A 72,089-nucleotide genomic window follows, 5' to 3' on the forward strand; every position below is an offset into this window, starting at 1 on the left:
AGCAAAACCAATTTATGGTGCCAACAAAAGCTTCATCAATAGACGGCAACCACAATTCTTAAAAGCTTCACACACTTTTGATCAAGACAGTGTGAAGCAAAACCAATTTATGGTGCCATAAGAGCTTCATCAAAGGAGGGCAACCACAATTCTCAAAAGCTTCACACATTCTTGATCAAGACAGTGTGAAGCAAAACCAATTTATGGTGCCAACAAAAGCTTCATCAATGAAGGGCAACTACAACTCGTAGAAAGCTTCACACACTCTTAATCAAGACTGTTTGAAGCAAATTCAATTTATATGGTTCATCCAAACTTTCGACTACTACAAGGTGTGGCTTGCATCACAATCTCTTGCTCAACAGTGTAGAAGCAAAATTTGTATATGTTGTCTCTCCCACATTTCCAAATTTCTAGTTTCCCAAAAAAAAAAAAATTGGGAAATTCAACAAAGATTCATCAATGGAGGACAACTACAAATTCTCAAAAGCTTCACACTATCTTGATCAAGATAGTGTGAAGCAAAATCAATTCATGGTACCCAACAAAGCTTCACCAACAAAGCTTCACCACAAAAGCTTCACCAACAAAAGCTGAGGACAACTACAAATTCTCAAAAGCTTCACACTATCTTGATCAAGATAGTGTGAAGCAAAATCAATTCATGGTACCCAACAAAAGCTTCAACTCCAAAGCTTCACCTACAAAGCTTCAACTCTAAAGCTTCACCTACAAAAGATTCAACACAAAAACTTCACCTATAAAGCTTCAACTCCAAAGCTTCACCTACAAAGCTTGAACACAAAAGCTTCACCTACAAAGTTTGAACACAAAAGCTTCACCTACAAAGCTTCAACACAAAAGCTTCACCCACAAAGCTTCACCCACAATAACCTCACCTACAAAAGCTTCACCCACAAAGCTTCACCCACAATAGCTTCACCTACAAAAGCTTCACCCATAAAAGCTTCACCAACAAAAGCTTCACCCACAAAAGCTTCACCCATCACAAAAGCTTCACCCACAAAAGCTTCACCAATCACAAAAGCTTCACCAATCACAAAAGCTTCACCCACAAAAGCTTCATCCACCAGCTTCACCCACAAAAGCTTCATCCACCACAAAAGCCTCACCTACAAAAGCTTCACCCACCACAAAAGATTCACCTACAAAAGCTTCACCAACAAAAGCTTCACCCATAAAAGCTTCACCCATAAAAGCTTCGCCTACAAAGCTTAAACACAAAAGATTCACCTATAAAAGCTTCACACTATCTTAATCAAGATAGTGTGAAGCAAAATCAATTCATGGTACCGAACAAAGCTTCAACCTCAAAGCTTCACTACAAAGCTTAATATATATATATTTTTTTTTTCAGAAATTCGAAAATTCAAAAATTCAAAAATTCGAAAAAAAAAAAAAAATTGCCTAGGCCTGCTCTTCTTTGGGCCTAACAATTTTCATAACAAATATATATGAAGGAGGAGTTTGGGCTACCACTTAGAAAGGAAATGCCTCATTCATCAACTTCCTCGACCGGAGACTTGGGGGACTCCTAACATATGCTACTGCACCTTGATATTCGGAAGTCTCACGACCACTCAGTGACTTGGATTTTTCAAGTCTCCAACCGAGAAGTTTTCCTCACTTGGGAAATTAAGGGAGCACTACCTCAACATACATGCTTCACTCACAAAGCTTCAACATACAAGCTTCAACAAAAGAAAAAATTCAAAGAACTTAGTGAAGAAGGCCTTGGTGTATTTAACACAATACGTTGAAATGAAGCAAAGCTTGTTTATTGATATCTTCGATAAGTTACAAATATGTACATATACATGAATCAAAATAAATGAACAAGAGGGAGCCTTCACAAAGGTTCCTCAGGAGAAGTCTCAGCAGTCGGCAGAGCCCCAGAAAGAGGAGGCACCGGAGGGTGATTATTCGGAGCCTTAGTACTAGGCAGAACCACAGAAAGATGAGGCACTGAAGGTTGATCATTTGGAGCTTCATTACGCGGTATAGCCCCAGAAAACGAAGGCAATAAATGCCTTTGGAACAAACCCACAAACCTCTGATGATCAAGTAAAATCTGACGATCAGATTCCTGCAGCTGGTCGAGCTTCCTCTTCATGTTTGTAGCATAGTCATGTACGAGCCTGTGCAACTGTTTATTCTCATGCTTGAGCCCTCTGATATCTTGTTTGAACTTATCACTTCAGCCGTCAATGATTCAACTTGGCGGGTTCGAGCAAATAGGCGTTGGGCCATATTAGACATAGAACCTGCACATTGAACACTGAGAGCCAGAGAATCCTTAACAGCCAACTCATCAGACCGTTTGGAAAAGTAGTTTGTTATCTTTGGGAGTGAGAAGGTTCCTGGCCACCACCGCAACTGTCATATCATTCTTCATCATAGAGTCCCCAACGGTAAGAGGACCAGTAGGGGATAAGAAGGATGGACGCTATATGTTGTCTTGAGAGGGCATTGCTGCCTCTTCACCAAAGTTCAAGTCAAAACGACAATTGGATGGGCCAGAAATTCTTAGAAATGATGAAGGAGAAATAAGGTGCAATAAATCTCTGAAGTACAAAAATAAGGGGAAAATTCCTACAAGCAATAACTCTCTGAACGTACTTCTTGTACACAATTGGTGCCCCTATAAAAGAAAGGGCAATAGGGCCATTGGTTCAAAAATCGAAGAGGCACCACTTTCTGGATTTCGAGAAGCAGATTTTCCTGAGTAAAATATGTCGTTAATCCCCACACGCAACATCAACTGCTCAGGTACCACATATAACTTTGCCAAAGATCTCTAACAAAGTTTAGACACATAAATTTTGAAGGTCCAGCTACCCTACTATTACCCACAAGGGTAAAGGAACAGCACCACTGCTTAATAACTGGAAAGTCCCTATGTGTTTCAACCTCCGTGCTCCGTGGCAAGGCAGACTGGCAAAAATGCCCAACCTTTACTCACATTCGAGAAAACACTCCCAACAAGATTGCTTGCTCAAAAATCGAAGAGGCACCACTTCCCGAATCTCGAGAGCCAAACTCCCACCAGGATGGCTTTCTCAAAAATCGAAGAGGCGCTACTATCCGACTCTCGAGAGCCAGACTCACAACTGGATTACTTTTTCAAAATTGAAGAGGCACGACTCTCCGAATCTCAAGAGCCAGACTCCCAACAGGATTGCTTTCTCAAAAATCAAAGAGGCATCGCTCTCCGAATCTCAAGAGCCAGACTCCCAACAGGATTGCTTTCTCAAAAATCGAAGAGACACCGTTATCTGTATCTCGAGAGCCAGATCTTCGACAAGATTGCTTGTTCGAAAACCGAAGAGGCACCGCTCTCCGAACTTCGAGAGCCAGATTTTCTTGGATAAAGCTTGTCTGCAATCTTTATACGCAACATCAGCTTTCCAGATACCACAGACCACTTTTTCAAAGTGCTCTGACAAAGTTAAAACACGTGAATCTTGCAGCTCCCACTACATTGCTATGACTGAGAAAGGTAAAGGAAAGTGTTACCACTCGCTGTTGGGACAATTTCTATAAATGTCGACCTTCATCCTTCACAGCTAGGCAAACCTGCAAATAAAAAAAATGCTCAACTTTTCTTCACATCCGAGATGGCACTCTCAACAGAGTCTCTCGAAATACTCAGCTTATTTTCCTGATAGAAGCATATTTATGCGATTTAGTTGGCTTGTTCTTGTGCATTTATGTCGTGTTTCCTTAGTTATTTTAATGTTTAAAGTCATTTTCGTGTGTTTTCAGACTCTAAGTACAAAGTATGCAAGAAGATGCATTTTGGAGGCCTTTGGAGCATGTTTCGGGCTTGGAATGGATAGCAAATGCATGGGCCAAGTGGATGGACGAATTTGAGAACTAAAGAGGCCAAGAATATGAAGAATTATGGTCCAAAAGATGAAGAAAACAACCCAAAAATCTGTCACCCCAACTTGCATTCCTTGCCATGCAAACCACATAGAATTCCCTTTGGATTCCATGCCATGCTTGATCACTCTTGTCCCCTACATAATTTCTAATTTCATGCTTCAATTCATTTAATTATTACACTCAATTGCTTGATACCTCATGTTCCCTTCACTCATTAGATTTTAGACAACATTTACATCCATTACATGCACTAATTGATGCTCCATCATTCACATTTGGAATCCCATGCCTTGTGTACCACATGTTGCTGCACCTTTGACCCATTTATTGACACATTTTCACCTCCCTTTCCATCTCTATGCAATGTACACAATCATTCATGCCCCCTAGCTACAAGACCACTCCATTTTACCCTTCACACTTTGCATCATCACTTCATTTTCACCCTTGGACCATTGCACACCACACACACAAATTGCCATGCATTTCATCCTTAACCTAACCTGATTTTCTAAGGTTTTTGGGGCCTATAAATACATGTTTACACCCCTTGGCAAAAGAACAATCCCCCATATTCACCATTCATCACAGAAATTCGTCCATACTCACCCTAGGTAGCAAAACACCCCAAAAACACCATTCTAGTGCCTAGAAAACATAACAGCCACTCCACCTTCTTCCACCCTCTTTGCCTAGTTCTCCACCACCCTCCAACCATCAAACACTCCTCCACACTCAACCTAAACCCTTCCATACCATTCCCCATCCATTCTACATCATAAAACTACCCAAAATCTGTCCATAACCCAATCTGCCGCAAGCAAGGGAAAGGAGGAATCTTGGATGCACTTGCTACCAAGTTGGAGCATTTTAGGTGTTTTCTTTCCTTTGATTTTAATGTCTAATTTTATGTATCTTTGCTTTGTGAGTATGAGGAACTAAACCCCTCTTAGTTAGGGGGTGATTCGAAACTATGTTCATACTTGCAATATGATTTGATTACATCCAGTTGTGATTCATAAGTTGTGAATTCAATTTACTTATCCGTTCATATAAAAACTAATTTGTGTATGTTGGTTAAGAGTGCACGCTTAATTTTCATGCATGAATTTGACGCTAGAATATAAGGGAGTTTCACCTAATCGTTATAAACTTATATTCACAAGTAGTGAAGGTTGCTAGTCACAATCACGTTAAGTAAACTCTTGGCATAAGTTTCATGCAAATCATAGTAACGAGTGCCTCGTCAATGCTTATGTTTTTCATAGAACTTAATGATTCTTGCTTGTATCTCTATTATGCAATTCATGTAGGGAACTTGTAGGGAATGTTTTGGGTTGTCGTATGCAATCATCCAACCTAATAACTTGTGGAAAAAACTGAGGGTTAATTAGTGCAATTCACGGTTAATTTGGGGCGTTGAGTATTCATAGCTTATCGAAAAGCAACTGGAAATCGTTTTGTATGCAAGTGTGACATATGTGGAGAAGAACCTCCTAGCTAATCTTCCATCCATAAGTTTCATTCAAATTCATTTTACAATCTGTTTTGATTCACCCAAATTTGTCTAAGAATTTGTTTACTTTGTTCTTGTCTTAATTTAATTATTTTCGTCGAAAATCAACCCCATCTTATTTCTTTGAGTCATATTAATTAGAACTTGTCTTAGATTATGTTTTTAAGTGTTTTAGTTCATTAGAAAACCAAAATTTGTCCAAGTTTGTGTGAGAGTCCCAAAATTGCCCAGATTGTGTTTTTAAGGTAGTTTTGAGTGTTTAGGTGCTGTTTTGAGTCTTTTGGTTTGTTTTAGTGTTTTAAAGTATAGTTTTGCATTCTTTGAGTCTAGTTAGTGTTTAAAACTTTGTTTTCACGTTTTCAAGTCAGTTTCCAAGTGATTTAGCAATCCCTCCTAATCCCCGGCCTAGAACGATCCCTACTTACATACTTTACTACAATTGATAAAAAGAGGGTTTAATTTGTGTGCTTAGTTATTTTACGCATCATTTCCCCCCGATAATACCTCTGCAAATAAGCCACACCATAGCAAGAGTATCTCATATCATCAGGGTTAAAATTAAGAGTATCCCATATCATGTTTTTTCCTTGTCTTTTCCTTTAGCCTTGTTCTTACCTGCAAGACAAGGAGAAAGAGAACAATCAGTCAGCACTTTTCAAGCTTCTAGTCAGGAACTGACTACCTAGAACCCCTTACCTGATTACTTACCTGGCATTGCTATTGAGTACTCATCTTCAACATCTTATGCTTCCAGAAAAGATACCACATCTGCTTGAGAAACAGATAGGGCAAGTGAGAAAGATACAAGGAAGCATGTGGAGACAAGCGTAATAGAACACGTGCCGATACATCCACTACTTTGTCAACAACAAAAGTATCCCATATCATCAGGGTCAAACGTACTCTCGATTTGATAGACTTGTTTTGACCCTCAAATTCTTGAGTCGGCCTTATACTCTGGAGGAAACCAGAAAACCCTCCAGCCCAGTTCAAGAATAATCCTGTGGAAAGTTACTTATTCTAAAGTAAAAGTATCTCATATCATCTCTTCTCCATTTGCTTCTCCTTATCCTTGTTGCTGTTTACGACACAAGGAGAAGGAGAACAATCAACCGAAAGCCAAAGTCGAACCTCCGATCCAAGTTGCTTGCTTGGAAGTCTGATTGCTTACCTTGCCTGTAACCTCATTCGGTAAATCTCCTAGCTCAGCGACTTGGGGGACTCCTACTATAGGGTTTGTATCGCACTTGACCAAGCCCGAAACTACAAGTAAGCTTCAAGTGAAATTGATACATTACCATGTGCATCTTCATCGGTTAAAGATACCACCCCTGGATTGAGGAAAAGTACTTCCAGAGAAGATGCCACATCTACATATGAGATAGATGAGGCAAGTGAAAATTATACCACACTTCGGTACTTAGAAGTTTTGTGATTACTCAATGGCTTGGATCTTGTAAGTCCCCAACCGAGGAGCTTCCCTCACTCAGGAACTTAGGGGAGCACTGTTTGTACCGTACTTGACCAATCCCAAAACTACTAAGCACCGGTCAAAGTTATACCGTCAAGGACCCAAAAGAGTTTCCCTCCAACCAGGAGGCCAATCACAACGCGACATGTGTCAACATCAGAAGCCAATCATAGCGCGACACGTGTCAACATCAAAAGCCAATCACAACACGACACGTGTCAATGTCAGAATGAAACTAGAAACTCTGTTCTATAAATAGAGATCATTCTCTCACAATATTTCCTTATGTCATTTGTACTTAATCATCCACTAGTACTCACAAAAGGAGAGCTTAAACCTATGTACTTGTGTAAACCCTTCACAATTAATGAGAACTCCTCTACTCCGTGGACGTAGCCAATTTGGGTGAACCACGTACATCTTGTGTTTGCTTCCCTGTCTCTATCCATTTACATACTTATCCACACTAGTGACCGGAGCAATCTAGCGAAGGTCACAAACTTAACACTTTCTGTTGTACCAAAGTCCTCACTAATTTTGTGCATCAACAGGTTGAACACGAAGTAAATGTGAATGAATTATAAAAGATTAATGTGTGGAAGCACTAGGACATCAGGTTCCTCATTCTCAATCCCTTCTAATCCCATTATTCATATTAACATCAAATGATTCTCATGTTGCTAGCAATTATCCCTTGATATGTCAATATTTTATGTCAGAATATACTAATCGTGTTTCTAACTATCTACATATGCTATGTCTAGACATAAGATATAGATAATCAGAACCCTTTACGCTCAACAAATAACTATATGAAACTACACAAACCATAACTAGTATGTGTACTCAACTATGAAATTCATGGTAATTGTTATGAGAAGCAATCTACTAAACTGAACCTGTTAGTCACAATTTAATTCTTCGCACAAATAATGGTCAGTTCTTGATAACAATAATGCACAATAACAATTACTCAACATGGAAAATAACCAAGGTTAATATAAAATAACGAGAATTAGATGTTCATGATAAGAGTACACTTTAGCCCTAGTAAAATGATTTAGTTCATGATCGAAATAAAGAACAAACATGGATGAATGCGATGACATAGAAGACAACTTTGTATTTGAGTGTGTGTATTCGCTGGGAAGTCTGCAGCCTCCCTCCTAATTGTAATTTTCTGTGGAGTTCTGAAATGTAATCTGTATGTGTCGTGAAGATGCTAGAGAGTCTTCATACGGCGCTCGATTCCCTCTTTTATATGTGCCGTGCTTTTTCTTTAAATTCCCCTTCTTTTCTTTACTAATCCACATTCATGATCGAACTAAAGAACAAACATGGATGAATTCTATGACATGGAAGACAACTTTGTATTTGAGTGTGTGTATTTGCTGGGAAGTCTGCAGCCTCCCTCCTAATTGTAATTTTCTGTGGGGTTCTGAAATGTAATCTGTATGTGTCGTGAAGATGCTAGAGAGTCTTCATGATTCCCCCTTTTATATGTGCCATGCTTTTTCTTTAAATCCCCCTTCTTTTCTTTATTAATCCACATGCTAATTGGAACCCCAAAAACATTTCATTTTAGGAAACATCAACAGCACCACCATCTTTTAATTGGGCTGACTTTAGAGATCCAAATCCATCTTGGATTGCTCCAGCCCATTACGACTCATGGTCCACTTGGTGATTCTTTGTTCTTTTCCAAATCAAGACTCAAATTCTATGTTTTGTTGACAAATTATTTTTTCTATAAAAACTTACACAAGACACATTAAACTCACCAATTTGATATAAAATCATGACTAAATAATAAGTAAAAGAGGTATAAAACATGCATATAATATCAACCTAACAAATACCCTAAACCTATCTTTTGCTAGTCCTTGAGCTAAACATAAAACGAAAATAAGAAATTGACAAAAGCAAGTCTAACTAAGCCCACTTTCGTTGGCGAAAAGATTGCACTGAGCATGTGCAACAAGCCTTTAAACCCCTAGGTGTCCCTAGTAGGAGGAGTTGTGTCTCCTAAGGGTTTACCATTTACGCTACCTACAAATGCTTTACTGAAAAGTAAAGGTGTTACAGTTATCACTTCCATCAATTAATGAAAATGAATGATGCCAATCACACTTCCAAAACAAAAGTTATGCCCTTATAAGTCAATGCACCAAAGTGGAAAGTATGTAGCCAACGTCCCAAGCACTCGGGCTTAAAAACATCCACACTTGGCGTGTACACAAATTCGCTTCAACTCTAAGCCTCACTGGATATCACTCTATTTTCTCACAGAAGCTAGGCTTTCTCCCTTAACAAGCATCTGTGATGCTTTTATGTAAAAGAATCAAAATATAATCACATATGATTAACATTGAAAAACGGCAATTGCTGAAAATAGATCTCATGAAAGGAATCGAATACTAAGAACATAGGTATCAACCTTCACCAAAGAAGCTAGACTTCCCCATAAATCTGTTAGGTCTTTGAAATGGTTGTAACGTGAAATTAGGTATTTGGGCTAAGAAAGAAAGGATAAGGAAAAACAAGAACTTGATATATACCAAGACTTTTTCCTATGTAGTTAGGTTGGCCCTCCTTTGGAACTTGATGTACGATTTGTGGCATTCAGGACTTATATTATATGGATGGTACAATTTCTCCTCTCTCTTTTTTTTTTTTAAATAACTGAACAAATAAAACTTTAGTAATAAGACACATAGTACCGTAGTACACACCACTTCTTTAACGTAGAACTCAACCTTGAACTCTTTTAGCATTGTCTAGGTATCTCTCGAGCCATAGGGTATGGCTAATATAGGGTAGAACGGATAAGAATTTATATGGGTGATGAAAGAAAAGGACAAGTGTTTGGCTTCAATGGGGCTCATGGAGCACACAAAAGAGCAGGAAATAGGCCTTTAAGTAATGGAAACATGCATAGCCTAACATTGTTACTATAGTCTTGTCTAACCCAATAGCAAAAATACCCAACATATATTAAAGTTTTTTAGTACGCAATGCAAATTAATGTTAATGAGATCAAAAAATTTAAAGAAAGAAATTGAAAAGTGTTTAGGAGTAGAAACAAATAAACACTCTCAAAAAAAGCACAAGCTCAACAACTCACATGGGTAGTCTCCACTATTTCTCCACATCAACCAAACATGGACACTTTGTCCACCAAAGTACTAGGGACATGGCAATATGAATGGTAAAAAGAATGTGATGCACAAATCTTCTAGGCAATCCTTTAGCAAAGGAAGAAAAAAATTAGCAAAACATATACATCGCCATTAATAAATTAAAGTGACAACCTTAACAACTTATGTTTCCAAGCTCTTATTGTTTCCAACAATTTCAAACACCCAATCCAAATTTTTAATTCCTACCTCATCCTTTTAATTTTAAAAGCACAATTCATCACATAAAAATGTATAAATAAAAGCATGGATGAAAATGAGATATTAGGAAGAAATACACCTATTTTTGGGCTTCAATGGAAGGAGGAATGGCTTTAAAAATAAGGGATTCCGTGCCAAAATTGTTGCCTTCATTATAGGATAATAATTGGCAAAAAATAAAAAAAATCTGACTTTTAGCGACAAAAACAATTCCCATAATCCGTTCCTAAAAGTATGAACAGGCCTTTCGTGGCGGCAAAATCTTTGAAGATCGTCACCAAAGCTGTTTTATGACATAAAATCTGCATATATTCTGCAGCAAGTTACATGTTTATTTTCACTTTTTGAGCTTCTAAACCTCCTAATTCACAATGTAGGTCAATTTCCTCCCCCAAACCTATTCCAAAACATCATATTGTACATTCTAAACATGCTTGAACCATCAAATTAACTTGAAAAACATCCAAAATTAATTTAGGTAGCTAAGTTGATTATGACCAAAACATGAACTCAAAATGTAATTTTTCAATTTCTTTGGCATATAACAACAAGACCACTCTAAACACATTTGAAATGACACACTAGACTTGTTCAAATCATCATATGGGTGAAGAAATCAATATTATTAAACTTGGAACATAAAAAACTTAGCTTTTGACCTTAAAAAACAAAAATTCAAATAACTCAACAACAAAAAAACTATTAAAAATCTACTCTCCCCCCAAACCTAAACTAAACATTGTTCTCAATGGAAAACCACAACAAAAAAGATGCAATGAGTAGTATGGCCAAGAAAGGAAGAAAATGAAAAAATATTAAGCAAGAAAAGAAACAAATGAACCTGGTTGGGTTGCCTCCCAACAAGCGCTTAGTTTTAATTCCTCGGCCCGACTTGGCATTGCAATCACTTGGGAGAAGCAAGGGCCATAATATTCTTTTTTCGGCAAAAAGATAAGGCTTCAATCGCTATCCATTAACTTTGAATGTAGTATCCATTGCATGATCACGAATTTCAACTATTGCACAAGGAAAAACTTGAACAACTGTAAAAGGAACAGACAATCACGTTCACAACTTCCCAGGGAAGAGTTTCTATCGAGACATAAACAAAAGAACTTGCTGGCCAATATAGAACTCACAGCGAAGAATGTGTTGATCATGCCACTTTTGGGACTTTCCTTGTAGATTTTATCATTTTCATATGCATCATTTTGAAATTCTTCCATCTCGTTCAATTGAAGAGCTCTATTTTCTCCCACAGGTTCCATCTTAAAATTAAGCTTCTTCACTGCCCAATAAGCTTTATGCTCCAATTCCACAGGTAGATGACACACTTTCCCAGACACTAATCGGTATAGAGACATGCCAATTGTAGTCTTGTTTGCAATCTGATATGCCCACAACGGATCATCCAACTTTGCTGCCCAATCTTTGTGTGAAAGTCCCACAATCTTCTCCAAAATCCACTTGATCTCTTGATTAGAAATCTCAACATGCCTACTTGTTTGTGGATGATAAGGTGCATCAACCTTTTGTGTGATTCCATATTTCACCAAGAGAGCATTAAAGTGACGACTACAAAAGTGTTTGCCTCTATCACTAATAATGGTGTGCGGGGTGCCAAAGCGAGTGAAAATATGCTTCCAAAGAAACTAAACAACAACCTTAGCATCATTAGTGGGTAAAGCGATTGATTCAACCCATTTAGGAGCATAATCCACAACGACAAAGATGTATTGATTGCCATAAGATGATGGAAATGGTCCCATGAAGTCAATACCCCATACATAAAAAATTCAACTTCTAGAAAATTATTCAACAACATTTGATGTCGATCACATGCAGAAACAAAAGTATGGGCATCCTTAAACAATGTAGGCCACCAAAAACCAAATTGTAGTTCCTTGGCAGCAGTCTTTGTAGCACCAAAATGGCCACCACATGGTAGAGAATGGCAATGTCGCAAGATTTCCTCCATCTCGTCGTCAAGCACACATTGTTCCATGTCATCGTCAAGCACACACCGTCTTATACATTGGTCTGGACAATGCTTCCACAAATACGGCTCATCCCAATAGTAATGTCCGACTAAAGAAATGAATCTTTTCTTCTGTTGCCAAGTCTGTTGGAAATGTGCCCTAAAGCCAATCATATGATGATACTTTACAGACATTTCAATGTTAAACTAATCTAGTTTAATATAAAGGGCAAAGATTATTATTTAAAGTTGTCTCATATAAATGTTATATGCTTAAACAATAAGTCCAAGGAATATGTAATTAGGAGAATGTGATCTAAAGATGTTAGATTCATGAGACCATTCTCTTTCATATACATATCCTAAACGTTCCTGGTCATAAGATTGCCAATTGGGCATTGACAGTCCATTAAGATCAGTATGTGCTATGTCTTCTCTTAGAGAGAGTGACTAGTCTCGAGTTATTGGTGAGACTGACACCAAGACAAGCATGTAGGTGCTTAATAGAGAATGAGTCCACTAAACGCGATTAACAAGGAGTTCTCATACTCATGTCACATGAAAACTCATGGTTGGGATAATGCAAAGTAGTCATTTGACTTGAGGCATCATAGTTGTCTTATGGTTAGGTCCTTGATCATTGACTATGTCAAAGGGTGTCCATGGCATAGTTGGAGTTAAGCCACTTTGCCATGGAAGCAAGTAAATGCACAAAAAGAGATCTCTAACTTTCAAACCGTTTGAGGGAGAATACTTTATGATATGATTAAGAATCTCTGGCCAGAGTATGAATGAGATTTAGGAATTCGTTCCAAATGACATTCAAGGTAATCATATAAGTAAGAGAATCATATAAGTAAGAGAATCACATTGGATAGTAGACATAAATAAACTATCAAACCAAACAATGTGGTCAAGAGTACTATATTAAAGAAATACCGTATTGCATTGTAATCCCAAACTAAATAGGTTATCCAGCTCTTCGGATTAGCTTGGGTAGTCATGACATACTGCTAAGTGTCACTCATGGTTTGTGGAAGCCCTAAAGGTGTATAATCATTAAAGGAAGAGTTGAAAAGTAAGTTTCAATTCAAAATCGATTTAAAGAGTTCTAATCACCCACTGCCTCACTAGAAGGAACCTAATGGATCGTGCACCGTGTAAGGTAGAGATTGAAGAAACAATAGAGATGAGTAAGGATAATTAAATGGTTTAATTATTTCTGGCTAGGATTAATTAATATGTTAATTAATCAAATAAATAAGTTCATTTTAGACCTCGGGTTTGTTTTGGGCCTCAAGGCCCTATGGGCTTCAAATGTCAAGTCCAATAACTCAAGTTGTATGACAACTTGAAAACACAAAGGGCATGAAAGCAAAAATGAACCCACATGGCCGGCCATAGAGATTGTGAGGGAGAATTGGTTTTAATTTCAATTATGCCACTCAACGTAAGTGACTATAGAAAGGAAATTATAACTCATTCCCTCATGAGGGTTTTCTAGAGAGAAAAGAGAAAAACACAAAAAGCTCTCTCTTCTCTTAGGAGGCCAGCCACCCTAGGAAGAATAGACTAGCATCCATCTCTTCCTAGGTCACTCATCTCTTCCTCAATGCTCTCCTTGGTGTGGAAACTTAGAGGTTCCCTTTCTTGGGAACTTGGAGAATCCATTCCTTCATCCATATCTAAGAAGTCATGGAGCCAAGAAGCACAGTTCCTCCATCCACATCCATGGAGCCAAGGAGCAAAGAGACTAAGGAAAGAAGACCCTCACATGGGTGAATATCCTTTGCTAAGCAAAGAGGTGCTTCAAAGGTATAAAAGTTTCTCAACTCTTTTCTTTAAGATTTGAGTTGAGTCTTGGTTCACCACAACTACTAGGCCTTGAATTTCATGGGTAAAGTTTTGTTTTTTAGTGCATACAAGCATGATTCTGCTTTTAATTGTTAATTGCATGCATAGATGTTGCTCAAATGAACTTGTTTTCACAAATTATTCCTTCAAAGTCAAATCAGAAGGGCATGATATCACTAACTAAATAATTGACATAATCTGCATACCAAGGAGTGACTGAAGATTTAACGTTAAAGAGCTGCTCATCAGGGAATGTTTCAGAAATAGGAACTAAATCATTGTCACCTTCATGATCCACAATTCAAGAAAGATGATCAACCACCACATTTTCAGACCCTTTTTTTTCATCTCGTAGCTCTAAATCAAACTTTTGTAACAACAACACCCATCTAATCGACCGAGGCTTTGTATCTTTCTTGGATAATAAATACTTCAAAGCTAAATGATCAATGTAGACAATTATATCTAAACCAGTGAGATAAAAACAATATTTTTCTAAAGCAAAAACAATTGCTAATAGCTCTTTCTCGGTTGTGGCATAATTTAATTGTGCGTCATTGAGAGTTCAACTAGTGTAATAAATCACATGTAGTAGTTTGTCTCTCTGCTGACCCAAAACCGCTCCAATAGCATAGTCACTTGCGCCACACATAATCTCAAAAGGTAATTCCCAATCTGGTGCAACTATCACAGAGGCTGTTGTGAGCTTCACTTTCAACATATTGAATGCCTCAAGACATGATGAATTGAATACAAATTATGCATGTTTAAGGAGAAAGTTACACAATTATTTTGTAATTTTTAAGAAATCCTTAATAAAACAACGATAAAAACCAGCATGACTAAGGAAACTTCGAACTCCTTTGATGGAAGTGGGTGGCAGCAACTTCGAAATTATCTTAATTTTTGCCTTGTCTACCTCGATGCCTTTGATAGAAACTTTATGACCTAGAACAATCCCTTCATGCACCATAAAATGTTATTTTTCCCAATTTAAAACTAAATTGGTTTCTTCACATCTTTGCAAAACTAAGGCCAAATTATCTAAACAAGAATCAAACAATAAGCCAAAAACTGAGAAGTCATCCATGAATACCTCAATACAATGCTCCACCATGTCAGAAAAAGTACATGCACCTTTGAAAATTAGCAAGCGCATTACACAACCCAAAGTGCATATGCCTATACACAAAGTATTGAAAAGGCATGTGAATGTCATCTTTTCTTGGTCTTCCGGTGCAATTGGAATCAGATTATAACCAGAATACCCATCTACAAACAATAATAGGCATATCCAGCAAGTCTATCCAACATCAAATCAATAACGGAAAAGGAAAATGATCTTTTCGAGTCTCATTGCTCAATTTCCTATAGTCAGTGCATATTCTCCATCTCAACTCAAACCACTTCCTTCATATTTGGATTTAATCTACATTGATGCTCAACTGAAGGCTTGTAATTGTCTTCCAACAAGATTTGATGCATACACATGGACGAACTAATTCCTTTGATGTTAGCAATACACCACCCAATTGTCATTTTATGCTTTCTTGCACTCTCAATAATTTTTCTTCTTCAACTTCACTTAAATTTGCAGAAATTATAACAGTTAAAGTTTTAGAAGTTCACAATAAAGCATACCTTAAATGTGGCGATGATGCTTTTAGAGTAAGGGTAAGTGTGGCTATGATACTTGGCTGCAATTTTGAAGGTGCAGGTCTAAGGTCTTCAAACTTCATCCTTCTTCTCTTTGCAACCAATTTAAAAGCATCTAAATAAAGAGAACATTCCGGTAAAATTTGAATTCCATCCTTTGAAGTTGCAGCATGAACTAGTGCAGCTTCCATAGGATCATTGGGCTTCTAAACTCTGAATTTTTTTGAAACCGCGGTATTAACTAGATTGACATGAAAACAATCTTCAGCTTCTCTTGGAAATTTTTTCAACCTTAAACACTTTCAATAGTGCTTCTTCTTCCCCAATTCTCAATGTCAAACCCCTTTGTTCCACATCAATCAAAGTTCTTGCCGTGATAACAAAAGGTTGACCCAAAATCAACTGAGTCTCAAAATCTTCTTCCATATCCAACACCAAGAAATCTGCTGGAAAAAATAGCTTGTCAACCTTCACTAATACATCTTTAATTATTCCCTCTGGATATGCAATTGATCTATCCGCCATCTGCAAAGAAATAGTAGTGGGTTTAATTTCACCTATTCCAATATTCTTAGCAACAGATAAAGGTAATAAATTAATACTATAACCCAAATCACATAATGCTTTTTCAAATAAATTAGCGCCAATAATGCATGGAATTTTGAACTCCCTCTATCTTTTTGCTTGAGCGGAAGCTTTCTTTGAAGGATTGCACTGCATTCTTCTGTCAACTGAATCATCTCATGATCGCTGAATTTTCTTTTCTTTGAGATGATGTCCTTCATGAATGTGGCATAGTTCGGCATTTGCCCTGAGCATCGGCAAATGGAATATTAATCTCCAATTTCTTAAACATCTCTAAGAATTTGAAATACTTCTCATCTAACTTATTCTTCTTGAGCCACTGAGGAAATGGAATAGGGGACGCATGTAGCTTCACGGTGTGGACAAAAGGCATAGGTAGTGGCATGACGACAATGGCAGATTTCGAAGAAGTGTCCAAGGTGGGTCATGTGGTGGCTGATGGGTGTAGGACAATTGACAATGGTTGTTGCTTTTCTACAGTTTCTTGGACCTCTTCCTCCTTAATATTTGGTCCCAAATCTGCTACAGTCTTCACTTGTTTTCCATTCCAAAGAGTTATTGCTTTTGCTTGCTCTTGGATAATTTCTCCATCCTTGATTCTAAGTACTGGAGTATGGATCATTACCGAGATGTCTGAACTTGTTTTCCATTCCGCTATAGTCTTCACCATGTTCGCTTGTTCTTGAATAATTCTGAAAAATCAACTCTATATGAACAAGCAATTCTAGAATGACCAGGAACTGCACATATGGAACAAGTCTCTTGAGCTGGTGCTCTCCCATTCATAGCAAGCAAAGTGTCTAGTTTACTACCAATCGCTTCGACTTGTGCCTTTGAAGCAAAATCATTAGAATTGTTAATCTCAAAAACTCTTGCATGCTTCCTTCTTGCTTTAGAATGTTGTGCTTCAAGTGCCAAAGTATCAAAAAGTGCTTGACATTCAGTTGGCATCTTATTCTTAATTGATTCCCCTCCATAGTTGTTTACCGCAGCTTTGCTTGAAACTGTTAATCCCTTATAAAATATCTGCATGAGAACTAGAGTAGGCAAACCATGGTGCGGACACTAAATTAACAAATTATTGAATCTTTCCCATGCCTCAGAAAAAGTTTCATCAGCCTATTAAGTGAACTACATGATATTATCTCTAAGTGTATTGGTCTTCTGAGTCGAAAAGAATTTCTCCAAAAATTTATTCTAAGTATCGTTCAACTCGTCAAGGTTCCAGGCTTTAAAGAATTCAACCATGTCTTCACTTTGTCTTTCATAGTGTATGGAAAGACCTTCATCCTAAGATGTTCCTTGATAACCCCTTCTGTCAATGCCATGTTTGACACCAAGTTGAAGATATCTCTAATATGTGCCAACGGATCTTTAATGCTTATGCCATGAAAAGAAGGCATCATATTAAAGTGTTTATTCTTCAATTCATAATTTCTTACAACTACAGGAAGAACTATGCTTGATTTTGATTGCAGAATGGTTGGAATATCAAGGTCTCCCATCGTTTCATTCTGAACTAACGCCATCTTATTCTCTTGCCAATTTTCTTTCTCACTACCTTTCTTTTGTTCCTTGTGGATTTCACGAAGTCTTTTCTCAATTTCCGGTTCAAACTCAAGTAGTACGCAATCTGACAAACGTGTACCAAGCATTCACCTTCAAGAAACAATGAAAAGAGTGACAATGAACCCCAAAAAAATATTAAACTAAATAAAAATGAAAAGTTAATAAAATAAAATAATAAGAAAAAAAAGAAAATTAAATTAAACTCGATATGAGGCCGCAGCGCCAAAAACTTGTTGGGATAATTGCAAGTGTACAATATCATCCAAGTAATATAGTGATAAGGAGAGTGTCATTCTAACAAAGATTGGATTAACCTAAATTTATTATTGTGATTAACTTCAAACTAAAATTAAATAAAGGAAGGATTATGATCACAAATTCAAATCTACAAAGAAACAAAACGCAATTAAAAATAACAATCGATCGAACACGAAGTAAATGTGAATGAATTATAAAAGATTAATGTGTGGAAGCACTAGGACATTAGGTTCCCTATTCTCAATCCCATCTAATCTTGTTATTCATATTAACATCAAATTATCCCTTGACTTTGTCAATATTTTCTATCAGAATATACTAACCGTGTTTCTAACTATCTACCTATGCTATGTCTAGCCATAAGATATAGATGCTCGGAACCCTTTACGCTCAATGGATAACTACACGAAACTACACAAACCATAACCAGTATGTCTACTCAACTATGAAATTGATGGTGATTGTTATGAGAAGTAATCTACTAAACTCAACCTGTTAGTCACAATTTAATTATTTGCACAAATAATGGCCAATTATTTGATAACAATATTGCACAATAACAATTACTCAACATGAAAAATAACTGAGATTAATATAAAATAACGAGAATTAAATGTTCATGATAAGAGTACACTCTAGCCCTAGCAAAATGATTTAGTTCATGATCGAACTAAAGAACAAACATGGATGAATTCGATGACATGGAAGACAACTTTGTGTTTGAGTGTGTGTATTCGCTAGGAAGTCTGCAGCCTCCCTCCTAATTGTAATTTTCTGTGGAGTTCTGAAATGTGATATGTATGTGTTGTGAAGATGCTAGAGAGTCCTCTTGCGGGGCTCGATTTCCTTTTTTATATGTGCCGTGCTTTTTCTTTAAAAGGAAAACATGGCTTGAAAACTTTGAGTTTTATAGAAAATGACAAAATAAAAGGTAAAGTGAATACTACCAGGATTGACTTTTTAGCGTAAAAATGTGGTTTTTAGTTAAAGTGAACAGTACCGAAAGCTTTTCGTTAAAGTTCCCTTACTTAAATCCCCCTTCTTTTCTTTACTAATCCACATGCTAATTGGAATCCCAAAAACCTTTCGTTTTGGGAAACATCAACAACACCACCATCTTCAATTGGGCTGACTTTAGAGATCCAAATCCATCTTGGATTGCTCCAGCCCATCACAACTCAGGGTCCACTTGGTGATTCTTTGTGCTTTTCCAATTCAAGACTCAAATTCTATGCTTTGTTCACAAATTATCTTTTCTACAAAAACTCACACAAGACACATTAAACTCGCCAATTTAATATAAAATCATTACTAAATAATAAGTAAAAGAGGTATAAAATATGTATATAATATCAACCTAACAACCATCGAAGTTTTCCGCACGTTGAACATCCTCCTAAACTTTTGGAGGTCAAGGTCAACCCCATACACTGATTAAGAAGCTCAAAACATGTAATGAGTCTGAAAAAGGCTGAGGCTATGTCTCCAATAGCCATATCGTAGATGAACAAGATTCCTTTCGAGAAATCAGACAGAGGAAATCTTAGACCTAAGTCCAAAAACCATGGATGGATTATGGTGCAAAGACGTTGGGGATCAGATTGAGTGGATCAACATGAACATTGTGCCCAAGCTTCCACCGAGCCCTGCATTAGTTCAGAAGATCCTGGTGGCTCTCAACAATGGCTTGGCCTTCTTCTTGGCTACAAAACCCTTGTTAGCAGAAGATTGTATGGTGAAACTTTTAGGCAATTTGAAGGTTTTGCTAGAAGGCACCATTGAAAACAATTAAAGGGATTGGGGAATTTTTGAATGAACAAGTGAAGAAAGTAGGACCTTTTTTCATTGAATGAATTAGGGATTTTTTAAAAGATGAAGAGAAAAGTCTGAGATTATATAAATGGGACGTAGCAGAGTCATTTAGCCATTGAATTGGAACGACTTCTCTTGGGATCAGTGAATTTGATGGTTAAAATCAGTGAAGAATATCAGAGGTAATTTCTTGTATTTTGTGCACACGCAATAAAGGAGAAACTCATCATTACAACCTTTATGACACGGCTCTCGAGGCAACACGTTTGGATCCGAAACTTTCGACTACTCCACAAAAACCGAATCATCATATGAAAACAGAAGGCTAAATAGTACATATTCCAGCTTACTCCTAAAGGCATGATCTTTTGATAACTGTCATCCTCCAGGGGAACAAGTCTTTCTTTAGATACACAGTTAGGGGCAGTTATGGGACCATAATTTTCCAAGGCTACAGTCAGGCTGATTAGAATGCAGTCACCTCAAAAGTTCAGTCATAGACTCAATAGCTCCTAGCAAAGTTGGATTAAAGGAGCAGTGGTGTCACCATTATCCTGTTCCATAGCAATGCGTAAAGTCCGAGTGACTTCGCTGAGATTAACCATGCTTGTTTTGCAAGACGCAGGGATCTGATTCAGCATGGAATCAGATAAATCCTCTATATGTCGTGGAGTTTCTACAATGAAGGAATTAGCGTGTGCCGAAAGTAATCACACTCCTAAAGAGGATGCAATATCTACTTCTAGATATCCTTTAGGATTCTCCCGGCTTACAACAAGGATTCTATCCTAAAAAGGTCTCTCTCCCAACTGTTACAAATACACTTGTCTAGGGTTCATCTCTAGTAGCGTATCAAAGCACTCTAATTCTCTTGTCCACTGCTTAAGTCTTATACTTGCTTACTAACTTAACCGTCGGAGAGACTTTGGCTGGCACACACACACACTTCCCTTCTGGTCTCAGGCTTACTCATGGTTGTGTTACAGGTTACTCAAATTTATACCTCCACCATCCACGGCAGTATGCAAATTTGGTTCCAACATTACCTATTTTGTTTCTTTAAAATTGTTCCCATAAGGCATTTTGATAATTTTTTTTAAGAGTAAATTACATAGAACTACCTGTTAAATGATAACGTGGCAAGAGCAGAGCCCACTCCTTTGCCAACTGGAATAAAAATTATTTATTTTTATTTAATAATTAAAATTAATTTTAAGAAACCTCTTTCTCTCTCAGTTCTTCCCAGATGCCGATCGTCTCCTTTAGACCTGACAATTTCTTACACGACACGAAAATACTGAGTTTTGGGTCAACATGATAACTAATCGGACCGTTATCAGGTCACACGATAAGAACCTGTTAATAATGGGTCCTTAACAGGCTTACACGAGAGTGACACACAGAAAACCTGTTTCGACACGATAAGAAAAAAGTTATTTTGATGATTTTAATTTTTTAAACTACTAAAAAACTTACTATAAAATACAATAGATATAGTGTATATTGTTTATTAATTATTATTGTATTATTATTTTATATAAATTTTCAAAATTTAAGTTTTATTTATTTATTTATTTTTATAGTACACTATAAGGAAATAGTGAGATTAAACAATTATAAAACACATTAAAAATAAAAATATCAAATAATTTAAAAATAACTAACAACTTTAAAAAATTGGCCTTGATAATTTATGTTCGTTGATCTTCTTCAATTCATCCGATCCAACGGCCGAAAATTAAAAAGGTGTGTGAGAAGTAGAATGAGGTGTGTGGATATCACACCCTAAAAAATTATAATAATTAATTTAAATGTGCGAAAAATGTGAAAAAAAATATGCAAATACTCGTAATAGCATCTTCTACGCTTTGGGATGTATCGTTTGAATGTTTAAAACCATACAAACCCTCATAAACAGTATTTTTAAGGGGGTTCAAAATAAATAAAAGTCACAATCATTAATGTATAAGTCTGAAAAATGTGAAAGCATATATAAACACTCGTGATTGCATCATCTACGCTTAGATGATGGTTACATGGTCGTTTAGATTTTTAAAACCCTCCCAATCTCATGAATAGTTTTTTTTATTTGAATGAAAAAATTAATAATAATTATTATAGAAGTGTGAAAAATCTAAAAAATATATATATACAATCACTCGTAATGACAAGCTTTACAATTTTCGTGAATGGGTCAACTCCAAAATCTGACACCATAGTCATAAACCTTAGATTTAAATTTAACCGTCCATTGTTGTTTATACTTTATTCTCTCATAAAATTTCATTTTTTAGATTTTCATTTTTGAAAAGTGATCTATTAGCAGATGTAGAAAAATGAACGGTTATGATCATTGATATGACATTCTGATATTTACAGTTAACTAAAATATGAGTTGATGTTATTTAGTTTCTAGACTTTAATAAACTTCAAGCTATATTTTCACTAATAGTAAAACTCTGAACGTAATATCAATGATCCAAATCGTTCATTACACACCCCGACCCGGAATGTCCACTAGGATTCCGAATCGAGCTGTGCTGGCCGACACCTGGAAGGTGACGAAGCCATAAAGTGTGATAATGTGTAAAATGTGAATAAATTTAAACCTAAAAGCGCCTATGTACACGAGTGTGTGGTGAGCTGTTTTGGACCTATTTCACACATGATACAGAGCATAAGAAAAGTACAGTGTGGTAAGATAATAATTATACCATCATAAGGAGCCACCTGAACTGGGGAGTGTCAGTTGTCCTCGTTGATACGAAACTTTGCTACTAGAACCTGGAGGGGTGCAAAAATAGAAAGTGTGAGTTAGCAACACAAAGATTTCCAAAATCATTTCAATTATCAAAGGTAGTAACCCCTCGCCGTAAAACCTGTATAGTTTCCAGAAAATCATACTACATATAAGTATGAAATCAAAAGTATACTACGACACAACATCTCATTAGCAATATAAATAATCATGTGCTTAATAACCCATACTAGCACGCCAGTCGAAGTCACCTATGGTGACCTGTACAACTGCAACCATATCTCATCAATCAATGCTAGTACATAAGTCGGGGTCACCTATAGTGAACTGTACGACTCATCAATCACTGCTAGCTCATAAGTCGGAGTCACCTATAGTGACTTGTACGACTGATCCATATCTTATCAATCAATGCTAACTCATAAGTCGAAGTCACCTATAGTGACCTGTACGACTCATCCATATCTCATCAATCAATACTAGTTCATAAGTCGGAGTCACCTATAGTGGCATGTACGACTTATCCATATCTCATCAATCAATGCTAGCTCATAACTCGGAGTCACCTATAGTGACCTGTACGACTTATCCATATCTCATCAATCAATGTTAGCTCATAAGTCACCTATAGTGACCTACACGACTTATCCATATCTCATCAATCAATATCCAAGTAATATGTCAGCCGAATCCACTTCTTGTGGCCTGTACGGCTGAACCCATAGCTCATCACATATCCTTGCACACAAGTCAGAACCACTTCTTGTGGTCTGTACGATGAGACTGGGTGTAAATAATGTTGGAAGTATGCCCACAAAGCCACTCATTTGATGTAATAGCTTTTGGAATACTTATTATATTAAACTATTATATGTTTAATAAAGGGCAAAGCTTATTGTTAATCACTATTTATTGTATCATGTGTTTAAGCAATAAGGGAATCCAAGGAATGTATTTGATCTAAGAGATAAGTGATTTAAGTAAGTTAGATTAACAAGACCTTTCTCTTATATTCATTCCTAAAACGTTCCTAGCCATAGAATTGCCAATTGGGAATTGACAATCCGTTAAGGTTAGTATGTGTTATGTCAACTCAAGCGTGAGTATGACTAGTCTCAAGTCATTTAGTGTTGGACACTAAGACAAACACATAGGTGCTCGAAAGAGTAATCGAGTACACTGAACAACGATCAAAAGAGAGTTCGAACATACATGTCATGTAAGAACTCATTAGTTGCAATATGCAAAGTAGTCCTTTGACCTGAGGCATCATAGATGTCTAATGGTTAGGTCCTTGATCTTTGATAATGTCAAAGGCATTCCATAGAGAGTGTCCACGGCATTGTTGGGGTCAAGCTATCTAGTCATGTAGGCATATGAATGCACAACAAGGGATCTCTAACCTTCCATGGTGGAAGGAGAATACTCTAAGATATGATTCGGGAGTCTTTGGCCAAAGCATACGAATATAACTTAGGAAGTATGTTCCAAATCATATTCAATTGAATCATATAGAGAAGTATTACATTGGATAGTAGACATGAAACAAACTATCACTCAAACAATGTGATTAACAGTATTGTATTAGAGAAGGACCGTATTGCATTGTAATTGTAACTGGATAGGTTCTCCAACCAATTGTATTTAGCTTGGGTAGCCCTGCTAGGTGTCACTCATGGTTTGTGGAAGCCCTGAAGATTAGAAAACACTAATCTTAATCAAAGGGAGAATTGAAATGAAGTTTCAATTCATAATCGATTTTTAAGAGTAACAATCGCCCACTGCCTTGCTAATTGGAACCTAATGGATCGTACACCGAGTAAGGATGAAAGTGAAGAAATATAAATGAAATGGATAAGTAATTAAATGGTTTAATTAAAAATGGTCAAGGTTAATTAATTAGTTGATTAATTATACGAAAGGTTCGTATTGGGCTTTTAAGTTAGTTTTGGGCTTCGGGGTCCAAAAGGGTTTGGTCCACTAGGTCCATTATGTTTAAGTTGTATGACAACTAAAATAAATATGGGCAAATAGCCCAATCACTTAAGATGGCCGGCCATAGTGAGGGAAGTGGGAAGTTTTGCTAAATTGCAAGTTTGCCACTCACCTAAGAAAACAGATATAAAAGCATCTTTATAGCTTTTACCTCATTAGGGTTTTCTTGAGACAAAGATGAGAAATACTTTCTCTCTTTTTCTCTAAAAGAGGCCGGCCACATAGGGAAGAGATAGCTAGCAATCTTTTCTTCTCTAAGTCATCCATTTCATCTTCACACCTCATCCTTGGTGTGGAGACTTAGAGACACCAAATCTTTGGTGTTCTTAGAGATCCTTTCCTCACATCCTCAAGGAGCAAAGGAGCATCAAAAGGAAGAAAATCACAAGGAAGATCCAAGGAGCCAGGAGGTGACTTGAAGGCCCTCCACTTGGGTGAATCCCTTGTGTAAACAAGGATGAGCTTCAAGGGTAATGAATCTCTAAATCCTTCATTCTCTTTAATGTTGTTGAAGAGTCTCTTGGTTCACCATTCACTAGGCTTTGAAAGTCATGGGTTTTAGAATTGTTTTTGAATGCATGCCTACTTTAATATGTTAATAGTTGGCCTATGTGTTCAAATATTCTCACATGTTCTTAGCTAGGATAAAATTTTTCCTTCAAATAAGTATGCTCAAGTGCTACGATCACGTGAAGACTGTGCGAATAATCGCGGGTCACCTACAAGTCGGAACCATCTGTAGTGGTCTGTACAACAGGACTCTGCACCTACCTTGGATCCAAGGTGAGCATAAGGTGCGGGAGGTGAACATCGCGTGAAGGACTGTACCCTGGACAAGGGCGGGAGTACTAACACTAGGATGCAGGTTTATGAGCTCTAACTGCATCTATTATAACATGTACGATTCATGGGCAACCTGTACGACAGTGTCGGAGTAGCCTATCATTGCAACCTGTACGACAAGGTCGGAGTTGCCTAAAGCATAAATATAGTCACGCCATAACTCGATTATTTCAAGTAACACCGTAAACTCACCTAAATTTACCTATGCGTCATACATTCCTCTTCGCACTTCAAAGCATTCATAGTAATTACTTACAGGTAGTATACATATGGATATGCCATGATGCAATCTAATACTCAACCATGTCATAGCATTTACCATATATACATACATATATATATATATAACATGGCAAAATATGCATAATCTGTAACGCACCACTCCCGAACTATTTATTTCGGGAATAATTATCGGGAACAAGTCCAACTAAATATTACTTTAATTAACTATCATTACTTCTGATTCTTTATTTCAATCTCACAATTCCTCACACATTGATTTATGACCAACATTAACCACCAAAGTCATAAGGTTAAATCTCAATTTTTCACCAAATTCCTTCACATTACTCAATTCCCCAAACAAGGCATTTGTCTCGATTATTTAATCTCATTTATTGTATTGCTGCATCTAACGTCTCGTTAGACTGCCTACGTACCCTAAACAGGGATCAAGCCAATCGTAGTTCACAACAATTATTCATAGGTAACATGGATATGGATATACCACGACATAATCTAAACTCAACCATCTCCTAGTACTTTAGAACATAAACATATATATGACATGGCACAAATTGCTTGATTCAATTTAAGAGTATTTTTGAAATTATCCATCATGTATATATATACAATAAAAAGGAAAAGATCCACTCACCTGGAGTATGATAGGAGCACATTTATGCGACTTAGTTAGCTTGTTCTGGTGCATTTATGTTGTTATTTCTTAGTCAATTATGTATTTTAAGCTATTTTCGTGTGTTTGTAGGTCCAAATAACAAAGTTAGCAACAAAGTGCTATTTGGAGCATTTTGGAGTATTTTTAGGCCAAGATTGGATAGTGCAAGCATGGAGACATGCAGATGGACGTTTTTGAAGATTTGAAGGCTAGAAATCAGCATGTGTGTGTGCAAGTGTGTTAACCTACAACTCCAAACATCCATCCACTACACCCATTACATCCACTCATTACCAAACATCCATCACTACCACCTTAATTAGATGGTGATCCTCTCCCTAGCCTATAAATACATCCACCCTTCACCATAACAAAGGGGAGGGAGAAAAAGATCCATCAAAACACAATACATTCACATCTCACAGCTCCATACACTTGCACTTTCATTCCTTGGCCGGGAGAAGACAATCCACCCATCCACCCTTCACCATAACTCACCTATATCCATCCACCACCATAATTTACCACTCATCCATCAAACCACACTTTGTGCTGCAACAAAGAGAAGAAGGAGGACCCTTGGACGTGCTTGCCATTCAAGTTGGATTGTTGGAGCGTTTTTAGGTGTTTTCATTCTTTTGTTTACAATGTCTAAATTTGTTTATCTTTGCTTTGTGGGTATGAGGAACTAAACCCCCCTTAGCTAGGGGGGGAATTTGAAACCATGTTCATGCTTGCAATATGATTTGATTACCTTTAGTTATGATTTCATAAGTTGTGAATTCAATTTGTTTAACTGCTTGATTGATAACTTATTCGTGTATGTTTATTAAGAGTGCACACTTAGTTTGCATGCATGAATATGATGCTAGAGTATAAGGGAGTTTCACCTAATAGTTACAAACTTATATTCACAAGTAGTGGAGGTCGCTTATAAACGATCGCGTTAAATAAATTCTTGGCAGGAGTTTCATGCTCATCATAGTAACGAATGCCTCGTCAATACTTATAGTTTTCATAATGCTTAATGATCTTTGAATGTATCTTTATTGTGCTGTTCATGTAAAGCACTTTTGAAGAATGCTTGAATTGTTGTATGCGTTTTCCCATCCAATTCAATAACTTAAGGAGAACTTGAAGGTTAATTTAAGTGGACTTAATTAACCTGGGGTGTTAAGTTTCATGATTGATCGAAAGAACAACTGAAAATTGGTTTATGTGCAAGTATGTCATGTGTGGAGAAGAACCTCCTAGCTAGCCTTCCATCCATTCAATTTACTCAAATTCATGCAGATTTCATTAGTTCTTTAATTTACTTGTTTTGTTTTCAAATTCGTCAAAACCAAAACCCCCTTTACTTTAAAGTGTTTTATTAGTCAAAATCTGTTTTGATTTGTGTTTTTAGGTGTCCCAAAAGTGTGTTAAAGTCCAAATCTACCCAGTTTGTGTTTTTAGGCAGATTTGAACGTTTTTAGCTTGTTTTGAGTCCTTTGAGTCTGTTTTAAGTTTTTTGAGTCTAGTTTAGTGTTTTTAACTTTGTTTATATGTTTTTAAGTCAGTTTAGAGGTCTTAGCAAGCCTTCCTAATCCCCGGTTTAGAACGATCCCTACATATGGTGTGTCCTATGGGCAAGGATATCCAACTCATCAATGTTCTCAATTCGTTGCGAATGAAGATGCTTGGGGTTTTCAAGGCCATAGCCAATCATGGGACAACATGTTTTCTAACGCTTACTATTCGGATTGGAGAGATTATTTAGATTACATGTGGGGAGAACCTCAACAATTCCAACATGATGGGTATTGGCAGCATGAAGAGGAGTTCTATGCAAGACCTATGCAGCCACCACAACAATCTGCCCAATTCAATTCAGGTACGTCTTTGGATAATGATATGTTTAATAAGTTACTCACCTCTTTGAACCAGGAAGTAGAAAATGGAAACAAAGAAATGCAAAATCAAGCCAAGAAGAAGGGTGAATTGGAGAAGCAAAGTGGGTAGATTATGGAGTTCATGGCACAAATTCAAGAGCAAAGTGAACTTTCCAACTCAATTATTGAAATTTTGAAGGAAGTATTGGAATCGATGATGCTATCACTTTGGGAAGTGCTATGGAGGTTGGAGGTGAACCCAAGACATCCAAACCAAGCCAAAACATGGATGAACAACTGCTGCTCGAAGAAGAGGAGAATAACAAGGCCACGGCAAGGGAAGAACCACCCTTGCCGCAGCCCCATATGCCTCTATGCCATCCACTACAGCCAAGGTAAGCCTAAATTCAATTTGTCCTGACCACGTTTCACCAAATGTCCTTATTCCTTGCAGGATCATGCAATCCAAGGAAGAAGAGGGTGAGAAAGGCATCTTCGAAACCTTTCCAAAGAATCAAGAGCAAGAAGTGGATGGGGAATGTCTAGAATTCATCAAAGAAGATACACTTGAGATGAAAATTCCCAAAGAAGTTGGATTTTATGACACGGGACAAGTCATAACTCTCAAAACACCAAATCTGGCTAAGTCCCAAATCCCTACAACCTTCAAAGATGTGGTGTTCGTAATTGAGTTTGTGTTGGAGCAAGCAAGTAAGCCATCTTCTCCAACTTCGATTTTATTATATACTAACTTGCTGATTTTGATGATTCAGACACCTACACTAGAATTTAAACCTTTGCCGGATCACATCAAGTATCACCGTCCATTCAAGGATCAATTCCATGCTATGGGCCCTATCCAAGTTTAGAAGGAAGTTTCATCCGGTTGGAAGACGTTAAAGCAAGCGCTTCTTGGGAGGCAACCCATGTATTCAAATAAGGAAGATTTTTGAATTGCTCCACAATTGGTTTTGCATTCCTAAAATCCTTCCTTTTTCTGTAGTTTTATTTTGCCACGATTGTCATTTTTATTTATTGCTTGTTTAATTGTTTTTGGTGTGGGTTTATTTTTAAAACACTGACAGTTATGCAAGGTATTTTTACATTCATTTTCATAAAAAAAAAGGAACATTAAGCAGAAAAAAGCTACAAGAGGGAGCCTTCACAAAGGCTGCTTAGGAGAAGTCTCAGTAGTCGGCGGAGTCCCAGAAGGAGGAAGCATCAGAGGTTGATCATTTGGAGCTTCATTACGCGGTACAGCCCCAGAAGACGAAGGCAAATGACGTTGGAACAAACCCACAAACCTCTGATGATCAAGTAAAATCTGACCATCAGATTCCTGCATCTGGTCAATCTTCCTCTTCATGTTTGTAGCATAGTTATGTGCGAGCCTGTGCAACTGTTTATTCTCATGCTTGAGCCCTCTAATCTCTTGTTTGAGACTCATCACTTCAGCCGCCAATGATTCAATTTGACGGGTTCGAGCAAATAGGCGTTGGGCCATATTAGACACAGAACCTGCACACTGCACACTAAGAGCCATAGAATCCTTAATAGCCAACTCATCAGACCATTTGGCAAGTAGTCTGTTATCTTTGGGAGTGACAAGGTTCCTGGCCACCACCGCAGCTGTCATATCATTCTTCATCATCGAATCTCCAACGATAAGGGGACCAGTAGAGGATATGAAGGATAGGCGCCATATGTTGTCTGGAGAAGGCATGGATGCCTCTTCACTAAGGTTCAAGTCAAAACGACGGTCGGAAGGGCTAGACATTTTCAAAGGTGTTGAAGAAAAAAGAGGTTGAACAAATTAAGATCGTAGAAGTGCAAGAATGGAGTTTCTACAGGTAGAAATTCAAGTGTGCTTTGAACGTCCTGCGTACCTCTATAAAAATCAGCACTTGACAGGATTTCAGAGATCGAAGAGGCGAGCTCAGAAATCGAAGAGGCCAACTCAAAAATCGAAGAGGCGCTAGCTTTCTCAAAAGCTGGGCTTGCTCAGAAACCACGGCCAATCTTCTTTTCCAGATTTATCTGCACTTGTCACATGCAACCTCTGCACTCCACGGGATTTCAGAGATCGAAGAGGCAAGCTCAGATATCAGAGAGGCATCTGCTTTTCCAGACGTGTCAGCATCTGTGACATGCAGAGTCAACTTTGCGAAAATCACGGGCAGTTTGTCGAAATGCCAATTCCAGATATCGGAGAGGCATCTGCTTTTCCAGACGTGTCAGCATCTTTCACATGCAGAGTCAGCTTTGCGGAAATCATGGGCAGTTTGTCGAAGCGCCGATTCCAGATATTGGAGAGGCATCTATTTTTCCAGACGTGTCAGCATCTGTCACATGCAGAGTCAGCTTTGCGAAAATCACGGGTAATTTGTCGAAGCACCGATTCCAGATATCGAAGAGGCACTTGCTTTTCCAGACGTGCCAGCGCCTGTCACATGCACACTCAGCCTTGCCAAAATTATGGGCAATCTGTCGAAGATCTCTTGTGAAGTAGAAAGCACGTGAAGTTTACTATTAAATCATCCAATGGTTGCTGACAAGAGTGAAAGAATAGTACCGGTTATTAATTCCTATAAATGTCACCCTTCACCCTCCATTGCAAGGCAGACATACATAACCCTTCTTCTTCTCCGAGAATGCCTTTCCAACAAACCCTCTCGAGTCACTCAGTGTTCCTTATTCCTTGGGGTACCTCTGCAAACAACTCATCCAAAGCAAAAGTATTTCATATCATGAAGGTTGAAAGTAAGAGTATCTCATATCATGCTTTCTCCCTGTCCTTCTCCTTGTCATTGTTTTAGGACAAGAAGAAAGAGAGTAATCAGCCAACACTTGGTATCAATCTTCTGATCTGGAACCGACTGCCTGGAACCCCATCTTGATTGCTTACCTAGCTTTGCTCTCGAGTACTCATCTTCATCATCTTATGCTTCCTCTTCGTCTACCACGTCTGCCTGGGGAACAGACAAGGGAAGTGAAAATGATACCTCGAAGCATGTGGAGATAATTTGCCAATTCATCCTCAGCTAGAGACAAGGAGAAAGAAAGCAAGAGGTGGGCACTTGGAAAGATTGAAGAAAGAAACAGACCAACACCTCTAACTCGTGCCTGCCTGCCGTGCAGAAGAAACAAGCAGAGAAGAATGCAGACTGCATAATCAAATCAACCCAGCAGAATGAGTCTGATTTGAAACCAAGGAACTCTCGTATTCCTCGCTCAGAATTCCAAACCAGTTCGAGATCAAAGCTGTGGAAAGTCGCCAAGATCATCTATCTTCAAAACCAGATTTGCGTTCTTAAACTCTACTCTGTCTAGTTTTTACTTTACCATACTTGTCATGTTTATTCGTTGTTTGTTTGTTTGCTTGTTTTTGTGTGAGTTTATGCTTGAAACATTGAGGACAATGTTTGATTTAAGTGTGGGGGGGTAACCAAGTTGTTTTGCATGAAATTCGTAGGGGTTTATCACCCATTACTTCTAGTGTTGTTCCTTGTTGTTTTTAAGTGTTTTTAAGTTATTTAGGAGTGTTTTAGTGTGTTTTGACATAAAAATCCGAAAATCTCATAAAAATTTGAAAAAAAAAATTGTTTTGAAAAACCCAAAAAGAGTTGTTTTTGTGTGTTTATTTGTGTCTTAGGGTACCTTCCAACACAATGATGAGGATTTGGTTTTTAATTACATGATTGTTAAAGAGAGTTATAAACATGGATGGAAATTTGATTTACTTTTTGGTGTATGCTTGGTTGTGGTTATAATTTATGAATTCACATGCAATCATAAAGGAAAAATCAGTTTTGTAACGTGCTTGAAAGAAGGAACTCAAATGTACGCTACAACCTTGTGAGACTTGAGCCTAAACGTTTATTTGGAGAGTTAATAATCTGTGCATCATTGATTTCTAAAGTCGTTGCATGATCTCATTATTCTTTGCTTGGTTACTACTTAGAAGGCGTTTCATCAGTTAGTTCCAAATGCTAGAACTCATGCATATTTCATTCAAAGCATGTTATTGATTTGCATAATACATATTCAAGATGAAGTTGTGTAGTGACCACCACAGCCAAATTGTCATGCCCTATTTCATTATGTGTTTAAGTTTAACCTCGTTGAGCCTTGTGTAGCCTATGTTCTTTGTTAACGCACACTATCCTCACCTAGCCTAGATTAGGACCATCCATACCCTTGTTCTTGAAGCATAGTAAAACATAATTTAGAAGGAATTCCTTTTTGAACTTTCGCAGAAAAACAAGTGTTGGGGAAGTGATTCTTGTGTGTGTGTGTGTGCCAAAGTCCTTAATAAGGCACGGATAGAAAAGAAAAAGAAAAAAAAACATTCGTGGAAAATAGAATGAAAAGAAGAAAAGTTATGAAAAAGAGCCCTAAGTGTTGCTTGAATCTTCCCGTTGTGTTTAAAAGTTAATTTCTGCATTATTGAGTGAATTCCAAGCGTCTATTTCATTGCTTTGCATGCTATCGCTTTAAGAACGTTTGTTATTCCTATCGTTTCTTTGTTAGCCAATACCCCCAAGCCCTGTTACAACCCTTGACTTCAATCTTGAGTGTTGTGTGTTTCAATTTGTCGAGTTCGAAATTGGTATGAGCATATGGTGTCACTGGTTCTCGCATCTAAGTAGTAGCATACCATTCATGAGATCATATCTAAACATGCTTATTAACTCCAGAAATTGCTTTCTTTGTTATAACATATGTGAGTACTAATCTTCCATGTTTACGTCAATCTTCTCACATATAACTAGTGTAAGGTGTGTAGTCAGAAAATGTGTGTGAAAATAGAGAGTATCTAGTAAGGAATTGAGGGAATTCTCTAAGGCATGTTACTACATTCAAAATGTTGTTTTAATTGATTAAATGTGAGATAGTGAATGGTGACTATGATTAAGTATGCTTGAGGGTAAGGATTGCTTAAATCTATGTAAGTGGTGATCTTTGGCATGTCATGTTTCATTGAAAATCCCTGAGGCAATTGTTGGAAGGTCTAGGTTATATTTTGTTTGTTTCGTTTGTTTCGTTTTGCTCGAGGACTAGCAAAAGCTAAGTGTGGGGGAATTTGATAGGAGCATATTTATGCGACTTAGTTAGCTTGTTCTGGTGCATTTATGTTGTTATTTCTTAGTCAATTATGTATTTTAAGCTATTTTCGTGTGTTTGTAGGTTCAAATAACAAATTTAGCAACAAAGTGCTATTTGGAGCATTTTGGAGTATTTTTGGGCCAAGATTGGATAGTGCAAGCATGGAGACATGAGGATGGACGTTTTTGAAGATTTGAAGGCTAGAAATCAGCATGTGTGTGTGCAAGTGTGTTGACCTACAACTCCAAACATCCATCCACTACACCCATTACATCCACTCATTACCAAACATCCATCCACTACACCCATTACATCCACTCATTACCAAACATCCACCCACTACACCCATTACATCCACTCATTACCAAACATCCATCCACTACACCCATTACATCCACTCATTACCAAACATCCACCCACTACACCCATAACATCCACTCATTACCAAACATCCATCAACTACACCCATTACATCCACTCATTACCAAACATCCATCCATTATACCCATTACATCCACTCATTACCACAACATACACCACTACCACCTTAATTAGATGGTGGTCCTCTCCCTAGCCTATAAATACATCCACCCTTCACCATAACAAAGGGGAGGGAGAAAAAGATCCATCAAAACACACTACATTCACATCTCACAGCTCCATACACTTGCACTTTCATTCCTTGGCCGGGAGAAGACAATCCACCCATCCACCCTTCACCATAACTCACCTATATCCATCCACCACCATAATTTACCACTCATCCATCAAACCACACTTTGTGCTGCAACAAAGAGAAGAATGAGGACCCTTGGACGTGCTTGCCATTCAAGTTGGATTGTTGGAGCGTTTTTAGGTGTTTTCATTCTTTTGTTTACAATGTCTAAATTTGTTTATCTTTGCTTTGTGAGTATGAGGAACTAAACCCCCCTTAGCTAGGGGGGAATTCAAAACCATGTTCATGCTTGCAATATGATTTGATTACCTTCAGTTGTGATTTCATAAGTTGTGAATTCAATTTGTTTAACTACTTGATTGATAACTTATTCGTGTATGTTTATTACGAGTGCACACTTAGTTTGCATGCATGAATATGATGCTAGAGTATAAGGGAGTTTCACCTAATAGTTACAAACTTATATTCACAAGTAGTGGAGGTCGCTTATAAACGATCGCGTTAAATAAATTCTTGGCAGGAGTTTCATGCTCATCATAGTAACGAATGCCTCGTCAATACTTATAGTTTTCATAATGCTTAATGATCTTTGATTGTATCTTTATTGTGCTATTCACGTAAAGAACTTTTGAAGAATGCTTGAATTGTTGTATGCGCTTTCCCATCCAATTCAATAACTTAAGGAGAACTTGAAGGTTAATTTAAGTGGACTTAATTAACCTGGGGTGTTGAGTTTCATGATTGATCGAAAGAACAACTGAAAATTGGTTTATGTGCAAGTATGTCATGTGTGGAGAAGAACCTCCTAGCTAGCCTTCCATCCATTCAATTTACTCAAATTCATGCAGATTTCATTAGTTCTTTAATTTACTTGTTTTGTTTTCAAATTCGTCAAAACCAAAACCCCCTTTACTTTAAAGTGTTTTATTAGTCAAAATCTGTTTTGATTTGTGTTTTTAAGTGTCCCAAAAGTGTGTTAGAGTCCAAATCTGCCCAGTTTGTGTTTTTAGGCAGATTTGAGCGTTTTTAGCTTGTTTTGAGTCCTTTTAGTCTGTTTTAAGTTCTTTGAGTCTAGTTTAGTGTTTTTAACTTTGTTTATATGTTTTTAAGTCAGTTTAGAGGTTTTAACAAGCCCTCCTAATCCCCGGTATAAAACGATCCCTACTTGCATTTATACTACAATTTGACAACAAGAGGGTTTAATTTGTGTGTTAAGTTAAAATTCGCATCAAAGTAGACCCTACCATTTTCCTAGCATGTACATCGAGGCCTCCCGAACAAACGGCGCTTGCGACCAAGTCCAATTTGGCCTGGAAAAGCCCTAATTTTGCTAAAACCTGCCGGAAACCCTAGATTTGGGTGACTTTGATCCGTCACCTCTGGTGCTCCACCGCCTCCAAGGTTGTTTGGGCTTTATTCTAAACCTCAAAGGAAGTCTATTGGTGGTGTCAATTGGAGGGAATCGTTTCAGGTTCGGTGGATTTCGGCTGAGAGTCCTTACGACACCTATGGTTCCCATCAAGATTTCCCCCCCCCCCCCCAAATACAACCAATTTCATTATAATTTCAGGTGGAAAAAGAAGAGGGAAGGTTATGGAGTAATTTACAGGTATTGGATGGGTGAATTTCACCTGAAAAATGACATAATTTGGCCGGAAATAGAACCAGTTCAAAAGGTTTGGTGTAGGTCGAAAGGGTCCGGCCAATCCCCTTCCTCATTTCCTCACTCCTTTCCCTCATTTCCCTCCTGTCTGATTGATTCTTTCTCTCTCTCTCCTCTCCCCATTCCTTCACTTCTCTCCCGGTCCCTTCTGTGCTTTCTTCTTCCTCTCTCCTTCGCTGCCATTAGGCAGCTTCTCCCTTTCCTCCTCCCTCTTGATTTTTCTAACCACCTCAAATAATAAAAATAACAATAACCATAAGAAATGAATAGAATAATAAATAACAACCCTTACCAACGTACTTTCAAATTTAAAGTTCCGTAAAACCTCTGTCGTAGTTCCGAATTAAATTTTTGCATGCGTCTACGCATTCGCACTGCTAAGTACTTTTGAAATACGGTAAGGTATTAGTTCATACGTGTCATGAACTAGTGATCAACGAAAATCAATACCCTCGCCTCTAGGGTATTCTCGTGAATTCACATTTTTAGATTTATAAAATCGTAAAATTAGGGACGGGTTGTCACAGTTCATCTTCCTGCATTCTCTAAGAGATCATGTTTTCAAAAAAGAAAATAAATAAATAAATATTTGGTGAGAAGAATAGAGCATTAATATAAACAACAATCAAGTGTTAAATTTAGATCTATAGCTTATGGAGTATGGAAAACCTTAGCGAAAGCATCGTCAATATAACCCTTGAAAACAATATATTAAGTCAAAGTTCCAATACCATTTTCCTTGATGATTGATGAAAATTGAAGGGTTTTATTGTCAAAAACGTGCAAGGTTCCTCAACCTTGAAATGCATTCAGGCAAAAAAGCCAACCGATGAAGAGGTGCGGGAGAAGATCCTGATCGTTGACGGCAATTCCACGATAGCCTGCTATGGAGCTGCTAGTCCAGCTGATCTCTGCAAGGGTCAAGTCGTGATTGGTCCAGCTTGTTGATTTGTTCTTGAATTTTGGTTTTCACTGCTTAATTATGTTGAATTAAGTGGATCACTAAGTGGGTAGTGCTTTTTTAACTCCAGTTTTGTTGAATCGTTAATCTTGTTACTAATTTTCTTTTCGTTGAATGGAACTTATGCAAATATTCTAATAATTGGAAAGAGAAGATAAGGATGAAGATGGTTGATTAATCTCTGGTGAGGTCAAAGTATTTGAGGTTGAGGAGCTGGGGGAAGGTGGCGGGAAGGCACCAGTGAGGACGATTTGGGCAAGCATGAGGGAAGGTTATGGGCCTCCATTTTCACTAATCTGCGTTTTGATATAAATTTTGTATGTTTTGGTGGAGATTTAAGTGATGAACGGAGTCGGAATTTTCCGACCTTCTTCTTTGCAGAATCTGGTAGTTACAGCAGTGCAACTAGGGAGAGAATTTGTTTTTAATCAATTTCAATTGGCAAAGGAGTGGGCCTTGTTCCTGCCATGTCAACATTTAACAGCCAGGTTAATAGAATATTTAATGGAGGTTTGACATTGAAACAAATTCATAAGTTGGGGTATGACATTGTAATGTTTATACATAAGGTATGAAATTGTGATTTGATCTATATTTGAAGTAGTTTTTAAAGTGTGTTCAAAAGTGTTACAAATGCAAAAAAAAAAAAAATGACAACAGAAAACAAAAAGGAAAACTAATGAAAACTGCCCAATTGGTAAACTAATAGCAATATTGTCTTGGGATTCAAACTAGTTTAATCCGTTCTTCCACCGGCCACTCAGCTTCTACTCGTTTATCTTGATTTAGCCATTTGTCTCAACTCCTCTTCAGTTCTTTTATCTTGTTTCACAGTGGCAATCGCATCTTCCGGTGACCCGTCCTACGTATTCTAACCTTTTTTGTCAATTAAGTACTAAATTTCTTTTACCTCTACTCTCTCAACTATTTTCTTTTATTCCTTACAATTTTTTTTATTTTATTATTTCAAGAGAAACTATGTGACAGCCCGTCCCGAATGTATATATTATTTTATCCTCGAGAGCGTGTAAATTTCTATTTGGCCCTTTAATCGTTGAGTTGTGTGTGTGTATAGGCTAAGGTTTTGGACCAATTAGTTCTATTCCTAATTAATTGGACCCAATTAGAACTAAAAGGCTTAAGGTTTTGTTTGATTGGCTACAATCTGAACCACACACACACACCCATACCAAACCGTTGACTCTCTCTCTCTCTCTTCCCTCTCGAATTTCTTCCATTGTCCGTACAACTGTACGGACAACTCTCAAATTTACCCTTGCGTGCACGGATCGACGTCGAGAAGGTTGTTCTTGTGTTTCCTGTGAGTCCATGAACTCATCCATGCCATTGGTTCAACGTGAGAACTCGTAGAACACGAGAACCAGAAAGGCCCGATTTGGTACACTGTTCATTTGTCGTGATCGCGAAGGTTTCAGGTAGTTTTGAGACTTAGAAAGGTTCTATTCTTGCTTTTTAGCACTTTAGATTAATTTTGGAAGAATTTGGACGTAGAAATATTCGAGTTCATCGAGTTGCAGGGGTGGCCAGATTATCGAGATTTTACCAGCAAAATCCTATGAGTTTTAGCACCTAAAAGTGGTAAGGTTTTATTCTTCTCAATATAAGCTTCATTTTGGTGAAAATTTCATGGATTTTGGTTGACAAATGGAGGATATATTGAAGTTCTAAATTTTTCCAGAATTCGGCAATCGCAGAGGTCACTGGCACCGGACTCCGGCGAACCAAGGTTGAAGGAAGAGAATATTCCATCAACTTTGATGGAATATGCTAACGGCATAAGGTATCTTTAACGACATATTCTATATTTTAACGGAATATTCCCTGACGCCGTTAGGGACTCCGTCTGTGTGCCAGGCACGTGCCTGCGCGTGGGCCGTTTGTCTAGTCGTGCCTTGGTCAGCGTGTGAGGGTGCGTAGGACGTCGGAAAATTTTTCTAAAAATATAGGGATGTTCCTAAGGTTGAGTAGTTCACAGTGGTATATTTAAATACCCCAGTTGAGCAATGTATGAGAAGTTATTACCTAGTTTTGTTTATGTGCTTAAAAATAACGTTTAAATAGTTGTTTCGCATATAGGTAAAACCTATCCTGAGGACGAACGCAGTCAAGCAAGGCTCGGGGGTTACGAGCCTTCCACATATCAGTGAGTGGGCTTTTGGTTTTCCATATATATACACTTGGTATTTTTCCCAAAAAACTTAATTAAATGGTTTGATACTTTGAAATGCCATGTCAAATACTCTTTATGTTTAATTTTGCATTATTATGGTTACATAGATATTGTTGCTCGATGTTGTGGACGTCAGGTAAGTTTCAGGTGAGTATATTGATGGTAGTTATGGTAGTGAGTACATTAGTGCTGAGATATATTTCAAGCTATTTATCCTGCACCCTGGTGTTAGTGCTTCGCCCGAGCACAAGGCCTAGCTTTCACGTGATCGTTCACCTCCCACACCATACTCTCACCTTGGATCCAAGGCAGGTGTCAGCCTGTCGTACAGACCACTTTAGGTGGTTCCGACGCGTAGGTGACTTGCGATACTTCGCACAGCCTTCACGTGACCATAGCACTTAAGCGTATTTATTTACACTTAGTCTGTCGTACAGACCATATTAGGTGGTTCTAACTCGTGTGTGGAATTTGATTGATGAGTTGTAAACCCAGCCGTACAGGTCATTTTATGTGACTCCGGCTGACATACTATTTCATGTTGATTAATTGCACCTGGCTTACTTAGTTCTTTCTGAGATTTTACATGGTATATTTGGTGGATTGTTATTTTGAATATGATTTTGAGATATAATTGTATATGCTATTTTCTGAGAATTATACAGGTTTTACGGCGAGGGGTTACTACTTTTGATAAATGAAATGGTTTTTGAAAAGCTTTATTTTTTCCCACTCACACTTTCTATTTTGTGCCTCTCCAGGTTCTAGTTAGGAGTGCTCGTTGGTGGTTCACGAGGATTTCACGGCAGCTCTAACAGATTATCACTAATGTAGGATCATCTTTGGTATTGTATAATTAGTATTCGTCCTGCTGGACTGAACTTAGGCTACCTATGCTCTGGTTATGTGTAGTCACTTTTAATATCGCACTTTCAGTTATCTCATCTAGTGTTTAGTCAGTTGGTTTTTATTTCTTCGCATTTCTTATATTTTTATTGCTTCCGCACTATGCACATGGCTACGTCACCCTCACGTGACGGCCAGCATGCCTCAAATTTAGGTCGGGATGTGTCAAACTATATTGCATTTTTTAAATAATTTAGGAAATAAAATAAAATATTAGTTTTGGGAGTTTGAGTAATATTGTAATATTTCACCCAGATTTTCGCATTTCCCCAAACAGCCAATATTGTGTCACACCCATGTTCAAAACACCCACTTGATTTGATTGTTTCATTCATCAATGCCACTTTGTGGACCACATTACAAAACGAAACAGGATCCTCTTCGGATTCATTTTGTGGGAATTTTAGGAATCCTCATATTTTAACCGTTCATCGTACATCGTGCGGTCAATTTTCATTAGATACTATTTGTGTTTAATTTTAAATAAAAAAAAGTTAAATGATTTCTGACTGCATAAAACACCCTCCACTCTCTTTCTCCCTCTCAATTCACATTGTTTTTAGTCATGTTGTTAAGCCTCCTCTATTCTCTCTCTCTCTCTCTCTCTCTCTCTCTCTCTCTCTCTCTCTCTCTCTCTCTCTCTCTCTCTCTCTCTCTCTCTCTCTCTCTCTCTCTCTCAACAGGCATTTGATAGATCGTATTAGCACTAGATTTAACACTAATTTTAATCTTTTATTTATATATATTTTTTAAAACACACTAATTTTAATCTTGATCGTGCATAAAATTAATTAAAAACTAAATAAGCTGAAATTAAACATTTCTTTATGGTTTAGTTTATGTCATTTAAATTGGGAACCCTTAATAGAATCAACCAAATCCAAGCAAATCAATCAAAAGCCAATCCCTGAACTTATTCCAAGACTTCAAGCCAAGGAAATACTATATACCAACCGTGTTTTGTAAGGGTAAAGGTGCGTACTATGACTCCCCAATAAATAAAAATATGTGTGAGGTATCGGGTTCGATGCTCCGAGTTGGTGAGTCTGCTTGACTGTAGCTACAGGCAGGGTGAAATTTCCCATAACCTCTTTCGGACCCGGAACAGGTGGTAACCGTGGTTTGCCACCAGTTGTTAACCATTTTGGAAAGAAAAAAAAAATGTCATGAATGATTTCGACCTGAATAAAGTGCACTCCAATGTGAACTTTGATGAACGAGGATCCTCTAATCGTATCTATTCATTATATATCGTGCGGTCAGAAATCATTGTAAAACTCTTTATTTAAAATTAAATATAAACAGAATCTAACAAAAACTGACCACACGATATATAATAAATGGATACGATTAGAGAATTTCTGAAATCCTCACAAAGAAGGTCTAGAGGATCCTCATTCAACTTTGCTAAACAATGTTGTCATATTTACTTCTCATTTAATCATGTTGCTTCATATCACTGTAAGTAATCACATCAATTAATTCACAAACCTACTCTAATTTCAAAAATACCCAAATAAAAAAAATTAAAAATTAAAAAAACCGCACAATTGCTTAATGCCATAATTAATCCACTCCTTTCAACTTTCTGTGGCCTTCTGTGTCTGACTTCAGTGCCTGACATCTGTCCCCATATTTAACTCCGTCTAACTCTGTTAACCCTCAATAACATTTGTCAGACAAAATAGTAAAAGAATGGGTCATCTTCTCCGTTTCTCTGCCTTTGTTTTGATCTTCATGCCAGAAAAAATGGAAGTCGAGATCAACGCAGGAGGGGCTTGGGTGGGGTGGCTGCATATATATCTGAATCTTCCAAACCAAATTCTTCCAGGTTTCCAGATTCTTCCAGAATTGTGGTCTGATCATCTGAGAAGCGAGAAGGAGATGGACGGAAGGGGTGGCAGTCGGTTGGTCTGGCGGTGGTTGTCGGGGTTGAGTGGTCGTCTGTTGAAATTTTCAGGTCGACGGACCAAGGGTTCACTCTAATAACACCGATACTATTTCCACTTAACCACCTGCACAATCCTCAGGTGTGGGGTTTTATCATAAAAAACCTCGGTGTTAGTTAGAGTGGGGTAATTCTATTTAAAGTGTTTTCTCTCTTCCCTCTTGGCCGATGTGGGACAATGGATTCCAACACTTCCCCGCACGTGAGACCCCATTTATGGGTCACACGTGAAATTTCACACATCGACAACCACGTGGAGTCAGTCGGGACTCACCCAATCGCACTGGATCATTGGGGACCCACCCAAACACGTGGCATCTTTGGTCTACGTGAACAATCGCTCGGGGCCAATGGGGACCTACCCAATCACATGGCAGTACGGGCCCGACCCCTGACTCTGATACCATGTTGAAATTTTCAGGTCGACGGGCCGAGGTTCCACTCCAATAACACCGAGGTCCCCACTTAACCACCTACACAATCCTCATGTGTGGGTTTTATCAGAAAATGCCTCAGTGTTAGTTAGAGTGGGGTAATTCTATTTACAGTGCTTTCTCTCTTCACTCTTGGCCGATGTGGGACAATGGGTTCCAACATCGTCGGAGGCATGGGTATCGCTTCTTTTCTTATTCATTTATTTGGTCTCAGTTATTTTTATTTATTTATTTTAGAAAGGGTTTTTTTATGAAGAAATTAGGTTGACATCATTTTTTTGTTACTCCATTGATTAAAATTCTATTCATTTTTTATTTTTTATCAAGATCATTGGTATTAATAACATCATTAATTATATGAATAATAAAATATTTTTATTTCTAAATATATTCCTTTAGTGTTAAAAATGTTACAATTAGTATATTTATATTTATAGCTAAATTTTTTATCATATATTTTTATTTTTAGTTTGTACCTATTTTTAATTGCAAATATTTTTTAATTTGTACCAATTTTCTTTTCATTTTTAATTTGTACCCATATATTAGTTTCTTTTTGTGCCCATATTTTTTAAAGTTTTATTTATATTTGTACTCATATGTATACCGTCACGTGATATTTTATATTTAATCAAAGGAGCTTTAATGAAAAGGGCTTGGGTTAAGTTTACTTTAACCAAAAACCATCATATACTATTATTTAACCAAAAGGGCTTTATATTTCATGATAAGGACAAAACTATTATATATCAGGCCCTATAACCTTGAATACACATGGGCTGAATCAAAAGCCCAAAACGAAATATTTTTTTTTTCCAGCTCTTAACCCTAACGGAACCTCACTCCGTCAGCCACTCCTATTAGAAATAGACTTTCCTTTTTTTACAAGTATGCCACTTCCTCATAAAAAAAAAATTGAAAAAAAAACCCAATAATTTATACGATCACAAATCCCATCTTGAATTTTGTTCGTTCTTGCTTCGTCAATTTTAAATCGGAGGGGAAAATGGTAGGACCTGTTTGGTTGCTCAGAAAATTTCACCGAGATTCTGTTTTCTGATAAGAGTTTGAAACTTGCAGAGCTAATTTCAATGGAGGAAGCTCAAAATGTGAGGAGCCCTCATTTTTTGCGTTTTATTATGATGATTTAAGCTCCGAAAGACTGAAAATCCCACAAAGATTCATGAGAAAAATGGAAGGCATAATAACTGGATCAGTTTTGTTGTTCGACCCTAGCGGCAGTGCGTGGAGTATTGAATTGATTCAACAGAATGGTGGTTTGTTCTTGCATCATGGGTGGCCGACATTTGTGATAGACCATTACGTAGAATGCTGAGACTTCTTGATTTTTAGATACAACGGTGATTTGCGTTTCACCGTGCTAATCTCTTATAAAAGTTTGTGTGAGAAAGAAGCTGCATTTCGTTTTGGATATAGCCAAGCCTCTAGCAACTTTGAAAAGTGGAACGAAAAAGGGGAAGGGAGGAGGCCGCATCATCTGGCAATAAGCTAGTTGATGGTGCGACGAAGAAGATGAAAAATGGCTTGTCTTAATTCCATTCAGAATGCATCGATGAGGGCTGAGAAGAAGCAGCTTGTTCCAAGGAAGAAAATCCACATGAAAAGCCTGGGTTGGATGTTGTACTATGAAAAGCCTGGTTTGGATGTTGTTCTATATATATAAAGCAAACTTTCAAAGAAACGAGACCATAATAAAAGATCTCGTTGAGCAACACCCACCATTAACGTTTCTTCCTGCGCCACAACGCAGGCAAACACTAGTAGCACTAGTGCATTGTTATAGTACTTGTGAGCCATTTATCCAAGTTTCCTTGAACGTGCTTGTTACTTGTTTGATTTTTATATATATAGCATCAGCATAGCACAGATAACTAAGATGACTTGTCGTGAGGTTGGTGGGTTAGGATTAGCTAATTTGGTAATCCAATTTCTGGTTGCCTAATTGACTAATAGTCTAATAATTAAAGTCACTATCGTAAGTGCGTTTATTGTTACTTATTAGGATGGGTTATTTTGGTTCTGTTCAAAAATAGTCAGTCAGTTTAATAAATTGTGTAGTACCTGTGTCAGTTTGATAAATAGTCAGTGTTTAGTTTACTAAACAATGATAGTACTAGTGTTCCGTTTAAGAAATAGTCAGTGTTTAATTTACGAAACAGTGATAGTACTAGTGTTCGTTTGATAAATAGTCAGTGTTTAGTTTATGAAACAGTGATAGTACTAGTGTTCCGTTTAGTTTACGAAACAATGATAGTACTAGTGTTTCGTTTAGTTTACGAAATAGTGATAATACTAGTATTCGTTTGATAAATAGTCAGTGTTTAGTTTACGAAACAGTGATAGTACTAGTGTTTCGTTTAAGAAATAGTCAGTGTTTAATTTACGAAACAGTGATAGTACTAGTGTTCTGTTTAAGAAATAGTCAGTGTTTAGTTTATGAAACAGTGATAGTACTAGTGTTCGTTTGATAAATAGTAAGTGTTTAGTTTACGTAACAGTGATAGTACTAGTGTTTCGTTTAAGAAATAGTCAGTGTTTAGTTTACGAAACAGTGATAGTACTAGTGTTTCGTTTAAGAAATAGTTAGTGTTTTGTTTACGAAACAGTGATAGTACTAGTGTTCGATTTTGTTTACAAAACAGTGATAGTACTAGTGTTCGTTTGATAAATAGTCAGTGTTTAATTTACAAAACAGCGATAGTACTAGTGTTCCGTTTAAGAAATAGTCAATGTTTAGTTTACGAAACAGTGATAGTACTAGTGTTCGTTTGATAAATAATCAGTGTTTAGTTTACGTAACAGCGATAGTACTAGTGTTCCGTTTAAGAAATAATCAATGTTTAGTTTACGAAACAGTTATAGTACTAGTGTTCCGTTTAAGAAATAGTCAGTGTCGAAACAGTGATAGTACTAGTGATCCGTTTAAGAAATAGTCAGTGTTTAGTTTACGAAACCGTGATAGTACTAGTGTTCGATTTTGTTTACGAAACAGTGATAGTACTAGTGTTCGTTTGATAAATAGTCAGTGTTTAGTTTACTAAACATTGATAGTACTAGTGTTCCATTTAAGAAATAGTCAATGTTTCATTTACGAAACAATGATAGTACTAGTGTTCGTTTGATAAATAGTCAGTGTTTAGTTTATGAAACAGTGATAGTACTAGTGTTCCGTTTAGTTTATGAAACAGTGATAGTACTAGTGTTCGTTTGATAAATAGTCAGTGTTTAGTTTACGTAACAGTGATAGTACTAGTGTTTCGTTTAAGAAATAGTCAGTGTTTAGTTTACGAAACAGTGATAGTGCTAGTGTTTCGTTTAAGAAATAGTTAGTGTTTTGTTTACGAAACAGTGATAGTACTAGTGTTCGATTTTGTTTACAAAACAGTGATAGTACTAGTGTTCGATTTTGTTTACAAAACAGTGATAGTACTAGTGTTCGTTTGATAAATAGTCAGTGTTTAGTTTACTAAACAGTGATAGTACTAGTGTTCCGTTTAAGAAATAGTCAGTGTTTAATTTACAAAACAGCGATAGTACTAGTGTTCCGTTTAAGAAATAGTCAATGTTTAGTTTACGAAACAGTGATAGTACTAGTGTTCGTTTAATAAATAATCAGTGTTTAGTTTACGTAACAGCGATAGTACTAGTGTTCCGTTTAAAAAATAATCAATGTTTAGTTTACGAAACAGTTATAGTACTAGTGTTCCGTTTAAGAAATAGTCAGTGTTGAAACAGTGATAGTACTAGTGATCCGTTTAAGAAATAGTCAGTGTTTAGTTTACGAAACCGTGATAGTACTAGTGTTCGATTTTGTTTACGAAACAGTGATAGTACTAGTGTTCGTTTGATAAATAGTCAGTGTTTAGTTTACTAAACAGTGAAAGTACTAGTGTTCCATTTAAGAAATAGTCAATGTTTCATTTACGAAACAATGATAGTACTAGTGTTCGTTTGATAAATAGTCAGTGTTTAGTTTATGAAACAGTGATAGTACTAGTGTTCCGTTTAGTTTATGAAACAGTGATAGTACTAGTGTTCGTTTGATAAATAGTCAGTGTTTAGTTTACAAAACAGTGATAGTAATAGTGTTCCGTTTAAGAAATAATCAGTGTTTAGTTTACGAAACAGTGATAGTACTAGTGTTCCGTTTAAGAAATAGGACAAACAAAAGAAGACTGCATCTGGATAAATCTACAATTAGGAAATTTTGGGTCATCTCCATTTGGCTGTGTGAAAAAAAAAAACAAGTTAAAAGGGTCGAAGATTGCATTTGGATCACAGAATAAACATACTTGTTAAAGTTGTAATTATTTTGAGCCATTTGCATTTCAAGATGTGAAAGCCTAAAGGAAAACGATGGGCAATCAATTTTGACCAATTGCAGCTAGCCTATGTTGAACTGCAAGCGAAGTCCACCTAATTGAACTTCTGAAAGTGCATACTATTTGTAATTTAAGTTAGAGAATGTGAAACAAGCTCAATTAACTTCCTAATCACCCTCTCTTAGTGACTCAACAAGTCTAAATACTACAAACTGTATTAAGAGTTCATTAGCACATAATCACCTGCTCAATGCACCAAAGAACCTCTCTCTTGGCAACTTCTTTGCTCTCATAAAGCCCAGCAACAAAAATTTTAATTTGCAAAATTAAATTGTAAAAAAAATAAAGAATAAATCCAAGAACAAAAATTAAACAACAATTAGAAACTAATTGCTCTCATAATTTCTCTCAAAAGTTATCCAGTCATGTTCTGAATCAAAATAACATATATTGCCCATTGTAGGTACATAATCACAGAGCAAGATAAACACAAAATTCAAACATAATTAAAAAATTAAAACTAAAAATATTTTAAATGAAATTTTGAAATTGGTAAAAATGGAAGAGCGATCAGAGATGGTTAAGGGTTGTCGGTCACGGTTAAATCAGAAACATGGACCAATAATTCCTCATCATATCATGCTTGAAACCCTAAATTTGCAAATTAATTTAAAAACCAAAAACTTCAAACACCCAAAAAACAAAAAATATCGCAGCCCGAACATTAAGAACCGAAAAATAATCAATATTTCCAAATCAAAATTCAATAGCACAAACCTTATCCAATACTAATGTCCTCTGAATATCAACTTCTGTCGGCTCGGCAGCCGATATTGGATTGGTCACGGCCCAATAGAAACGATATCCAGATAGCATAGGACGCCGTGAAGTACGCCGGCGATGATCCAAGGGGACGGGCATAAACAAATGATGAAGGATGTATTCGGTAATGCTTGCACCTCAGGTACGACAGCGATGATCCAACTAGCTAGTTTTCTTCGACGAAAGGTAGATTAAGAAAGTCATACAACATCTCCGCTTCTTTCCGAACCAAGATTTGCACTTGTTTATCACATCTTTCGAGAATATAACCACTAAAACTCATGAACAATATATGCATAGATTTACATCAATAATAAAACAAATACCCCACTCCATCAACTAACAATAATCAAAAAGAGCATTTTAAATAGATTCCAACCTGCAACTTCCAATTTAAGCCTTTCTGGACTACTCGATTTCCACATTGTCTATGGCAGCCACACTTGCTCCAACATTCTTTAATAGATTGCCTCCTTAAGTGGCCCTTGCATGGTTCTAAACAATCATCATTCTTGACTCTTTCAAGTAGGCAGCTTTTACAATAGAAAGGACGGTGTTATTGAGGGTTGTGAGTCATAGAGATACACTCTTCTAAGAAATCATCGTTTAGAAGGCCTTCTCGGGTGTTTCAGAGTTTGACGGAGAAGATCGGATGATGACAAGATGTAATGAGAAAATTACATAAATTAATCTGAGTTTATAAACTTTCTCTCTGCATATGAAGGAAACGGACCAAATAAACGGGTGAGGAAACTTGACGTTAGGGGTACAATTGGAAGCCCAATAAATTATTTTGGTTGGGCCAGTTTTATTGGGCTGATTTGATATTAGGTTTTGTACTAACCATTAAATAAACTTTTAACATGGTTTTTGGTTAAAATTTAAAGTTTTCAAGCCCTTTTGGTTAGTTTTCCTTTTAATCAATGATAGAAAAATTACATATGGTATATTTATGTTTTATGCATAAACTTTGTATCATATTTTTATGTGACAACCCGTCCCAAATTTTATTAATTTATAAATTTTAAAAGTGTGAATTTACAAAAATGCCCTAGAAGTGAAGGTTTTGACTTTCGTTGACCAACATATAGTAAGACGTATAATTAATATTCCTTTTGATTATTCCTAAAGTACTCGACTATACGGAAGCGTAGGCACAAGAAAAAATGAATTTGAAGTTACGGTCAAGTTTTATGGAGTTACGAATTCGAAGTATTTTGAAGAAAATTTCCATTTTTAAGTATATTATATTACTTTATAATTCTAAGGGGTTATGCCACATGGGTGTGGCTGAGGGGGAGAGAAGAGGAAGAAAGGACCAATCAGAAATGGAAGAAAGGGGGGTTTCGGGGAGAAAAAATGAGGGAAGGTGTGGCAAATCGGGGAAGGAGAGAAGGAGAAGATACCCAATCGGGAGGAGGGAAGAGAGAGCCCAGGAGGGAAGGAGAGAACAGGGGATTTGACACCCTTTCTCTTCAACCCGTTACCAATTCCGTGACCCGGTCCTGAGCCAGTTATTGCAGCAAATCTCAACGCCATTTCAGGCATTTCTCCGACGAATCAAGGATCTCCATCGCCTGCAAACATCATCCCACTCCTTGTTCTTCATTTTCCATCCGTGGGACGATGGTAATTGGCCCCATTTCGTGACGGGGAGTGACAACACCGCCAAGGAACATATGATGGCAACTCCCATACCTGAAACTAATTTCATCGATTACCACCCCCAATGTACTCTCCTTGATCTCTGTAACATAGCCCAACCATCTATGGGGGCGGCGGAGCACCAGCGACGGTGAATTTTAGTGCACCCAATTTTAGGGTTTTTCGACGGGTTTGATGAAATTGGAGCCTTTCCATGCCCAATTGAACTTGTCCATAGTTATAAAACTTACTCTACTCATTGAGATCTTTATTTCTAAGAAATTTGGTAATTTTTGGAAATAGTTGAATTTTCCAGCGAGTCGGGGCAGCCGACCCCCACCCGCGGTGGCACGTGGCCTGTGGGCCAATGTTGTTTTAATTAAGTGCTATTAGATGCCCTAGGTCTATGATCGATATCTGTATGACGTAATTTCATTATTTGGGTTTAGTTTCATTTAGACACGTGAATAGGTCAAGATATGAATCGACGATCCGACCGTTGGATCGTCACCAAACTTTAATACATATTAGTGCATAATATTTGAGGATCATAGGAATTTATGGATCGGGAATCCGACGTACGGATCTTCCCAAATTGGATTTGTAAGTTTATAAAATAAAATGTTAACCGCTACTTGGTTTTGGCAATTGGCGGAGATCTGACCGTTGGATCGTTCCGAAACTTTAGTATGTTATTCTAGAAGTATAATGTGGATCCTTGGAAGTTACGGATCAGAGATCTGATTTGTAAATCTTCTGGAACGAATTACGTAGACTCATGTGCGATGTAATTTATGTATTGTATCAACGAGAATTCTGAGATATGGTTTGATAATTGGTCATAGGCGCCGATCGTTTGTGACGCCTTGATGTTTGTGCTAGGAAGTTGTAACGTGGACTCCAGGTGAGTGCATCTTTCCTTGCTTATCATATTTTTCATGATTGATAATTCTATAAATGCTTTTAAATAAAACTGAGAAATTTATACCATGACATATATATTTATATGTTATAAAATACTAGGAGATGGTTGAGTTTAGATTTCATCATGATATATCCATAAGCATATTACTATAAATGATTATTGTGAACTACGAATGGCTTGATCCCTGGTTAGGGTACGTAGGTAGTCTAACGAGACGTTAGATGTAGCCAAATAAGAAATGAGATTAAATAATCGAGATCATAGCCATGTTTAAGGAATTGAGCAATGCGTGTGGGCTTTTGGTTTTAAGGATATATATATGTATACACACACACACACACACACACACACACACACACACTTGATGTTTTTCCCAGAAAATGCAATTGAGCAATGTGTGTGGGCTTTTGGCTTTAAGGATATACACACACACACACACACACACACACACACACACACACACACACACTTGATGTTTTTCCCAGAAAATGCAATTAATGATTTATACTTTAAAAATGCCATGCATATTGAATAATGCTTAAATGATGAGTTGAATTGTTTGCATATATATATATATATATATATATATAATTGTGGTACTGTGAACACTCTAAAGTGCAAAGGTGAACACATGACACACAGGTGAGTTTAGGTAAGTTTAGGTAAATTCAAGTAAGTATACGATATTAGTGGAATTGATGAGATATGTGATGAGATATCAATATGTCGTATAGGTCACTAGAGGTGACTATGATTGACGAGATATGTGATGAGATATCAATATGTCTTATAGGTCACTAGAGGTGACTCTGACTTATATGCTAGCCATGATTGTTGAGATATGTTATGAGATATCAATATGTCGTATAGGTCACTAGAGGTGACTCCGACTTATATGCTAGCCATGATTGATGAGATATGCGATGAGATATGAATATGTCATATAAGTCACTAGAGGTGACTCCGACTTATGTGCTAGCCATGATTGTTGAGATATGTTATGAGATATAAATATGTCGTATAGGTCACTAGAGGTGACTTCGACTTATATGCTAGCCATGATTGATGAGATATGTGATGAGATATGAATATGTCGTATAGGTCACTAGAGGTGACTCCGACTTATGTGCTAGCCATGATTGATGAGATGTTATGAGATATCAATATGTCGTATAGGTCACTACAGGTGACTCCAACTTATATGCTAGCCATGATTGATGAGATATGTGATGAGATATGAATATGTCGTATAGGTCACTAGAGGTGACTCCGACTTATGTGCTAGCCATAATTGATGGGATATGTGATGATATATCAATATGTCGTATAGGTCACTAGAGGTGACTCCGACTTAGATGCTAACCTATATATGGTGAAATGCTAGCATATATATAATGAATATATGTGATGAGCTAGCATATGTGATGAATACGTGATAAACTAGCAGACGTAATGAATATGCAATAAGTTAGCATGTGATTATAAATATATGAAGCATGACTTGAACTGATATATATATATATATATATATATAGATATTTTTATATTCTAATTCTGGAAATTTTACAGGCGTTGTAGCGAGGGGTTATAGAAATTTATATGGTTTCTATTAAAATTTTATCTACTGGGCCACTCACCTTTGTCTTGTCTTCACCCTCCAGGTTTTCTTAGCTGAGCCTTCTTATCGTCGAGGAATCGTGGCGATTCTTAGTATTGGAGATTATTTCGAGGGTCTGATTTTTAATTCACTCTTCTGTACTTGCTTATGCTCTAACATCACGTGTGAAGGGGGTTCATTCCCGCTCACCAGTGCACTCTGGTATTTAGGCACTCTTAGGTTTAAATTTATTCACATTTTTTCCACATCATCACACTTTATGGGTTCGTCACCTTCCAGGTGTCAGCCAGCACAACTCGATTCGAAGTCCGAGTGGACATTCCTGGTCGGGTGTGTCAATTTATATTTTTAGTTTGTACCCACTTTTAATTTGCAAGATTTGTTTTTTAAATTTGTAGTATTTCCTTTTTAGTTTTATTTTGTACCCATGTAGTAATTTCTTTTAGAGCCTATATTTTTTAAAAATTCATTGTACTCATAATTTTTTAATCTTTTATATGTACCCTAATTTATTTATAATGTACCCATTCTTCTTTATTAATGTACATATGTGAAATGTACCAATTTTTTTAACACTATGGATACATTCTTTTGCCATGTATTATTTCTTATTTTTATATAGTTTTTAAGGAAAACTAACGAAAAGACCAAAAAAACTTCTCTTTTAATGAAAAGCCCTTTTTAAAGGTGACACACCCCAACCCGAATCAGGGCATGTTGGCCGCCACGTAAGGGTGACGTAGCCATGTGCACAGTGCAGAAGTAATAATGATAATAGAGAATACAAATAAATGAAAACAACTCATAAGAGTACCAGTTAAGACAAGTGCTAGAATATGTGTGAATACACAATCAGAGCGTAAGTAGCCTAAGTTCAGTCCAGAAAACAAGTGCTAATTAAACGACCCAAAGATACCCTACATTTGTGATAATCTGTCAGAACCTCCAATCAATCCTCGTGAGCCACCAACGAACAAACTTATCTAAAACTTGGAGAGGCGCAAAACAGAAAGTGTGAGTGGGCAAAAACAAAGCTTTTCAAAACCATTTCATTTGTCAAATACTCTAACCCCTCGCCGTAAAACATATAAAATTTTCCCAGAAATAGAATATATATATATATATATATATTCAAATCATGCTTCACATATCCATATTCATAAGTATGTCATGCAAAAAATATAAAACATAATAAGTAACTCAGGTGAAAATAAATTCATGGAAAATAACATATTAGCCGGAACCCCTGCAGAGGTCTGTATTGCTGAATTCATAGCTCATTAGTCAATCTAGCTTGAGTCACCGCAAATGACCTATACGGCACTACATTGCACCCGATTAGGAACCACTGTAAGGATCTGTACGACAAGACTGGGTGTAATATAGTTATGCTCAATGCTACGCTATCATGATAGTTGTGCGATAAATCGCTAGTCACCTATGAGTCAGAACCACCTATAATGGTCTGTACGATAAGACTGTGCACCTAAATTGGATCCAATGTGAGCATATGGTGCGGGAGGTGACATCATAAACAAGCATGTACCATATCTTTGGCTAAATCACAATCACCCGGGGTGTAAGTTTATGAGCTTTCAATCACGTCTCCCGTTATCAATATCTCATATAAAAAAACATAACTCACCTGGTACTTACCTGAGCGTCCACAGCACCGATTCATATTATGCATCATATACTAATTCATATGCTGAATATAAATTTATATGCATGGCATTTCAAAGCATACTTTCATTTAAACACATTTTCTGGGAAAATATCAAGTATATAAATATATACTGAAAACCAAAAGCCCACTCACTGGTATGTCGAAGGGCTGTAGCCCCCGAGTCGTCCTTGATTGTGCTTGTCCTCATGATAGGTCTCACCTATATGCGAAATAATTGAATAAACGTTATTTAAAGCACATAGACAAAACTAGTTAATAACTTCTCATACATTGGTCAAATGAGATGTTTGAATATACCAACGTAATCTACACAACCTTATGAACATCCCTATATTTTTAGAAAAAAAATTCGACGCCCCACGCGCCGGCAAGGGGACGGCCAGACGCGCCCCCATGCGCGGGTAACCTTGACAGAATCCTAACTGCCGTTAGGAATATTCCGTTAAAAAGCAATAGAAACCGTTAAATTTACTTGACGGCGTCAAAATATTCCGTCAACATATGATAGATAATATTCTCCTCCACTTTCTTCCCAAGGCTATCTAATCCCTATGCTCTGATAAAATTCTGTCACACCCCGAACTCGAGGTCGGTGGAAAAATAACTCTGAATCCGAAACGTGAACTAAAAAATAAATAAATAAAATAAAACTGAAATAACGGAGTGAAAAATAAAATTCCTCTTATAAAAAGAAATCCAGAATTCTTTACAAGACTAAAATAAATAAATACAAAATTCTATCCTCACACTTAATCCGATCTCATCCTATCTACCCTCTTTGACTGTTTAGTTCGTAAACCTGCATAACAAGAGAGGGGTGAGCTTCAACAGCTCAGTAGGGACATAACCTTACCACAGTAATTGACAATACTAAATTACGTGTTATTAAATCATGTAATCAAGTACCAAATCATTATCAATAACAATGCATGAGTGCAATGCAATACTCTTCATCTCTACCCGTTAATTCATACAATAAAACACGTGGACCTACACGTCCCATACCGTGCATTTTACCTCTACAATGGTGGTTCGAATGTTCTATTATACAAATTAACCCCCTGTAACTCAATCATCCCAATTTTCCCTTTTATTAGTCATCTTGCCTAAACTCTTCCTTAAAGAATCTATACACTGTGGGCTCACCTGAGACCTGGTACCAACTAAGAGTTTGGCTCAACTACACAAAAGATCATTTCCATTACCCTCTTTCCAAATTCCTTTCTCACCAACAAAGTTCCAACCACTTTTGACACATGAGTGATGCACAAGTAACATTATTACATCTTTCACATGTCACAATATATCTCCATGTCACAATATATCTCAACGAATAACATTCCAGTAGCACTAACAAGTAAACAACCAACTGAAGCAATAATCCAAACAACATCCAACCACATTAATCAACCAACACAAATATAGTACTTCACGAAATTTAATAGAATCAATATATGTAAAGGTCTGCCGTAGTTCCCCTACCTAGTCTCCAAAGCATTACACCAACTCTCTATTACAAGAGTGCACCACCATTGTGATCAATTCCTATTTCACCAGTTCAAGCAAATCACTAAAATGCATAACAACTCTAACCCTAGTTAGACTACTTGGTATTACTAATCTAACACCACTTGATTCAAAAGTCATTTTGGTCGATATGAAATAACGCAACTGCAATAGAAGACGTTTGAATGTAAAAGGATTTAGGAAATAAACAATATATATATATATATATATATATATATATATATATATATATATAGCTCACTGTATAATACAAGTTCCTCAAAACACTTTGGCTTATATAATTGTATAAAAGCTTTGTCATATTATACATACATACATATATATATATATATATATATATATATTCTTGATATGTATCAGTATGAACTATTTTACAAAATAATACTCCAACCGAGTTGGAATTGTAAAAGTCGTTTTATAAGGGTATTACAAATAGACCAGCACTTTAAATCAAAACAGGCTTTGCATTATCCAGTACTATATAGTGAACAAACTGATCATACCATACTTGAAACCAAAAGGCTGTAGTTGTAAAAATAGGTATACGATAGAATAGTTTTGCTTCAAATAGGCAGCATTATATAAAACCCTTGCATATAAAACTTGTTTTGCAATTTCTGCCTAAAAGCAACCATGAAGACAACGATTTACTACATAAAATAGCTAAGCAAAGAACAAAGAGCGCTGCGAATCATTACCCTGCTGCAGGCTGACATCCCAAGCAGGAAGATAAATACGAATATTTCAGTACCCTTCTCTCTGATTCTATTTGATTTCTTAATCCCTTCTATTTGTCTTCTCTTCTCTCTCTCTCTCTCTCTCTCTCTCTCTCTAAACATATATATATACAAACACAAACACATGAGCTGCAAAGCATGCATTGCACGCGAACCCTAGCATTCATCAGTGCACTCACGTTTTGAAAAAATGATAAGGCACTACTCCTATTTATAGTGAAATAGGACGGCTCCAAAACTTGATCAATAAGTCAAATACTAGTAAAATATATTTTAACCAAGGATAGGCTTAAAATTTATTTGCAGGTGTCAAATGGAAGGCCAAAAAGAGAACAACAGTCAGCAGCTATAGTACTCAGGTGGAAAGTCTACAATCACGACATACTGCCACCTCCTGCTTGTAGCTTTACACCTCCAATTAACGACACCCACCTCAGTGCCTCTAGGTATCAATACTCACCATCTTAGAGTGCTTACAAAAACCTAATCAAGATAGCTACAAACCAAATTAGCCACCACACAAATCATAGCTGCCAAGACTCAGCAATTAGAGTACTCGGAAAGCAGCTTACTTCTTCCTCTAGTTCTAGCATGTGCCGCGTCCAAACTTAATCCACCTCATGCCAATCTAATCTCTACAATATGTATACATACATCTACTTATGTATAAAACACACATGTACGTAATGTACCAAGGGGAAAACCTTAAAAACTCTTTGAAATACAATAAATATATATATATATATCTAAAGTATGGGATCTCACAATCCACCCTTCTTAAACAAATTTCGTCCCCGAAATTTACTAATTATACACCTTAAAAAGATGGGGATGCTTCTTTTTCATGTCAGACTCTAGATCCATGTGCCTTCTTCAATTCCATGGTATTGCCATCTAACCTTCACAAGTGGTACTTACTATAATTCCTAAGCATTTTCATTTTCCGTTCAACTACACAAATCGATCCTTCTCCATAGGACACATTATGTATATAGGATCATTCTGACTGCACCTCCAATCTCAAAGCTTAATTGCCACAACTCAATTAATTACAATCTCATGGAAGTACTTGTAACTAACAAGGCCATTTAACCAAACCCTAATTGTAGTTTCCAAATGAAATCATAGCTACATGTGATATTTCTAATGCCTCAATGGTTTACATCATTCGGAACCAATCACTCGGTCCACTACATTGATTCTCTTATTCTTATCACACGTTATTCGTGATTTCATCTAATTCATCACACAATCCAATGTTGTGTCGTAGTGAAGTTCAAATATCCATCGCACAACAAATCTCCAGTCTTATTTTCACAATCAAAATATGTGTACCTAACAAACTAAAACTTCAACATTGCGCTTGTGCGTTTAATCTCCACACTTAGGTCATGGATTGAAACTCGCAAACAAATGCGTGCTCCAAGTACTTCTGTTGACTGTAAACTATTATCATGTTCATACAAATTAGTGACCAGATGCCACCGCACAAAATCATCTTATAACAATAAGTCTAATAAAGTATCCCTCTAGCAAGTCAAATTGACATTTCAGTTTCCTAGCCCTTCACTTTTCTTCCTTAAAACTTCAAAACATTTCAATACCATCCCTTTCAGAAAAAATCACCATTTTCACTCCAATATCATGATTTTCCTATTATCCCTTGTAATAATCCTGAAATTAAATTCTCAATAATATTGCGTTTCTTATAATTCTCTTTCTTGAATAAAAATCAACTCTATATACACAAATCCAATCTTCAATGGCTGACTTGTATTAAACTTTCAGATCCTAGTTCTTATCAATAAGACACTCTTCCAGTAATTTGAGGTATCACCTTAATATAAGTCAACAACAATAAGTCTTCGCTCCACCTTTACTTTAATTTAACTCATTTCTTTTTCTTCTATTTGAATTCTACCACTAGACAACATAATCACAAATCTCATAATTGTATCCCAAGTCAAGTAGTTCACGTCCAGATTTAATAGGCCAATCTTCTATTCAATCCTATGAAAATTCCAAGTCACCAAATTATGGCACTCCCATCTTCCCTTTCTCTGTTGTCTTTCACTTTTACTTTATACATAGAATCTAAGATTAAACTTATCAAAAATATAAGTTAAGAGATTAAGCTCATGAACCACAAATTTATTCAAGTATTAAAATCATAATTTGATCAACACAATAACAAACTAACCCATAAACACATTAGAAGAAGAAGCCAAAGCAGACTTCTAAACAGTGCACCTTCTCCTCTCTTGCAAAACCAAAAGTACTCAAACTAACAATAGGTCTTAGTTCAATATTGAGCATATGTTTTGTGAGAGCAGTGACTTATGTTTTTTTATACTAAACATAGATTGCCCTATTACAATCCTACAAGGAATACAAGACCAAATCCTTGTATAAGTATGAGTTCTATTCTCAAGCCAACAGTAGAGTCTCAATCCAAACCAAAGTTGAATTAACTCTTATAAACACATTAAGACCTCTTTATACCAATCTAAAATAACAATGATTATTACTAAACTATAAGAATCACACTCATACTCTAACATTCTCCCACTTGAGTATGATTCACAACAGTAAATAATCATCTCAAATTCAATATAAAGGTGATCACATAAGTCATTCTTCAACCACACTAGTACATAGACACAACCAGCTTACATAAACCAAAACAATGAATTTATAATTGCCTCTGCAACACAATATACAGATTTAACTTACAAATCACAATGTCCAGTTTATGTTCATAGCAATGTATCAGCTCAAAAGTAAACCAAGACGTCTACCTCCCACTCATATAGCCACCAAATCTTTTGGATAACAAAAGCTTAACCTCACATACAACTTACCTATGCATTTTAAAGTATTGAACTTAAGAATCTTTTCTGTTACATCGCAGAATTAACTCAAAAGTCACAACATACTTAATTTGCACTTTGTAATTATGTGAACCAATATAGCAAAACCAAACCAATTTGCTCCCACTTATCTAGGCCATACTCAACACAACCAAGTTAAGTAAAAGATGTGGTATAGCAACTATATTAACTAAAAAATCATTCCAATACAATGAATGACTAATCAGAATCCATATGGAAACCAAATTCATTTCCTTTTGAATGCTAACTGACATAATAGGATCCTTCTCATTACTTAAACAAATTAAGTAACACAAATAATTCAACCAAATGAATTATAATGGCCGGCCTAACTCTTAGCCTTATGCTTACATTCGAACATATGATTCTCCCACTTAAGCATAAGCAAAATGTACTGCACAACCAATAAAGAAACCGGAGATATGAACCAATTGGTTCCTGATTCCTCACCAATTGCATAATCTCAGTTTAGTCATATACACCTAAACCATTATGCAAATAGTCTATGTATCAAAAGATAGTCACAATCCATTCGGAAAAACTTATCTCACATAAACCCAAAATCACTAGTTTCAACAATGATCAAAATCAGAATAGCAAGCACAATATTTTTGCATTCAATTTGATCCTAACTAGTTCAATATCTAGTTCAATATCCATCGAGCAAGATCGACCAAATTTTGATAATGTCTGGATATATATCACAACATGTCTTGATTAAAACGAGATAATCAAGACCACTATTTCTTCTGGAGAACTCAAAGTTCATCTTCCTCCCTATCTGTGATTTCACCAAAACATAAATGCGGAAGCATGCATCATAAATGAAATCACAAATATACATATACAACAAGCATGCATCTTAAACTCCATGATTTTCACAATACAATATTAAGCACATGCTTTCTTATGAATTCATAAATTAAATCAATATGCATTCGGCAATGTTAATTTGTGTTGTACATAATAACTAAGGTGACGGTAACCCAAATTAAAATTCCTATCGTTAATTCAATGTCAACACCACAAGAATGTACACCAAACAAGTCTATATATGACCCCATAGAGGGTATATAAATTGAAAACCTAATTTATTTATTTTCAAGTATACACCATGAATGATATAATATGCCAACCATAAATCATGTGCCCAAAATGATGAATAAATCGCATAATAAAAAAGATGCATATATATGTTTACATATACTTTTATAAGAAAATAATAATGAGAATGAAATCACGACCATTAGAAAAGCCCAACTTTATAACCACAAAAATTCACTTGAGGCAATCAATAAAACATACCATAATTTCAATGACGATTATATCAATCATCCTAAATAGGATAAATAATTCAACAATGAGCAAAATATAGGCCATGTCTAATAGAACAATCAAAGTTCTCCATTTTGATCAGAGAAATAATGGCCAAAATTCCAAAGAGACAAAATCTTTACCAGTCAATTTTATATACAGAAACTCAAAACCAAACACTTAAATTAGCAAGAAATTCCCTACATGATACTCAAACCAAAACCGATGCATCTATATGTATTATAAATAGATACAATGGCATCCATTAGTTAAATATTTAGAACCGCTTAGTCATTAAGCATACTTGCCAAAGTTCATCTAGACATTATCAATTTATGGGGTACACGTGAAGTCAAATTAATTCTGTCCCAAATTGATATTCATTGTATATGTCACAACACCAAACAGACAAAGGAGAATGATAGGTGTTGTATATGAACAAGTTTTATCCTCTAACAAGACCAATTCAATCATAACCATAGACTCTTTACTAAACATAGATGAGTATATATAGACCAAATGCTACACTAATTTTTTTTTTAATGCAGCAAAAGATGATTTCAAACATCACACATAAATCACAAGTTGGCATCTATATAGGGATTTCGAGTTTAATCATGCCTTCACAATATATATAAATAAACAAGCATACTCGAAATAAGAAAAGCCCTAATTCATCATGCTCTAACTCATCACACTATAATCATGCATATAAGAGAACAATTAATCATGCATGAAACAGTGAAATGAGTTACCTGAATGCATCACTGGACCCGCATTAGTCAACCCGATTGAGATTCCTCGACTCCACATCAACGAAACAAACTATCCATCAATGCTTGAGAACCGTCCATGCAGATTACCTTCACTCCAGATTCACATGGATTCCGTAATATTGCAGATTATTGAAGTAAATCTCCAGTGTTACAAGTTTGCCAAACCAAAATCATCGTCAAAAGTTATCAACCTGTATCTCGTCAACACAAATTCCCGTAAAAAATTATGAACGTTAGTATCTCTTAGAATATGTTAGACAACATATAAATGTCTTCAAACCAAGAAACCTCAAAACCAATATTTCATAATTACAAATACACAAGTTGCATTCAAGATAATCCTTATAAAAATTACAAATAATAGTTTCTTGCCTCAAAACGGATTGTGCCACATGCATTAATGCTTCATTAGTCTAATATCAAACCATTAATTTAATAACAACAACAAATAAAAAGGTTAATTATTAGACTAACCATTAGATGCATCAAGACACAAAACCATGGCCTCCAATATCGACATATGCAATTCAATATATATTGACATATGTACAATAACAATTCTAGCTCAAAATAAATATCACAAGTGCATGTATGCGTTCATATATTCACAAACCTCAACAACCCCTTGATCTTTTGCAGAAAGATGGTTTAGATAGAACACAATTTTCCCCCTTTTCAAAATTGCAATCGTCCAAATAATTTTGAAAACAACACTACCTAATATTTTGCATAAAGACGTCCTCTCTATTATTTCTTTATATCAACTAAAATTGGATGATCAAGATTTCAAAGAGACAATATTGACCAATTAAATAATTCAGCCCACAAAAGCACAATGTTCAATTTGCTGTGATAATTGACTCTTGTGAACCTAGAAAGCTCAAACTCATAGCAAGATGAAAATTTAGGAGTTTGACATGTCATATCAGTATAATTCCAGACAAGGAAGCAGAAGAAAATTCATGAAATCTTTACAGATCCCAAACAAAATAACATGGAATTAAAAATGATCATAACCTAGAAGAAAGGTTTTCTAGAAAAAGCCCTACATATTTCTTCTCAAACAAAATTCGATCTTTGCTAATTAACATCACGTCTTTTACTGTTTTAGTTTCAAAAACTTTCAATTTGAATTCAAGAGCAATAATCTTAGGCTTTGATACCACATGTAAGATTAAACTTATCAAAAATATAAGTTAAGAGATTAAGCTCATGAACCACAAATTTATTCAAGTATTAAAATCATAATTTGATAAACACAATGACAAACTTACCCGTAAACGCATTAGAAGAAGAAGCCAAGGCAGACTTCTAAACAGTGCACCTTCTCCTCTCTTGCAAAACCAAAAGTACTCAAACTAACAATAGGTCTTAGTTCAATATTGAGCGTATGTTTTGTGAGAGCAGTGACTTATGTTTTTTATACTAAACATAGATTGCCCTATTACAATTCTACAAGGAATACAAGATCAAATCCTTGTATAAGTATGAGTTCTATTTTTGAGCCAACAGTAGAGTTTCAATCCAAACCAAAGTTGAATTAACTCTTATAAACACATTAAGACCTCTTTATACCAATCTAAAATAACAATGATTATCACTAAACTGTAAGAATCACACTCATACTCTAACATAGAACACCAAGAGTATCGAACTGTAACTTTTATTCTCTCTAGGTCCCTTGCTCATGTTTTCATCACCATGCATCCTCAAAAAGAAGCTTTTATTTCTTCCAGAGATATGCAACCTTTCATAATACCATCAATTTCCACAATCAAAATCATAGTTTTCTATATTCTATTAATATGTAGTTTTCAACATTACACAAATTCAAGCCTAAAACTTATCCATGTAAAGATGTATGCTCATTCTTAAACCTTGTTCATAGCTTGCTGCCAAACTATCCAATCGATATGTCTGCCAAATCATATTTCCATTGAGAAATCCTTTGGTAGATATACTACTTCCTCCATGATCATACTATGACCTCTAATGACGACCGACCACAACTCAATCAAATTAACATGACCTCTTTTTGTTGCATCATTTGTCTACCTGCTCCACGCATGTATCATGTTATTCTCTTAAAATCAATACCATTATATTGTATCACCTTATGAATAAAATGTCAATCTGCTGCATTATGCACTAACTGTACAAACTTAGTACAAATACTAATCTGCAAATGAACCTATCGTACTTTCTTACAACCAACAAATTGTGACTACTAACTTCATTTCCAACTGCAAAGTTATTCGAACCTAAAACCTTATTTGTAATATTTACTCTTACCTAAACCACAAGTAGAAATATCCAAGTCTAAGTTTTCAATCTCTTATCATATCAAAATCCAACATCTTAAAACACTTATTATATGGATTCCTTGGAAAATTTCCAGTATTACATCATTAACTTTTTTTTTTTTACCATTACAAACCTTGCCATTTACTTGATCACTATTCAAAGACTAATCTAGCACCATAGAGTATGAAACTCCATACCAAGTCCAATTATCATTCTGCTCAACTTTCTAATGCCCAATCTGACAATATTATCCACACAAATTCCCTTCACAGAAACTATTTAAACTTCCCCATTTCTCGGTACTCCTAAAAGCCTCCTATTTTTCATTGCATCAACCTAACTTACAAACTACAGTAATCTTATCCCCTCTTCTCACGCACAAGCAAACAACAACTCCCACTCAAGTCCACAATTCAAGCTGTCTCTTGTCTCTTAGTAATTCTTTCCGAAACACATTTAATTTGAGGAAGTCAATAAAACTCAAATTTACATATGCACTAGTACTTAACATTCCTCATTTCTCTTTTCTTCAATCAAACCAACTCATTTGTTACAACCACATCACTCCCTCTTAAAAGGACAAAACTAAAAGAGTTTGATTCATTTCTGTCTCGTAATTTGCTGTTTGACTATCATTACCTCTCTTATAGCCTTCTCTGTCTTTGAAGATGCTTCACCTAAGTAAACCAATTACTAATTCTTAAAGTGAAACACATAACCCATACTTAATGATCACGTATAAAAATATAACCCAACCCGTTATAGCTAATAAAATAAAGTCAGTATCCATATCCTCTGACCTATCTCAGTCTCTGAGCTTTCAGAGTTGAGATATATATAGAAATTAATTCCAATCAAACCATAGTGATCTGTTACGCTCCCACAACTAACTAATCAACAACAATTCAATTTCTAATCCTCAAAGATGAAGCTTTTCCAAAACAATTAATTTTAATTCCAACATTTCAATAGCCAAAATAAAGAGCCAATTTAATCAAATCGAACTGCCATCAATTTCATGGATCATCTTAGCTAGCAAAACATGTCTTTGAAACGTCCACTTCCCTTTTATGCGTTGTAACCCAACTCAAACTCTTCTGTGGTACTTCTATGTTCTTTCTTTTATCCCTACTTTCTTTAAAATCAAGGAACCTCAAGACGAAAAATTCCTTTCCTCTTCTTTCCTAGTCCTTTAAAGACAAGAACAACAATTTTTAATATCTAATGCCCTGATTCAAATAAGTCTACAGACTCCACAACTTAATCTTTTCAAAGGAAACAAAATCAGACCCAATGAGTTTGCCAACTCACCTAATTCGCTTCTCCAGCTTTTCTCTTCCTTACAGAATTTGAGGAGAGTAGCTTAAACTCTTGTCTCAAAACAAACTTCCTTTGAGAAATATCCAAAAATTTGAAGGACGATTTTCTTCTTTCTACAAGAGTCACCTTACTTTAATTCTCAATTTATTATTCTGGTATTCCTTTCCTTACTTTTTGCAACCATATAAACAAAAACTTAACTCCACCTCTTCTTACTCCTCTCTAACACCAAATCAAATTATCAGTTAAACCGCACTACTCATCCTTCTAAGATAAAACTAAAAGAGTTGACTAATTAATACCTTTGTCTCTTATTTTACTCTTTTACTACCATAATCACTACTTCAGCTGAGAAGGTCATATCAAAGTCGAATAGATATGCATCCATTACATAAGTTTTAATCCTTTTTCCTCGACCACAACAACTTAACTTTCTTTCTCAAAGTATCCACATATAAATGCAATAGCCAAGATTGCATGCAAACACTAACTTTATATATAACCTATTTCATACACACTGCGTGTCACTAGAAGCCAATCAAAATCTTCTTCTAAAAACCCAAGTCACAAACTATTTTAAACTCAAACTTATCTAGCATATGATAGATAATATTCTCCTCCACTTTCTTCCCAAGGCTATCTAATCCCTATGCTTTGATACCATTCTGTCACGCTCCGGACCCGAGGTCGGTAGAAAAATAACTCCGAATCCGAAACGTGAGCTAAAAAATAAATAAATAAAATAAAACTGAAATAACGGAGTGCAAAATAAAATTCCTCTTATAAAAAGAAATCCAGAATTCTTTACAAGACTAAAATAAATAAATACAAAATTCTATCCTCACACTTAATCCGATCTCATCCTATCTAGCCTCTTCGACTGTTTAGTTCGTAAACCTGCATAACAAGAAAGGGGTGAGCTTCAACAGCTCAGTAGGGACATAACCTTACCACAGTAATTGACAATACTACATTATGTGTTATAAAATCATGTAATCAAGTACCAAATCAGTATCAATAACAATGCATGAGTGCAATGCAATACTCTTCATCTCTACCCGTTAATTCATACAATAAAACATGTGGACTGATCAGATCATATTTATATATATTTTTACTTCGAATTCACTCGTCTTTTCTTAGTTAGTTCCTTATATTTTTGAGCTATTTACGTTATTTTTGTGTTTATAGGATTTGTTATGGAAAGAAAATAAAAATATCACAAAAGAATCTTGCTGCCAAAAATACTTTCCAGCTTATACCTTGAAAAGAGCACTAAAGCCACACACATGATCACCGCATGCGTGTAGTCATTCAATTACTGCAGAATCTCATCAGTCATCAAATGCACATGCTCAGTGAAAATTACTGTTCCTTTACTGTATTATTCTGTTTGTGGCCTACCGCCTACTTTATATTCTTTTGACCTTTTTCCGTTGTTGATGTAGTTGTCATGTTGTAATATATATGATTATGCTAACTTCGCCCAACATGCTTAACAGGGTCTCATTGATACTACTGATCGTGAAATTTGTGAGTGTTTGACAGGTTGCTATGTCGAGAACATAAGAAAGGAAAAAGGGCTGATGGCATTCTTCTGTGGCAAGGAAGAATAATAAATAAAAGAATAAGTGGGAGGACATGGACTAGTGGAAGAAAGAAGGAGAGCATGACAGCAATACAAAAACCAGCGAGAAAAGCAGAAAACAGCATGGCAAGCAGAAAAGAAAAATAAAAGAGCGGGGAAATAAAGAGAGGGCAGACACGGAGAGCATGGAAGACGGGAAACAGAGAGAGGAAGGCTGATTGGAAAGAAAAAGAAGGCTGGCGCAGGGGCGCAGAAAAACAGGAGCAAAAAAAAAAAAGATATATATATAGACTAGCAGAAGTCAAGGGCAGAGAGAAGAGGTGAGAAGGCAGAGAGTACGGGACTGCTGGGGGGGAGAGCAGATAGAAGCACAGAAAACTGTGCGGAGGCAGGTCAGAGGGGAGAGGAGAGCGAGAAAAACAGAATAAATAAAGGAGGAGGAATAGCTGCCTGGCGGCAGCAGAAACCGAGGGGAGAGACACGAGGAGAACAGAGAAGTAAGGACAGAGAGGAAGCCAGAGGAGCAGAAGACGCAGAGGGGGGAGGACAGAGCAGAAAAAGAAAACAGAAAAAAATAGGAGAGTTAGACGTGAGAAGTAAGGACAGAGGGGAGAGACACGGGGAGCACAGAGAGACAGAGAAGGAGCTTCATTCTAGTTTTTCTTGGTTTTATCTTCTCAAACCCATGTTTTACTTTTGGTTTAATTTGATAATTATGTGTAACTAATTTTTATTTTGGCTAGAGGTTAATTCAAAGCCATGAATATATTTGTAATATGAATTGATTACCTTCAGTTGTGATTTCTGAGTTGTGATTTAATTTGCTTAACTGCTTGATTGATAACTTATTTTTGTATGTCGATTAAGAATGCATACTTAATTTACATGCATTAATTTGATGCTAGAATATAAGTGAATTTCACCTAATCGTTATGAACTTATATTCACAAGTAGTGAAGGTTGTTATCCACAATCGTGTTAAGTGAATTCTAGGCTGGATTAACATGCGTATTCCATAGTTATGAATGCCTAGTCAATGTTTATGATTTCCGTTGAACTTAATGATCTTTGTTGAATGTCTCTATCATGCGTATTCCATAGTTAGGGACTTTGATGAGGAATAATTTGGTTGTAATGCGTATTACATTCAATCCAATGAATCTAGGGAAATCTAAAAGTTAATTTAAGCGGACCTAATTAACTTGGACATTGTCATTCACAATTTATTGAAAGAACAACTGAAAATCAATTTAGGTTGCATATGTGTCATGTGTGGAGAAGAACCCTCTAGCTAGTCCGTCACCTATCCTTTCACCTTAATTTCATGCTTTTGTCAATTCTGTAATTTATTTAAGTTTAATTTACTTCTCGTCAAAACCAAACCCCCCCCCATTATTAAATTATATTATTTAGTTAGTTTTCATTGTTGTTAGTCTTTTAATTCAATTTCCGTCCATTTCAGTTTCTAGTGTCTAATTTGATTGTTTTCATTATTTTGAGTCATTTTAAGTGTGTTTCGAGTTATTAGAGTTTTTAGCCTAGTTTTGTGTCCTTGAGTCTTGTTTAATATTTTTAAATTAATTTAGAATAGATTAGCAATCCCTCCTAATCCCCGGCCTAGAACGATACCCTACTTACATCTATACTACAATTGTCAAAAAGAGGGTTTAATTTGTGTGTTTAGTTATTTTACGCATCATGGACCTACATGTCCTATACCGTGCATTTTACCTCTGCAGCGGTGGTTCGAATGTTCTATTATACAAATTAACCCCCTGTAACTCAAGCATCCCAATTTCCCCTTTTGTTAGTCATTTTGCCTAAACTCGTTGTAGCCAGCCCCGAATTACCCTTAAAGAATCTGTGCACTGTGGGCTCACCTGAGACCTGGTACCTACTAAGAGTTTGGCTCAACTACACAAAAGATCATTTCCATTACCCTCTTTCCAAATTCCTTTCTCACCAACAAAGTTCCAACCACTTTTGACACATGAGTGATGCACAAGTAACGTTATTACATCTTTCACATGTCACAATATATCTCCATGTCACAATATATCTCAATGAATAACATTCCAGTAGCACTAACAAGTAAACAACCAACTGAAGCAATAATCCAAACAACATCCAACCACATTAATCAACCAACACAAATATAGTACTTCACGAAATTTAATAGAATCAATATATGTAAAGGTCTGCCGTATTTCCCCTACCTGGTCTCCAAAGCATTACACCAACTCTCTATTACAAGAGTGCACCACCATTGTGATCAATTCCTATTTCACAAGTACAAGCAAATCACTAAAATGCATAACAACTGTAACCCTAGTTAGACTACTTGGTATTACTAATCTAACACCACTTGATTCAAAAGTCATTTTGGTCGATATGAAATGACGCAACTGCAATAGAAGACGTTTGAATGTAAAAGGATATAGGAAATAAGCAATATATATATATACTCAAAACACTTTGGCTTATATAATTGCATAAAAGCTTTGTCATATTCTACATATATACATATACATACATACATACATATATATATATATATATTCCTGATATGTATCAGTATGAACTATTTTACAAAATAATACTCCAACCGAGTTGGACTTGTAAAAGTCGTTTTATAAGGGTATTACAAATAGACCAACACTTTAAATCAAAACAGGCCTTGCATTATCCAGTACTATATAGTGAACAAACTGATCATACCATACTTGAAACCAAAAGGCTGTAGTTGTAAAAATAGGTATACGATATAATAGTTTTGCATCAAATAGGCAGCATTATATAAAACCCATGCATATAAAACTTGTTTTGCAGTTTCTGCCTAAAAGCAACCATGAAAGACAACGATTTACTACATAAAATAGCTAAGCAAAGAACAAAGAGAGGTGCGAATCATTACCCTGCTGCAGGCTGACATCCCAAGCAGGAAAATCCCTTCCTTCTATTTGTCTTTTCTTCTCTCTCTCTCTCTCTCTCTCTCTCTCTCTCTCTCTAAACATATATATATACAAACACAAACACATGAGCTGCAAAGCATGCATTGCATGCGAACCCTAGCATTCATCAGTGCACTCACGTTTTGAAAAAATGATAAGTCACTACTCCTATTTATAGTGAATTAGGACGGCTCCAAGACTTGATCAATAAATCAAATACTAGTAAAATATATTTTAACCAAGGATAGGCTTAAAACTTATTTGCAGGTGTTAGATGGAAGGCCAAAAAGAGAACAACAGTCAGCAATAGTACTCAGGTGGAAAGTCTACAATTACGACATACTGCCACCTCCTGCTTGTAGCTTTACACCTCCAATTAACGACACCCACCTCAGTGCCTCTAGGTATCAATACTCACCATCTTAGAGTGCTTACAAAAACCTAATCAAGATAGCTACAAACCAAATTAGCCACCACACAAATCATAGCTGCCAAGACTCAGCAATTAGAGTACTCGGAAAGCAGCTTACTTCTTCCTCTAGTTCTAGCATGTGCCGCGTCCAAACTTAATCCACCTCATGCCAATCTAATCTCTACAATATGTATACATACATCTACTTATGTATAAAACACACATGTACGTAATGTACTAAAGGGAAAACCTTGAAAACTCTTTTAAATACAATATATATATATATATATATATATCTAAAGTACGGGATCTCACAACCTCATATCTACTCTTACTCTTCATTGTAGAACAAAACCCTAAAAACACAAACACGTTGATGAAAAAATATCTTTTGATGAACGGAATAAAAAATCAAGTTTTGTTCTTCGTTCATTTGTTGGTTTTCATATTCAAGAAATTATTTAAATAATGGAATAAAAATTTGACTTTTTGCAAAGCCCTGCTCTAATTGGAATCCAAAAAATAAGAGCATTGGAGAAAGTTGACAATTTAGGATGTAATTAAATATAATATTCTTATGACTGTTTGATGATGAAGAAATTCAATGTTTTTTGGCTAGTTGGAACTAATATGACCTTATAAGAACAATTCCTACCATTGGCCCATCAGGCTTAGAATCCAACGTGATTGTTCAATAAAATTTGACGAATGTTTACAAATCAAACGGCAAGATGGAGATTTTATACAACAATTTAATTCATCTTTCTTGTCTTTAAAATGCGGATTATTCTTTTGTTTGAAAGAGATTAAGAGTTTGATGTGTGGTTAATTAGTTGATGATTGTGGGGTGTGTGCAATGTGAGGTGTGGGGTGTATAAGATATGAGGTGTGAGGGTAGGATTGGGAATTACGTGGGGTGTGTTAAGAAAAATTTTAATTTAAAAAATAAGTGTAGGGTTTATGAAGTATTTGAGATGTAGTCAATAAATGTGTGTGTTAATAAAACTAGCTTTTTAGACTTTCTCCAAACTTGGGCTATTTGCTAAATTTCTCCCTGAAATTTCCCCCAAAACACCACCCAACCCAAGCTAAAACATTCGGCTAAAAGCCAAAAACTAAAGCTGGGCCAAATTGCCCCCAAACACGAGTGGACTCGCTGCAAATTGGGCCAGTCTCGGCCCGCCCCACTCGCGGACACGACCCACGCGGCCTGCTTGCAATCACGTCCTGACAACATAAGGGCCTACTACCAGGGCCATGTCGACCACTTCCTCGAGCCCAACGGCTCTTTTTTGCATCCGACGACCATCATTTAAGGACCGTTGGTTGATCCAACGGTCCAGATTCAAATTTCATTTTTTTAAAATATGTTATTTTAAAATACATTGAATCCAACGGCTAAGATCGAATATAATCAAATCTAACGGTAAAAAAAAAGATCTAACGGCCCAAATTTAAATTCAACAGCTAAAATAATTAAAAAAATTATTTAACTCAAAATTTACCCAAAAACTCTATAAATACCTATGTATTTGTTCAAACATCCACACAAACCTCAATTTTCTCGTACAATTCTTCTAATTTATCTTTCTACCATTTCTTTCCATTTCCAAATTGTTCAACATGGCAAGAGAGCATATTAGAGGTCGTAATTGGACTTATGAGGAAGATGTTGCTTTGGCATGGGTTTCTGTTAGCGAAAATGGTGCAGTTGGCACAAATCAAAATAAAAAGGTTTTGTGGGATAAAATCATTGCAAAGTATCAAGAAAACTGCAATGACGGCGAGCGGGACGGTGGTGGTGTTTATGATCGGTGGAAGACTATCAACAAAGCATGCACTTAATGGAAGGGAAACTTGGAGAGAGTCGTGGTTGGCATGCCTAGTGGAAGGAGCGCCATATAAATTGTGAGTTTTTTTCTTGATATTTTATTTGTCATGTACGTAATATTATTTTGCAACTAATTATTTTTATGTATTTTTTGCATAGGGTGACAAAGCAATTGAAATTTACAAGACGAGTAACACCAAAAAATCAAGTTTTTAAATTGCAACATGCTTGGGACGTCCTCAAGGATTGTCCAAGGTGGGCAACTGATGCGGACCAACAATGGGGAAGATTATTTCAACGTGAAGATGCACCGAGAAATACCAGAGATGAAGGTGTCGATGAAATGACCCCATCTCCTTCTTTAGCAAGGCCCCCGAGAAGAGATAAGCAAAAGAAAGCAAAGAGAAGGGAAGTCCCAAGATCCGATGAATGGACACTTTGCTACCGGAATTGCAAAATTGAACGAAACCCATAGCGCTTGCCAAGAAGAAGCGGCCCGAATGAATTTGCAACCGAAGGAAGAAGGGGATAGAGAGCAAGATAGGTTTGAAATTAATTTGACGATGGAGGACCTCGACAAATACACTCCAGAGAGGAAGAAGTTCTTATGTGGTAAGCAAAAGGAAATTTTGCGAAAGTATGCCACAAGGAGTTTAGTTGTGACATCTCATCCCGAAATATAATCTATTTTATGCCCAAAGGTGTGAAAATGATGATTTTGCCCTTTAATCGTTGAGTTGTGTTGTGTGGTTTAAGCTTTGGATTTGGACCAATCCTTTTTATTCCTAAGCATTTGAAACTTAAGATTTTTGTTAGTTTTGTTTGGTGACAAAGCCTGGACCATACACACACTCGTTGACTCTCTCTCTCCCCTCTTTCTTGAATTTTTCCATTCATTCGTACACTCGTACGGTCATCTCCTCAACTCTCGTCATCTCTCACGGATCGAGTTGTTTAAGATCACCATCATACTCCTCATGACTTCACGAGTTCAGTGGTATCTTTGGGACAACGAACGGTTCACGGGAATGCGAGATACCTGAGCTCCGATAAGATACACTGTTATGTTTTTTGTGATCATGGTAATTTCACTGAGATTTAAGGCTTAAGGGAGTCTTAAAACAACTTTGCAGGGGCCTTATG

At 36.4% G+C, this 72,089-nt stretch overlaps 1 protein-coding gene and 2 non-coding genes across 3 annotated transcripts; 1 reads left to right on the plus strand and 2 right to left on the minus strand.

The window, feature by feature from the left end:
* Positions 1 to 16,046: 16,046 nt before the first annotated feature.
* LOC139190971 (uncharacterized) lies at positions 16,047 to 16,740 on the minus strand. Its single transcript, XM_070811466.1, has 2 exons — positions 16,593 to 16,740; positions 16,047 to 16,339 (listed from the first exon to the last, which is right to left on the minus strand). Exons 1-2 carry the CDS (start codon positions 16,738 to 16,740, stop codon positions 16,047 to 16,049), a joined length of 441 nt encoding a protein of 146 aa, XP_070667567.1.
* Positions 16,741 to 17,415: 675 nt separating this feature from the next.
* LOC114820777 (small nucleolar RNA R71) lies at positions 17,416 to 17,522 on the plus strand. Its single transcript, XR_003768255.1, has one exon. It is a non-coding gene; the product is annotated as a small nucleolar RNA R71 (small nucleolar RNA).
* A 29,468-nt stretch (positions 17,523 to 46,990) lies between these two features.
* LOC114820808 (small nucleolar RNA U54) lies at positions 46,991 to 47,080 on the minus strand. The gene has a single exon (XR_003768285.1). It is a non-coding gene; the product is annotated as a small nucleolar RNA U54 (small nucleolar RNA).
* Positions 47,081 to 72,089: the final 25,009 nt, after the last annotated feature.

This window comes from Malus domestica, chromosome 13, assembly GCF_042453785.1.
Source record: "Malus domestica chromosome 13, GDT2T_hap1".
In the NCBI taxonomy this organism is placed as follows: domain Eukaryota; kingdom Viridiplantae; phylum Streptophyta; class Magnoliopsida; order Rosales; family Rosaceae; genus Malus; species Malus domestica.

Excerpts from the sequence above, each read along its gene's own strand:
- LOC139190971 (XM_070811466.1), bottom strand. The coding sequence starts at position 16,740 with ATGCCTTTTGTCCACACCGTGAAGCTACATGCGTCCCCTATTCCATTT. Across the intron at positions 16,340-16,592 it reads TCCATTTGCCGATGCTCAGG|GTGAAATTAAACCCACTACT; the intron begins GCAAATGCCGAA and ends ATATTGGAATAG.